General features: G+C 46.6%; 1 protein-coding gene across 2 annotated transcripts; it reads right to left on the bottom strand.

The window, feature by feature from the left end:
* Positions 1–26,214: 26,214 nt before the first annotated feature.
* Positions 26,215–54,293, bottom strand: brinp3a.2 (bone morphogenetic protein/retinoic acid inducible neural-specific 3a, tandem duplicate 2). Of its 2 annotated transcripts, none has more exons than XM_029147211.3 (9): positions 53,505–54,293; positions 45,051–45,437; positions 37,590–37,780; positions 35,747–35,937; positions 32,643–32,748; positions 32,274–32,510; positions 30,587–30,809; positions 27,834–28,176; positions 26,215–27,516 (listed from the first exon to the last, which is right to left on the bottom strand). In XM_029147211.3, the coding sequence occupies exons 2-9, from the start codon at positions 45,275–45,277 to the stop codon at positions 26,746–26,748; spliced, it is 2,289 nt and encodes a 762-aa protein (XP_029003044.1). In that variant the 5' UTR covers positions 45,278–45,437; positions 53,505–54,293; the 3' UTR covers positions 26,215–26,745. The 2 variants fall into 2 exon arrangements, with proteins under 2 accessions (XP_029003044.1, XP_055364204.1); XM_055508229.1 differs by lacking the exon at positions 53,505–54,293 and adding an exon at positions 52,144–53,463.
* Positions 54,294–72,089: the final 17,796 nt, after the last annotated feature.

Here is a 72,089-nt window from a genome sequence, read left to right as displayed (position 1 = left end):
ACCACCCCACCTTCACCGCCAGCGAGAGCTGCCACCCACTAATTCCATCCTGCTGGGATGCGACTTGGCTTCTATAAATTTCAATGACTAAAGATATATTATCACAACTAATGAAATAATGCTTAGCCCCCATTCAGAGCTCCCCTCTGGGCAAATTGTCCTTCTGAGAAGATGGTAATTAAAAAAGAAACTAAAGCTCCAGTCAAATGATCATTTGTAGATAAAAAAAGTCTTATGATGACAAAGTTTTTCATAAAGAGCTGATTTTTTTCTATGAAGAGTTTGAAATGATGTTCCAGTGTCAGAGTTAAAAACGGGGCCACTCATGCATTGGATTATTGGTTCTAAAGGCTCACTGCAGTGCTGAGAAACTCATTTATATTCAAAGGCTGAGGGATGTCAATGATGTTGACTTAATGAATTATCTCCGTGCGCTGCATCCCTATAACGATAAATTAACCCCTTTATTGTCTCCTCGTCTCAGGCTGTGATTTGTTTTCTTTGCTTTGCATCATTTAATCTCAGTCAGTCTCTGTTTGTGATCCCACCTGATCCGGCAGTCAGGTGACACTTAGCACAAATAACGAGAGGAGAATATTGTATGTCGCCCCTACTGAGAAGGTTGGGGTCATTCAGACTGCTGCTAGATAAAGCTCAGTGCGGGGCTGCTCGGAGGTTCCTTCAGGTGATTTATGAACCCAAAAGTGCCAATTAGCACAGAACAAACTAGCAACATTATAGACGACAGGATCAGAGGTTGCACCAATGAACTTGACCGCTGATGGCTCCATCGATCAAGGGAGGATTTGAGTCTCACAATGAATTATGTCGCCGCTGCGTTTGAGTGCAGAAGAACTGGGTCAACGGCATGGCTGAGTGCATGTGGCACTGGGCTCGTACAGAGATGCCTCTTTGCTAGGTCGCAGCAGATCGCTGTCATTTTATGTGTAGCATCTCAAGTTTGATCCGCGACATCAAAATGACGAGAATGTGAGAGAATCAAAGGTGACGCACTTTCCCCCTGTGACAGCTCGAAGAGCGCTGTAGTTGAGCTGAAACAAAGGCTCGCACGCAGGGTTTGTAGAGGCGGCTTCATCTGCCTGCTGTTGCCTGAGGAGGAGAACAAAGAGACGAAAGACCGTGGGTCCGCTGAAAAGCCGCGCAGGAGGACCTGACCCTGTCACGTTGAGCGGGAGCTAGCACGACTAGAGGTGCTGCCACCAGGAGCCTCTGCACAGACTCAGACCCGTTTCCCCTGACACCCTCTCCTCCTCCAGCCGCCGCCTGTTCCTTTGCATTTATCACATGGTTCCCTTTTTCCAGTGTTTTCTACTACTTTCACTGACACATAGAAATGATAATGTCGGCATTGGAGCAATTAATGCTGGCACGGCGTTCTTCTCCTTTGCTGTGCACGTTGTATATGAATACCTAAAGGTCAAAGGAAGCATTTACAGGCCTGGTCCTCCATTACTCATCCGTGGTCCGTTACCTGGCTCTCGTGTCCCTCACGGTTCCTCCTGGGACTCATTCCTCCTCCTCAAAGAGATGCAGGACGAAAACATGCAACAACGCTTTCAGCGCGGCCCAAGTGCTTCCATTAAAAGAAGTCAGCTGTGTTTGCCTGCGCGCGTATTGATGCAATTCGTCACGAAGTGTTGCTTCGCGGAAGCGTACGGCAGGTGGTGTTGATCACGCTGGCGTTGGGGTCTGGGCGTGTGCGTTTCTGTGGGTGGCCACTGAAATACACCACAGCTGCGAGAGCACAAACTGGAACAGAAAGAGCTGGATGAGGCAGTGAACTAAAGGACGAATTGGTTTTGGCCAAACAAAGGAAATGTGGTCAGGTTGTGTCTCCTTCCCTGATTAGTTGATCAGGGACTGAACCTGACCACAGAACTCAGTGGTGGACATTGAGGCATATCTAATATTGAAAGGCAAACACTACTGTCCACTTACATGCATTTTTCTGGTTGTTTTTGTTTTTGTCTGAACATATTTTACACTATATACAGTATGAATATATTTCTCTGTGCCTGTGGTTTCACATTAGAAGGTTTATTATGTGACAACAAATCCATTTTTCAAAATCATTTGTAACATTTTGGACATAAATAAATGATGCTTTCCTGTCGGGTGAGGAACCGTATCCTGCATCGCTTGCTTGTTCAGGAGGACAATGACAACAACGTGTTTGTCATTTCGTTTTACTGGTGTGGCTCATTGGTGTGTTAAGAATAATTTGGGCGGACAGTGACTGCATACAGTCACTTGATAACACATCTAGTACGCTCATTTTAATTGTGACATGCATCGTCATCATGGGGCATTTTTACTTTAGCAACTAACTAATTCACTTAATTCCGTCAAAAAGCACGCCCTGAGATGCAGAGGAAAACGTGCATCAATAATTAAACAAGGAGGTGCAGCAGCTCCCACACGGCAGGAAATGCTTCATGTTCCAATGAGCTGCTTGGCATTCCCAGAAAAGTGGGGTTGCTGTAAGCGCAACATGTTTTGAGTGCTGGGTGTTCGAGTCATGGCATGGTAATTCCTCTTCATTTGCGCTGCATAAATTACATTTTTAGTGTGACAGCAGAGCCCTGCACGGCAGCCCATAGCCAGTCGAACAATTAATTTAATATCTGACAAAGCAGTTCATTTGTTTGGCTCTGAGGGAATTGAAATCCTAATGAAATGGCGCCTCTTGAAAAGCAGCCTCTGAATTATAGCGTGGCATATTTTGGTTTCCATGCTGCGTTTTACAGGTGCAGTGGACTGAAGGGAAGAACCAGGTGATAATAATTTGGGCTCAAGATGAAGTACAGGTTCAACAACGCTGCCTCAAACATGTCTATTTATTATAATTAGGTGCAAATGATGATGAACAAGGAGACATTCATCTACGGAGCCGGTCGCCATAATTTATGCTGCCAGCTTGAACATCCGCTATGCAAATAAGCAATTGTACAGGGATTGCATAGATCCATCATTCCACATGGTAGAAAAGCTTCCACCAACAACACAACCAAGAGGGGCCAAAGGCCAAGAGGTGTCGATTGGCTTGTTTATGAAGCTGCTCGCGTGGGATCGTGGATGTCATCCACTCAGTAAAGATGCGGTAAACAGAGCCTGGATCAACAACCCAAAGGCAGGAAGTCAGAAGAACAGGTCTGCTGGTTTACCAAAACACTTTAAGCTGTTGTGTGCACCATTTGTGGTTTAAATATCGCCACATTAACCTTTTGATTAAGATAAGCAGTCAGACAAATGCTCATGGGCCGTTTGGGACGCTTGTTGTAAACAATCAACTACTGAGCAAGAGCTGCTGGAGCCATTAGCCTCTCGGCTGGATCCATCTTTGGCCATCAAGGGGCCGGGAGACGCTCGCTGTCAGAGGCCGCCGCTAAATTGATCCTTTGCAATCGCATCCTGTGTGAAGCTGGTGACATTTTAAGGCACACAGCCCATCTTTGTTTCAGATTCTGTCAGAGGTTTGTAGACGACCTTGACTCGCACATATGCTAATTGGCCGGTGAGGCAGCTGTCCTTATGGATGAGCTTGTCTTCCTCACTCAGATGTCTGTAAATGAGGACACAGACAGAGACTCTGGTCTGTTGCTACTATCATCGAGTCCATTACATATTGTTTGTTTTGGTTCAAGCTTTTCATGCATTTAACTCAACTAGTGCTTTTACGCTTCACGTTATTTGCTTTGTGCTCGTTGCCAGTGGTTCAGGCTACACACAGGTGGATATAGTGGATTGACAGGTCACAACTGAGTCACCACAGCTCTGAGTACAGCAGCAGAAAGCACGTCAGCCATTCATACCCATTATGTTACACACTTAAAATAACCTGTTATGTGGCAATGCGATCAGCGCTGGAACTGGAGGTTCATTAATTTCCTACAGAGTCAAACCACCAGGGAAACACAGCTGCTCCTCACTGTTAAGACCATCAGCAGCCACTGTTTTTGTGTTGTATGTTAATAGTTCTGTCATGAATCTGGCACTTATTTAAAACATAAAAAGATGAATACTCATGTTTTAAATATATCTGGAGGAATTTTGTCATCAAATAAATTTTTTCTAACACTTTAAATTCCCCTGTCCTTTGTCAGGTTATTTGGACACTGTTTACATAAGATCTGCATTATTTATGGCCACCTACTCCAATCTCTGAAGGTGAGATCTCCAAGTTCACCCCCACATACTTTGAATACTATCTAATGAATAATGGAAATTATCACATAGCAACTGTACCTTGAGTAGTGGAAACACAGGCAACATAGTGTAAGACAGTGTTTATCTATTTATGAACCGGAGTCGGAACCGGAATAAGAAGAGGAAGAACCTCGGGATGTGCGCAACTGAGACAGTTTCACAAAGATCAGATCATGTTTCAAATCATGTTGCTTTGTTGTCTGAGCTTTAATATTAATATTAAAGATTCAAAGAGGGAGAAGGAATTTGCTTTACCTTATCGTTACCAACACAACCTGCAACTGCAGAAATGTTTTGTTTTTACTTTACTGTCACCACTTCTAGTAAATTCTGTTAAAGCTTATTATTTTACTAAATCATCCACCTTCATTACTTTGAGTTATCTGCTCTTTAACATCCTGCTTTTTCTGACTTTCTATTTCAGTTTACTGACTTTAAAGTAAGGATTTCTGTAATCGTTGCAATGCACATGTTGTTGTTATAATATTAGTTCCTTACATGAAAAGTCATGATAAGAATATAAACGTGAGAGTCAACAGCAATGAAACTTTTTGTAACATGCAAACATGCTTCTGTTAAACATTTTTGAGTCAATGACTCTGTTCATGAGGCAGGATTTTAGCATTTAAGTTGCATTCCAGATCTGCTACAGGTCGACATTGGGGGTGTCTGAGAAAATGTCATCCATCATTAGGATACAGTCCATGAAACACAATGCTTCATTTCAGCTGGAGTGTTTCCTTCAGGGAATCACAAGGATCGTTCAAGCTGAATGGATCCAGCAGACAACAGTAAATTGTTTGCTCGGAGAAATGAATCAGCAGGGTTGGAAAGTTCTCCAGACAGGGAGAGAAATGTCACTGAAACTCTGTTCGGAAAGTGGAAGAGGTCAGTTTAAGACACAAGGCCGAGTTTCAGACGCACAGCTAGAAATCAGATTGGTGTTTATCGCCACGTGCAGCAAAATTTTACAGTTGCCTTGGTGTCTTGGAATATAAAGTTAGAAAATGTGTATACTATTAATCACGTTATAAAACGCTGAAAATAGAAAAGAAGGATAAAAACAAAATATATATATATATATATAGATAAAAATCTACAAACAGAAAGTGAGTGTGATCAGAAGTAGAAGGAGACCAAAGTTGTGCACAGGCTGCTAATAAAACATTGAAATTATGCAGCACATGTGCGTCAGGGTGTTTGCCTTGGAGACATTAACAAAGACAGATTGTCTGGAAAAAAATGTGCTCCTTAACTATTTTAAATAATCCCATTTTCATAGTCACCCTGGCCTCGACTCCCTGCTTAGCACAAACACATTTACTGAGGAGCCCTCTGGATACTGAAGAGTTGTTAAATCACATTTGTGAAGCTGTGCGAGAAGGACACAGCATCTTTGATTTTCAAAAGTTGAGACCTGTTCTGAACAGAAAAGCGTTCTAACATGAATTATGATCAAACTCAATTTAATTCTCCGGTTCTTCCGCTTTCCAACTCGAGATAAATACGCAGTGGTTAAGACGTTGGTGTCAACAAATGAGTCTTCTCACTAAAATTCAGCTGGTCTTCCTGCAGACTGCCTCTGCTGCTGGAACCTTTCTCCTGGTTAGAATGCAGACTGACTTTGCTGCTGGAACCTTTCTCCTGGTTAGAATGCAGACTGCTTCTGCTGCTGGAACCTCTCCTGGTTAGAATGCAGACTGCTTCTGCTGCTGCAACCTCTCCTGGTTAGAATGCAGACTGCCTTTGCTGCTGGAACCTCTCCTCTTGGTTAGAATGCAGACTGTTTCTGCTGCTGGAACCTCTCCTGGTTAGAATGCAGGCTGCCTCTGCTGCTGGAACCTCTCCTCTTGGTTAGAATGCAGACTGCTTCTGCTGCTGGAACCTCTCCTGGTTAGAATGCAGACTGCTTCTGCTGCTGCAACCTCTCCTGGTTAGAATGCAGACTGCCTTTGCTGCTGGAACCTCTCCTCTTGGTTAGAATGCAGACTGCTTCTGCTGCTGGAACCTCTCCTGGTTAGAATGCAGACTGCTTCTGCTGCTGGAACCTCTCCTCCTGGTTAGAATGCAGACTGCCTCTGCTGCTGGAACCTCCTCTCCTGGTTAGAATGCAGACTGCTTCTGCTGCTGCAACCTCTCCTGGTTAGAATGCAGACTGCCTTTGCTGCTGGAACCTCTCCTCTTGGTTAGAATGCAGACTGCTTCTGCTGCTGGAACCTCTCCTGGTTAGAATGCAGACTGCTTCTGCTGCTGGAACCTCTCCTCCTGGTTAGAATGCAGACTGCCTCTGCTGCTGGAACCTTTCTCCTGGTTAGAATGCAGACTGCCTCTGCTGCTGGAACGTCTCCTCCTGGTTAGAATGCAGACTTGCCCGTGTCGCCGGGCTGCGACTGTTATATTAGTGGCATCTCTGCTCCTCCAGGTCCAGACTCTGCCAAGGTCACTTGGCCTGAGCTGCAGTTGATGGCTCCCAGTCAGCCGGGCCAGATGGTCCCCTCTGCACACATTACCTTCTGCTGATACCACTCTGAAGGTGAGGACATCAAACGTGACATTCGGAGGCCTAGTTTAAGCTTCCAGTTATATGCTGGCTACGGTGAAACAACGGAGACCTTGGTACAATGACAATAAAGAGGTTGTCTTGTGTTTAGCTGCTCTGAGTTAATTGTGCCAGTGCGATCTGGAAGAGGCATCACAGCAGATCTCTCTGGGCTTTAATGTCTGCTGTCGTACTGTTTCACCAAGTGTAACTTCCAGCGCTGGGCATTAAATGCGCCCCACTGTAGATAGTGACATTTAGCTGAGTCACAAGCGCCGAACCGTGTGCTCCTCTAAGCTTTTGACAGAGACGCTCGCATCTCGGCGTCTGGGCTGCTGCTGCTGCCGCTGCTGCCGCTGCTTCAGCTCCAGATTTACATCAAGTGTAACTGTGCACACTGACAGGTGAAGACTGAAAGCTTTATTCAGTTGAAATGACTAAACAGGCCCATTTTTCACAGGATGTCGAGAACTGGTTTTACATCGTATTCATTCGTCAAGACCACGAACCTCAGTGAAGTACAGTAGAAATTCTTAAAAACCTCCAATCCTTCACCTCTTCAAAATGTTCAACAATATTTATTTGCCTGAAACAATTTATGTTAATACATGCATTAATATTAAAATCTGCCAGCTGCAACAACACAAGTCTCAGTTTTCTACCTACATTCAGTGACAAACAGAAAAGAAAAACATTATTAATTGAATGTTGCATAATTTTAAATGAGTTAAACCAAATTACCGCACAATAAACCTACAGCTATTTGTGGCCGTGCATGTTCAAGGTTAATGGGCTCCACTGACTTTCTGCTTGAGGGACATTCACAGAGCGACTGTAGTTACTGACAGTTGAAAGTATGTTCTTATTTTAATTAGATTTTGTGTTTTCCCTTAAAAAAAGCAGTTAATAAAGGGCCGGTCCCCCGTCCTGTTTACCACTCATCACTCCACCGTTTGTGACACCAAGTAGATGATACTAAACTCTACTGAGGCAGAATGTGTAGAGAATAGTGCAGCCTTAATTGAATCTGTGAAAAACAAGGACGCAGTAATGGGGTGTATGAAAGCAGTGCATCTGGAGGTGTCGTCTTCGGTCGCAGCTCATTATGTTGTGATCTGTGAAAGCTATATCTGTGGTCGTCAGAAGCCGTCGCCGCCGTGCACTCTGTTTAAATGACCATTTTCCGTCTGCTCTTCGTCTTTTTCCACCACTTTGGTCAAGAAAAAAGATGAGATGTGCTTTTGAGAGTCCCGTAATTACCACCGAGTAATCAGCCTATTAAACATTGGTCTTTCTCTTTGTCCGCCGTGTACAAAGGCTTAAGGACGGCTAATTTGGCACGAGGGCTTCCCAAACGCCGCAGACTTAGGAGGGAAAGTGGCTTTTAACACAGGGAGATACGACGGCTTACGTTGTGCTCTGAATAATTTTCTGATAACATTGAGACCACTCTTTTACTCTTTAGTGAAAGGCTCCAGAAAGGAAAACCTGGCTGAGCGCAGCGCGTGGTCACCGCGTGGCTTTGTGAGGAGAGGCTGCCTGCAGCCCAAGATAAAATGACGGGAGGTGACAAATTCATAGCAGCTTTGTGTTGCTACCATTCAGGGGGATTGCGGGTTGGCTGGGAATAAGATGACACGGCTGACAGGGATTTCATCGGGCTGAGGTTGCCACACAGCAGCGAGGAGACAGCCCTCGACAAGATGCGTCTGGGAGGCTCAAACCCACAGCGTTACCTCACTGTGAGAGGCGAGTCACACAAGACCTCAGCATTAAAAATAAACAGGAGCAGCACAAATACACAAAGAGCTCAAGATGTTACAGACGAGCACGCGTGGACCAGACCTGTCATTTGAATAACAGAGGACGGGGTCTCCCAGCATCGCACCTTTAATAAGAGCCTTACCCTTGTACGCATGTTCTGCGTGTGTAACCCTTTGAGGTTTCATCCTTAACCTCAGGAGGATCCTGGACTTTATAGAAAAAAGTGCCTGAACGCTGAACCTGCTGCATTCACGCTGCCGCTTCACAGACGCTCCAGCGTGCGTTCAGTCTGCGGTGGATGAATGTAAGCCTTATTAGCGTGTCCTCGGTTCCTTTAAAGCTCCTCCACCATCAGCCGTAGCTGCCAGCATCACTTTTGATGATACCAACAAAAAGGAACGTTTCCACCTCACAGCAATTGTGCAGCTTCGTGGATTATGTGCTTTGAAGACTTATGAAGGAATAAGAGGGAGATAGAGGCAGCGAGGAGAAAAACAAAAAAGCTTCACCTGACGTCCCCCCACCACCCCCCACCGTGCCACTATCATTCACCTTCCAGCAGCAGCCCCTAGCCCTGGCCCCTCCCACACACACACACACACACACACACACACACACACACACACACACACACACACACACACACACACACACACACACTTCATATCAGTATGTGCGTAAGCTCTGAATGATTCATCGCAGAGGGTATTTGAGGGGTAAGAGGTGTTCGTGGGGGAGCACTGAACATCCATCTTACAGCCCCAAACTGAGAATCACCTCGTTCTAAAGGCACCTCATCATCATTTTTCATGTATAAGTGGGAGTTGCTTTTAAACGCAGCTGTGAGTGAACCCATCCTGAGACAGAACCGCAGAAACTTTCCCTGCAGATCCTTCTGGGACTTGAGTGACAGCGCAGGGCAAACAAATGGATTTATACACACCTCTGTGTCTTCATCTGGTGCAATGTGTAGCTGTGGAAGGTTCATGCACCAGACAATTAAAGACAATCACGCATATTACTATAATTGTTAGATTTCCACGTTGTCTGCAGTGCCAGATAAATTGATGCTCCCATAATTAATAATTGCAGTGTTTAATGCATTAAAATCAGCTCATCTGTGCTTTTAATTGACTATTGTGTAGAAGTTCATGTGTGATTGCTAAACAATTCTTTAAAATTAGAACCAACTCCGTTTCCTGTCAAATCAGACGATTAAATAAAAGGCGTCAGACTCGTGTCCCCACGCTGCCAATTTAAGCTCCAAATTGAGGTTGATTCCATTATTTATAAATGACTCCAGACTAATGGCGTGTTGTTTTGTGTTGGGTGTCAGCTTGACGACTAATCAATGCCTCTGATTTCCTCCTTTCTTCATTTATTTAATACACATTCACTGCAGTGGAGTGACTGTGCGACTCCATTAGTTTGCTCTGCAGGCCCATCACTTACATCACTTAGGGATTTTCAGTGTTTGATCTGACACTGCTTCCTGTTCAGGAGCTTCTCCTTTTTTTATCCTCCTGTGACCATCATTACCGCACAAGGACAGGATTTTTTTCCTCATTGTCACTGCAAGGTGTCCTTATAAAATGCCGGGTCTGTGCAGGGGTTCACGCCAGACAGGCCCCCTCTCTCTCAGCCACCTGGAGGTGGGTGCGAGAACACAGCAGGCTGTCAATCAGGCTCCGGAGCAGCGCGGAGGAGGGACGGACTGGAGGAAAAGAAATGGCCACTAACATGGAGGAGTGCACCTTGACATTTACTGTAGGGAGGTGTTGATCAGAAAATTCTTCATCAGATTTTCATCATTCTTTATAAACCTTTAAATGGAGGTGGAAGCTTGAAGGTGCTGCTGTAGCTGAACAGTGACTCCCTGGTTGTCGTCCTGCTTCCGTCAGGATCGAGGCGCTTTCTTGCTCCTTCGCTGTTTCCTGCCGTTCACTACAGTGAGTCTGTGGTAGCTTTAAGTTGGAGAAGCTACACGAGCGTTTTATTACAGCCTCCATTTCATTTCATTTCATTCTTCCGTGCGTGACTTATCTCCTATCCGCTGCTGATTCCAATAAATACGAAGCTCATTTGCTGCTCACTACCTTTCCTTGCACTAAGGCATAAACAAAATGGAGCTTCATTAGAAGCCTGTGCGATAAGGGCTCGATATATATTGAGCAGACGCAGGTCTCCCAATAAATTCCTTGGTGTTCCAGGAGGGAAGGCAGAAAACAGACACGCATCTGATCTACTCAATCAAGTGCAATTAATCTCAGTTGTGGGTGTGGGTTTGGGTTGGTTGTAAAGTGCCTCACGCTCCTGGCATCATTACACACTCGGATGCCGCTGCCTTTTAGGAGCCGTGCTGCGGCGGCCTATTAGTGCAGTGGAGCGTGGTGTGTAAAGCAAGGCCGCGACGTCTCCTCCCGGGTGGCGCCGCCGCACCCTCGTCGACGGAACCTACGGGGAGTCCGAGTGCGAAGGCACAGGATCAGGGCTCCAATTTAAATGTCACCACCTGCACATTACGCTGATGTGGCAGCAGCTTGTGTCTATCTGCCACTTCCTGGACCACTCTTCTAGTTTAACCTGCTTTTTTTAAACCTTTTACATGCTCTGACTGGTCGCATATGAGTGAGGTTCTGGTGAATCTGCTTGAGTTTGTCTTCATTTGTTCCCACTTGAGGTGCAGAGTGTGATACAAACCAGCTTCTTTCAAAAATTACAATAATAAAATGTTTTATTGTTACTTGGCAACCAGGAAATCATTGTCCTTTGCTCTGGCACATTAATCTATAAATCATGTAACTGCTCAGTGTGATTCGTTGCCATTAGCAACCGGCACAGTTCCGATTGATGTCCAACACATATTGCCACCTATCACTAATTTTCTTGAAGCCCTTTTTAATTTCCTTGCCTTCTCGTCTAGTCGTCGCTCCACAGACCTTGAGTTCATGAGCTCCGTCTGGATCTCGGGGTAGTTTTCTCTCGATTAACGTTTTCATTTCACACAGTAATTCCCTACATTTACTTTTGCTGTAGTTGCATCCTAGCGACTGGAAATAATATTATACTCAAAAGTGTCACCCGCCAACGTGATGCCGCTGAACAATGTGTTGTTTTCCTCCTAATGACTTCCTCCATATGTCATTAGATCACCCAGTGGATTCAGCTTAACAAACATCCAGAAGTCACCATGGTACATTTATACTCATTAGATTCTTGCATGGGTGAAAGGAAAACCTTCATCTTGCTGGTAATGTAACGTATATTAATCTTTCCATCCATAAAATTGGATCAATGATTATGAGAAACGCTGAAACCAATGTTTTTCATGATACATTAACCTCATATTCACTTCTCACAAATGTTGGTATCATCCCAGTGATAACAAACAAACCACAGGGGAGCGAGGACGCCGATTAGACTTTAGCCTCATAATTCCAGGCCTCCATCTTCTCTTCGCTGTTTGAGACTTTATTCTGAAGTCATGCTGGTTACGGCACAACATAACAATAGCAGGAATAATAACGGGCTTCTGGCTCTGATGGAAAAAGCCACTTAAAGTTTCAACATTTCACAACTGTCACATCAGCGCTCGCCAATATTTTACTCCTCTTTGAGCATATGCAATTATTCTGAAGGACATCCGACTTGTCAAACGGGACGCCGCCGACCGTGCGACCCCGTCTGCAGCACCGGCGGATCGGTTCAGGCCTCACGTTAACTGGATGACACCTTTACAATACTCTCAGCGCTGTCATCAGGGACACTCCTGCTCTTTGACCGCTTCTTGAGGACACCGTGTCGCTGCCGCGCGGGTTCTATCACACACGACATGCTCCTCTTTTTTACGCCCGGACCCGTCGTCGCCTCAAGGCTATTGCAAAATTTAAAAGCCCCTCCTCTGTGGTCGGCTCCTGCGCGAGACCAGTTTGATCCATGACCAGGACAATTGAGCGCACCTGTACTGCTGTCGATGGGGAAGCGTTTAGGCCAGTGTGCTTTAAATGAGAGCGCGTCTCTGTAAACAAGGTTGTCCTCATAAAAGCAGAGCAAAGGTTTGGACGTTTTACAGTCTTGTTTGCTGTTTGTCTGACCTTCACTGGCACCAAAGTCCACTTTTTACCCCATTACACAGAAAAGGGCTGACATGTTTGCCTGAGGACCGCTCCATTTCAAAGGTGGATTTGGTATGTAGACAACAGCGAGGTAATTTCCCAGGGTGCAGCAGCTGAGCACACTCGTCTGTGCAATGACAAACGGAAAGGGTCGTCCTGTCCCCTCAGAGCGCCGCACAAACATCGCTCAGATAAACCTAATTTTGCCCAAGGCTCTCCTCACCTGCTTCAAAACTAGACCAATGCATTTGCAAATGTTTTCAAGAATTCCCACATCTCTGAACCTGCAGCATCTATACCTCCACAGGGACAAAACGCTTCCCCTGAGGACGCTGGGAAATATTGTGAAGACCCTTTTCATTTCTTTCCTTCTTTCCTGACTAACAATTACAAATGTCACCGTAGGAGAATCACACACTCCATCAGGGGCCCTGTAGCACTGTTCGGGGGTGACATTACAACATGTTTTCACTGCTTATTTAGAAATTTAAATTCTTCTTTGCATAACATGACTCATGAATATTAATGTTGCCTCATGGTGAGAACAGTTCGCAGCGCTCACTGTGCTGCAGGAGCTTCGGAAACAAAGATGGCAAAAGTCAAACTTGCTAATTTGCAGTGGGAGCTGTAGCTTTTTGCCACTGTGGGTGAGTCACTGAAAGCCTCAGTAGCAAATCAGAAATTTTAAGGTTAGAGAGAATTGAAAATCAAGGCAGTCAAAAAGTATTTATTCCCAAATATTTTCATCCCAGTTTGAGAACCATCCAAGAAAAGCATCACGCTATTTTTGAAGAATAAGTCATGTGGGAGCTGTGGGCTGACCTATAGTGGGTCTTTACCCTGAGAATAGAGCTGCTTTTAGAACAGACAGCCCAACTTTAGGTCAGCGGGGATTAATTAGCTTTCTGAAAGCCACCCAACAGATGTCAAGGTAATCTTGGGATGCGGCTGCAGAGGTCAATGCAATATCTCAGAGCAGAGGGAGGAAGCCTCTGCCTTTCCAGGCGCTGGTCCCAAACAGGCAGCAAGAGCCGGGTCCGGTCCGGACCCGGTAATGGCAGGGAATGTAATTGGGTCGCACTTCTCCGGCTCAGAGATCACACGACTTTTAACTGCTTCATTTCAAGCCACCCCTCAGCAACTGTACAACAGAGGCCCACTGTACGTGCCAATTGCTTTTCTTTGTCATGGAGCAAACCTAAAAGTCTTTCTGATTTCTTTACATAAACCAAGTGTTCACACTTCCGCTGAGGGAAGTGTCAATGTTCCCCTTGTCCCTGTTTGTCTGGCGGAACAGAGTCTCACGTCGCCCGTCCAACCTCAGCTATTGTGCAGCGCAGTGCCAGCGCGGGAGGAAGTTCTGGCCAAACTCATTAATATTCTGAAAGGTGAGAAAACACACAGGGTTGAGAGGCGTTGAGATCAGGATTGTCCAGGACTGGTGTAAACTCTGCTGATCTTCCTGATCTTGCAGAAATATGCTGGGGGCAGAATTTATAGTGGAGCATTTTGGGCAGAATACCAACTGTTTAGCATTTTCACACTGTGCATATGTGCTAAACCTGTTGCTGCAAAATATATCATAGTCTTATAGATTTTAGGGACATTGAGTATTTACAATACATAATAAAAGCAGAAGAAGATTCTTCATTTCATCCAAAATGTTTGGCAAGTGGGAGGATGTAAATCTCCTCCCATAGTTTTAGACGTGAGACTGCACTCGTACAATATGCAAATCTGAGTGCATCGCCGCAGCATTCCATATGTAATGATTCAGTAATAATATGGGAATCCATGCGTAGTGCATGAGAAGGAGATGATAGAGAGGAAACCAGGAAGCTTACACTGTTTTCCTACGAGCGGCTGAGATTAGCTGACTCGGCTTTGTTCCTGTTTGACCCCTCTGTGGAGAACTGGCGACCGGCTCCGCAGTGGCCCAGCGCTAATGAGAGGCCGGCAGGAAGGATGCACTATTTTAATAATAAGCAGGTGTAGCGCTTCAATGTGGCTCTCATCAAACTCCCCAATTAATATGTTTAGAGGCGCTTTGATGGCGAGCATTTATTCCCGTATAAAGCGCAGTTAAAAGTAGTGCATGCTCTCGCTGCCTCCCTTTGTATTTTTGCAGGTGTCCCTGGTTATGATTCATGCTCTATAATGGAATGCTGTTTTCAAGGTACCAGGGCATCTGAAAAATGCCACATATATTTCTGCACAGTTAGTGCTGAACGCAGCAAAGCTTTCTGGGAGGACGTGCAGCCCGAAGGCTTCTGTTCTCCCATAAGGAACAGCTGAACTTTTGTCTTGTACAATAATAACAGACTCTTACTCTGATCGACAGCTCTAACATTTTCTGTACGATTTCTGTAACGTGTTTCATGACTGGGTTTTTCATCAAATAGACTGAGCATTGGTGATGTGAACACACAGAAATGCTTCTCATCAGGTCGGGGACGTCGTCTAGTCATCGTTAAGGCTCCGTTTTCAAATAAAACCCAGCTCCGGCAAAATCAGCTGTTCTGTTGGGAACACGACATCCGATGGTTGTGGATGACAAATATAAAGATCATTTACATATAATTCATGCATTTCTGTTCGCTGTTCACCCTATTTTGGCGAAAAATAAGAGCCCATGATCAAAATAAGAATCCAGTTGTGCAATTTAATTATCGTTATATTTAATATATGGAGATTACCGCTCGTAAAATGTGGTTTATCTCCATTTTGCCTTCATTTGCAATATCTGGAGGTTTCAATTTGCTTTGAACTGCATCAGAGGTTTCTCATTAAATGGAGGTAACTATTAGAGATTCAGCACTAAGTGCTGTTTGTAAAACATTCTCAGCAGGTTGTTGATGATGTGCTGTACATATCAAGGTTATAAAAATAATTATTACTACCTCACAGATGCAAATTATGCAAAAATAGAAGGTCAGGGATTTCCTGGAAATCACAGTTTTGCTTTAAATAAGTTATGTTGCCGTAATTATTTATTTAGCTGTGTTTAATTTAGAAATTTGCAAAAGCCTAAAAACATTACACAATATATGAGACTCAGTTGAAGCGAAGCAACTAGTTCAGGCCAGTGTGAATAAATGAACGGAGAGGATGTGCGAGATGAAAAGGCATAAGGGCTCCTCACAGGGAAAGGCTCTTTCCTCGTTCGTGCCACATGACAGCCAGAGGACGAGGTCATCAGAAGAAAAGCACGGTGGAGAGATTCACTGTCTTGCTCGAGGACACTTCAAGGGCTTGTACAGTTGAAAGAGAGCTTTCCTTTTCCACCATGAGGCTGTGATACTGTACGAGTGTGAACAAAGACACCGCAAAGGTCAGACAGAGGAAAAGGAAATGACTTTGTGCTGTTGAGAGCCAGAACACAAAGCCATTGTTTCGTGAAACTATTTCGCTGAGGACTTTATTTAAAGACATGAATGAATGTAACATTTGTCCAACTGAGAGAGCGGAATCTGTCAAACTCGCCCTGATTACCAATCAGAGCACACTGATGCAATTTAGATTAGTCCGAGCCTTGAGTCTGCAGCACCTTAATCAGAACAGCAGATTGCCTCAAAGTATTAATTCTGCAAATGCAAAGTATGCAAAGAGTCTTTTACACCTGAAACTAGAACACACTGTGTAATGAGTGATACGTATCATCTCACCCGACTCTTCTTTGCTTAAAATCCACTTACAATCCTTGTTCTGTTTCCCGCGACGCCACCTCGTTACCTGTTCTCCAGCCCGGTCTGACATGGTCTCACTGTATAATCACTCTCACCAGCAGCGCCTTGGTTTCATCCTCATAATTGTGGACATCTCTGTGTCTGCTGTTGTACATGTACATGTTGCCAGCGCTGCCTGTGCAGGAATAGACCTGAGAGGCCTGTCGCTCGGTCCCACGTTCCACATCATGCGGTGTTAAGAATGCTCAGTTTTACGTGTGGAGCTGAGAATCTGTGGACGGAGCTTTGTGTCAGTCAGGCTGCAGGAAACAAGCGTTTTAGGAACTCAGAGCAATATTAGGAGGGATTTTTAAATAATAACGCTGCGTTTGTTGTTATTATCTTTGGACGCCAGCGAGCTCGTTCCTCTTGAACCGTCAGGCTCCCACTACATTTCTTTGATTTCAAACGTGTTTTCGCTCACGCTTACGACCGAAACATTAGCGACAAGTGGTTCGTGTACAAATTCATCCCCCGGTTTCAAAAAAAGAGTTTAAAATCTACCACGAGACCCCAATGAATTTATGAAATAAAGTAAATTAAAATGCTAATTCCGTGAACACAGTCGTATTTAATTTTCTCCCACTTCATCATCTTGTCTTCTCACGGCTTTGTGTGACTGTTTCAAATGCTTCTGATACTGGCCGCCGGCCTCGCTACCAACATATACTGATCTCAGCTTTGCTTCATGTTCCATCAGCCCTTTAGCTGTTATTATGAACTGTGCAGTTTATTCTCTACAGGAAAAAAAACATGAAAAACTGCATCAGCCGTCATGTTACTTCTTGGATTCAGTTGAGTGGTTATTAATATTACAGATACAACAGTGGGGTGAGAATGTTCACATGGATTCAGCGGTGGGAATAGAGGACATGGTCTCTGAATATTTAATGACCCTCACATTATTCCAGTAATCACATGTGCAGATTTGCACTTGTTTATGCATAATACACTTCTGTTATGCAAGTCGAGGGATCTACCGTATATTAGCATGAATCCTCCAAGCTGAGCTCAGAATGAAAGAAATAATTTGGGTTTTTGGGTTGAGGGAGGAGGGGGGCTCTTTCTTTGGTCATAATTTGAAAACATTAGATGATGTCTCTTCGATCAAGTAATACACTGTAATGCTTCCTGGCTCAAGGAGAGATTATGTGGGTTTCCAGCAGTTTATCATCAGTTCCCACTGAGTGGTTTCACAGAATACAGTGATAAAAATACGATGGATAGCGTTCACTTTAGCCCTGGTCTGCGGTCCCTCTCAGCAGCACCCACGGAGGCATTCAGCCGCACTCGGCCGCGTGGGCGTTAATGTGAATGTACGTAACCGTGCAATCTGTCATGCTCGGTCATAGCACGCTGGGGAGCAATTAGCCTTAATCAGGCTTCAAACGGGTCAGTCATTTCCAAAGCAATCACATTCTGCAGGCGTTCTGACTTTAAGTGTCGACTTTTTCTCTTACTTCGATAAATGACTCTGGTTTGTTTTTTAGCGACGTGAGCGTCCAGTCGCCGTCTTCTGTCAACGCTTGTTTCAGATCGTAGTTTATGGAGGAGAGGTTAACGGATGTTCTCCATCATCTGAGCAGAATGTGTTGAGGCCTCTTAGCTTCTCCGACAACTCTTGCTACGCTCCCAAAAATCAGGTCTTCCCATTTTCAATGGAGGCAGATGCATCAGCTTTACAAACGTTTCGAGCATCACGCGTGTCCTCTTGTTTTTCTGCAACTGTAACTCCACCTCTCCGTGTTTATTTAGCGCAGACTCAGTCAGGTTTCCATCATCGGTGGCTGTGTGTGTGTGCGTTTACTGGAAACGTGTGCGAAGCCCTTGTTTACATCTGTTCCAGGGTGCTGGGTTCATTGTGAGGGAGCATTTATTCGATAATGGCTTAAAGGGATTTCAGATGAATCTTGTTGCTGCTGTCGTTTTATGCTCTCGCTTTGATTTTGGCACGAATGCTGGAGATGAAGATTAGGACGAGAGTGAAACCTTCCACGGGGCCTTTCTCGGAGCCGCGTGACCTCCGTCCGACCTCGTCTCCGATGTATTTACGATTCCAGCTGACCCTGTAAATATTCACACTCGCATCCATAATCACTGTGTACTGACGTCTGCTACGGTGACAAAACCCACGACACCCTCTGACACGTGATGACATGCGATTCTTTATTCATTCTTGACCTGCGAGTCTCCTTCACGGTGATGTTACCTTGACATCAAAGCTTCCATTAGAAAACCCCATCACTTTTAAGATGTGCTGTTGGCTCTAATCTCACTCATTCAAAGTAGCCATTCTATTCAGAGATATCCACACTTCATTATAAGAGTCATTTTACTCAGTTAAAATAAAATAAAGGCCCGGATGGGTGTTTGCAGCTGCGGTTCTAATCTGGACCCGCGTCTCTACCTGAACCTCGGACGCCTCGTGTTTACGTTGCTTCATGACGGCGCCTCTTTAGGAATTACCTGGATTAGATTTCCCGCTTGGAAGACAGCCACTGTAGCTGCTTGTGTGAGATTGATAGTTAGAACCTGAGTTACATGAGATCCCGCCGCTCGGGCTTAATCTGATGGAGCCGCGCGCTGACACATTACCGAGCGCCGGCGCCTCATCAGGATTCAGCGCGCATCCAGAAACACTGCGAACAGATGGCGCCGCTGCTCTTTTTACATGAACCCACAAGAAATTGTTACAACTTTCGCATACAAAACACAATGTGGGCTCAAATAATGGTGTGTCACTCTGGATAATGTCCACATTTCTGATGGATTTGTGCTCATAATGGATTCTTAATTAATGCTTGTAAGTTCTGAAAGGCGGCCGCCCCACGCTCGCTTTTCGGAACCAGTGGACGTGAACGTGGCGATGATAATGTTGATGAGGATGATGATAACGGCTCTATTTGGATTTATGTGCGTCTGTGCAGGCACCGGTGGACCATAGGTCCATCTGCAGCGCTGTAATGCTCTCTAATCTGGGCTGAGAGCGTCATTTGTCTTAAGCGTCAAAGGCGCTTGACTTTACAGGCCCCTGGGCTCGCGTCGGAACCGGGCTGACAGGGATCTGCCAGGAGATTCGGAGCCATCGGAGACAGCGCTGCTCTGTCACAAGTCCCTTCGTTGTGCGCTTTTAAACAAAACGCTGCCACTAAAACCATTGGAAAACTGGACCCGAGGTCTGAGGCCAACTTTGACTGTGGACGCAGGAAGCCGGTCGCCAGGCGGCTGAGCTGCGATGAGAAGATGAGCAGATTATTCAGCGAGGGGCTGCAGCGTCATGGGCTTTGGCCCATTTAGCAATTCATCCAGAGCCATTTACGCGATCGGATCGAAGACTGAAGGAGGTAAAGAAGCATTTTAATTGATCCTGTGTCTTTAAGAGCCAAAATGATACAAGTCTCTGAACCTCTGGAGCCGCATAAATCGGGCGTAGTTTCTGCATCAAACCTGATTGAGAGAAAACAGTAATAGGTGGTGGTTCCAGTGAAGTAGCGGCTTCACCGCTCGGTCCTGCAGGTCCAACCAGGACGGGAGGAAGCGCTCTGCTGTTCTGTCTGATAAATGTCACAGCAGTGATTTATTTCCAGCCGTTACCCGTACCGTCACCGCTCTGTCAAATTCATTCACTCTGATCAAGGAGCAATTTTTGTAGATTCACGACCAGAGATTTTTTTCATTTAGTTTTTGACATTTTTGCCAATATGTCTGACATGCAATATATGCAAATTGAGCCTCTCTAATCAGCATCTTCTTTGGTTCAATTGGTTCAGAGCTTTTCCCCCCCCTCTCTCTTCTGACAGTCTGCACGTCTCATTTTGCTGGTGAAAATAGCGTTTTTATTTTTCTCATGAGGAGTCACTGTTCTGTTCACCTCATCCATTCAATTTGGATTCCAAATATCACTTTCAGTCCTCGGGGGAGTGTTTTACCTCTCAGACGCACACACACAAGCATGTCACGATTGTCATGTTAACGAAGGCACCATGGTTTTAACAAGAACACTGGCTTTCAGATTCTTTCTCTGACTCCTTTGGCTGCGAAGTGAAGACGGCGACCTTTGTGTGGTGTTGATTATATCTTCATCTGCACAGAGCGACTGAAGCAAGGTCACGCTCCTTCCATCGCACACCTCCTGCTCCTGGGTGGTCCTGGTTCGACCCGGCCTGGTCCCTGACTCCCTCCATGGGCAGGTTCCCCCTGAGAGCTTGAAAAATGAAAGGCAGCAAAGTCGATCTGAGGAACTGTTACCGAACAGCTGCACTGTGAAATTGATATTAATTGAAATTGATTATTCAATCTGGGACACATGGGTCATTAATTTCTAATCTCTCCCTTCAATCAATAATACATCCCTCTCTATGAAGAGAGTTTTTTTATGCAGCTTTTAACTCTTGTTTATGAATAAAATGATTACAGTGATTGCATTCCTTAATTAAAGCAAAGGCTTTCTTGCCTCATCATTATTTTACTGAATTTCATGCGACAAAAATCGTTGAACTGGAAGAAAAGGGAGATTAGGAGCAGGAGCAAACTGCTTGAACTCACTTCTTAGCATCAAACGTTTGTCCTTAAATTCTGCTGTAGCAGCTTGATCAATGTTGATGTCAGAGAGTAATGTGTGTCTAATCTATGCTCCTGCATTCTCCAGTCGCTTCGCTTGCTTTAATCAGCGTAAGGGAGATGATAAATACAAGGAGGTACTTTAAGACCTTGAAGCAGCCACTGAAACGAAGATTCAGCTTTGTCTTATTAGACCGGATGATGTTTCATATGTGCTTTTTGACTCTATTTTCTACACATAGTCAAATGTTAGATGACTCATGTATCAGTAGTGTTTTTGTTGATAACTAATTTTGTTCAATATTTGGAAACTGACTTATATAAACATGGACAAAGTCCAATTTTCTGACTAGTTTCATGTAGGACATTTAATTTATGAGGTTTTATTTGTACAAAAGTCTCATATGAAGGTGAGAAACAGTCCGTTCTAACCAGTCATATTATTTGGACCCGGAGGAGATGCACAAGCTGCTTCATGAAGAGAGGGTCTCCACAATGCAGCCTGATTGGACGTTGATTATGTTTGTTGGATCAACCTTAATTATGCCGGCTGTTTGGTCGCATCTTCTGCCTCTGATTGCTGGCGCGCATCACCATGATGTCAACAGCAGCATCTCAAGTGCCACTGAGGCTCCTAATGATCATTTCCCAACACTCCAGGCTGCTCGGGATTTGATTTGGAGTGTGTGTGTGTGTGTGTGTGTATGTGTGTGTGTGTGTGTGTGTGTGTGTGTGTGTGTGTGTGTGTGTGTGTGTGTGTGTGCGGGGGGGGTGTCACAAAAATTGTAGCTTCTTCAAAAAACATGTTGTTTTTTAGCCATGTCTAAATTTTTCTGCTATTGTTATAAAGGATAAGGAAGAAAATAATAACCACCCTTTCCTCAAACTGCTACTATGTGATATTGATTAATATATGACTAAAGAAAATAATAACGTAGATAATAAAATAACATTTAACAGCCTCCCACGTATGAGTTGTTCGTGGTTGTCTGGAGCTAGTATTTTAATATGAATACGCATTTATGTAGATGCAAACAAAACTAACCACAAACAGACAAACGACGCCATCTTGTCCTCAGTAGCATCATAACATAGGATCAACGTGTCCACAGTAAGTGATAATGAGACTGGCTACTATGATTTGTGTTTCAAGGAATCATCAAGAGCTCAGGAATCCATCACAAATAAAAGCCCTATGCTGTACCTGCACATCGCTTACAATTGAGCAGTTAAATTCTGCAGATTTTCCTGTATGATAATAGTTGTGTCGACTTCCAGCACATTACCTTGATGAAATGTTACATAAAGAGTCATATTTAAATGAGCCCCTTTGGACCAAATTACCATTATCTAAGAGCGGGTCCGATGATTTAAGCGGCCGTTGAAGCACCACAAGGCCACAGTCATCCAGAGGAGGAATAGCGCTGATTCCACCGCTCCCCTGGCACAAACACACACTCACACGTCCACGGTGGAGCCTTGTGTTTGTAAAAATGTGACACAAATCCTAATAATTTATAAATGACCTTGTGCAGCGCTGCGGCTTCAGTCCTCTGATGAGTACATGTCACAGCAAAGGATTGTCTAATAAGTGATGCATTGGAAAGTCTGGCCAGAGGTTCCCTAAAGCAATTCGCTTGTAATTGATGTTGCGGCATAAAATGGCTCTCCGTGGACCAGGTTGATTAGGTTGCTTTTTTGTTGCCGTCTCGCCGACCGCCTCTCGCAAACAGTCGCTCACCAGGTGGAATGACAGTTTCACATCCAATTATCCCATTAAACCCAATTCTTGTGTGTCACGTCGCCTCAGATGTGAACCCGCGCGCCAGAAGGCCCCGCGTATACGTAGCAACATCTGATTATCGACTCTCGGCTGATAGGCAGCGGTGGAGATAAACAAATACAAGCTGCTGGAGTTGATTCCAGACTGTTTAATACGATTCATAATTTATGGGGCTGTATGTGGTGCAAGAGATTCTGTGGTTTTCTGCTTCTCTCGCTCTCTCCCTTCTGTCTCATCCTGTATTCACTGCCATGTGGACTCCGGGGACTCAATGCAAATGTCCTGGTGTTCCACTTACTCTTCGATCTAACAGGGTTCATCACGTCTAATCAGATGTGTGCTCTGTTGATTCTCCTCCTCAACAGAGACGCAGAGAGTGGGACAGAAATATATCTCATTATCTGTGCGACCTTAGAATTTCTCAGCCCGTGGAGTGAGGTGACGCGTTGTTGTGGCTCAGTAGTAGAATCCTAGTTTACTGCAGTATTACACAACATCACAGAGCCTTTACGCCGCGTTATGAATGTACAGTATCCGTTGAATCGCTGTGCAGATGCTTAACAGTCCAACAACCACTTTGTGAACATATGCTGCACTTATGTGACGATTAGGAGAATTCTCTAAAACGAGCTCATGGCTGGTGGACGTGTCTGTGCTCCACCATGTTGCTACCACGGTGTCATATGTGACGTTTGAGAGGACATTTCCCTAATGAAAGCAGACCCAGTCAACACCCCTCCCTCTCTCTCTCTCTCTCTCTCTCTCTCTCTCTCTGATTTCACGCTGTTTCTTCCACGTTGTGTGGCTTGACTCACAAGGACACTTCATCATCGAGTGTTTGTGCATCGCATGTGAAGCTCTTAGCTGTCGCTTTGTCTCCCTTTGGTCAAATTCCTATTTTTGTGATCATTGTTTTTTCCATTGATGCCAAAAACAATAAACATTTACACAAAGGCTCATCGCAGAGACTGAAGCAAATTCTTCACTGCTCCTCTTCTCTGCACATCTGCAGTCAGTGCAGCCTCACTTCCTAATGAATGGCCTTTATCTGGCACCCTGACTAATGTAATTTTACAATGCATCATAGTGACTAATAAACTCAGAATTGATTTGTGCTTATACAAAAACACATCAGGCGGAAACCATCACATTGGTAATAAATTGATGCTGATCTGTACGTGGGGACAGAGCAGCCAAATGCCATCAGATTTTGTATTTATTTATATATTTCCTCCCTAACGGAGGCTCCTCCGCGGTGCAATTGATCGCGGTGCAGAGCCTTTTGTTCTCTGAAGTAATAAAGCAGCGTATTGATTTATTGACGGGCGACAGTTACCTTTCGCCTCCTCCTCCTGTTCTCTGTATCGTTTCACTGTCGAGTCCTCAGGGAGGAAAAGTTTGGTCTATATGCAGCCAAAAACCCAACCGACTACAGCGCGATGCACCCGGACTGACATTGAGATTTAACTTCCCCCGTGAGAAAAATGTGCGAATTATTGACATAGATAAATAACCATTAGCTGGATGACAGCGCATCTCCACAGTTGTGTAAAATGTTGTTTGAATGTGCTTTGAACGAAAACTGCTCATATTCAAGCCACCGCTAATGTAAATGTTCTGCCTTTCGCTGAGGCTTTCGTTCATTTGTGCTCGACTCCAGTAAATCACAGGGATTCTTTATGACACAGATTTACAGTGATTGGAACAGGCTTTTCCTGCCGCTGATACCTTTGATTGACAGATTGCGAAAGGTCAGGGCGTCTAATGAAAGCTCGCCTCCTGCCACCCACGCACTGTCTTAAAAGGGAAGAAGTCGCCCGTGGAATAAAAGTCCAAGCTCCTCACAGGCTCCTGCTAATGAATTATCAGCAGCTGCCTCTGCAGGACGGGCTGTAGGACTGCGTCTGGTAATTGCACAATGAGCGCAGTGCTGTTAAACATCATAATTACAGATATACTACCTTGGGATCTTTTTACTTTTTGCTGGAGGAGGAACTATGTACTGGAAGCCACTCTCTTCCTTCAGAGAACTGTGTCCCTCATTAGTCAGACTTAATTATTTTTTATGCTAGGCGATGAGTAAACTCCGTGTTTAGGAGATCTCTCTCTCTCTTTCCTCTGCTTCGTCATCAATCTCTCTCCTGCTCACTGGATTGGGGAGACAGAGTTGCACTGTTTAAGGGTTTTGCAGACAGCTGTGAGAAAACATTTGCAGGCATTTAGTGACCTCAAAGTAAAAACAAAGTCACAATAGAAACAAGTTGAATTAGTGTCGTGTCCTGCTTCGAAGCTGCTCCACTCATGCTGCAGTGAACTGCTCATTCCTTTCACAGTAATTGACACGGCTGCATCCAGGAAAAGACACGCTGACATTTGGTAGCGCGTTCCCCTGCTCACACATCTTATCAAACGCTGCTCAAGCCTGTACCCTCACCCGACGCAGCGTTTGACGTGAGTTGGACTTGATGGGACCGGCAGACAAATTGAGGTGACAGCTGTTAAACTTCACAGGTGCTTGACTTTCCTGTGGCCTTCAGTGTCACTGAGACGCCTGCATGACAATAGATCCATCATGTGATGCATAACATTAATAGCGGAGTCACGGTATGTGATTAGTGAATAACGTACTGCTTAAATTAATATCTCAGTAGTGATCTTAAAATATTTGGGAAAACAGGAAACACGAGGCTGACTTACACAACCAAACCTCCGTAGTTCAACAGAGGTTTCAACTACTCTACAGCTGAAGTAAGACTCGAGCAATGACTTCAGCGGGCTGAGCTGTTTACCTGCATCTACATCCATACATTCATTGCATTACAGCTAGTGCACGTAACATGTATCCATCAACACGGCCATTATCTACCATCGACTTTCCTTCCATGCATCTACACTATCTTTGCCCATTGTCCATTTTCAGCTGTCATTTGGTCGTACTGGGCAGATTTTCAATACAAAAAGACATAAATCAACATGCACTCACACCTATGGGCAATACACCGTATGTAGGTGCGCAACATGTTGGACCTGAGTGACTTCAAGAATTCAAGGCCAGGTCTTTATAGCCATCAGTGATAAACACAACACTACCCTGCCTTCCAGGACCACTGGACACGTCCTTTATATAACGCTACTCAAGGTTTACTTTCTTACCAAAACCCAACCACATGTTGATCTTGATTCAGGGTTGGTTCATTAACCCTGCTTTTACTTCAGTGATCCCCTCCCTTTGGAACTGTTTGCCCTGAGTGCCGTTGAGCATCTGGATTGTGTGTATGTTGATTAAAAGGCTGTTTCCTTTGTCTTCGCTCCACATACATCTGGGATCATATGTTCCAGCTTCTCAGTGAATGTGAACACCTAAACACCAATGTTGGATAGTTCAGGGATAGTTGGAAAAACAACCAGCGAAGAAGGTCTGAGCACTGGGTTTAGCACTTGTGCCATAATTCTTTGAAACATTTTGAGTGTATTCAGAAGCTGATGAAAATGTCTGGAAGCTCTTATATCATGATGTTTTTAATATCAATTTATCTACAAAATCTTAACTGACACCACTGTATTCTGGTCTTCATGGAAAGTGCACTGTCACTGAAGCAAAGGAACATATAAAAATTACAAACGAACAGATTGTACCAGTGTTACCTTAAAGTGTCCATCCTTTTGGTATCGGTACTTACAGTACAAACGAGCAGTCATATTGAAACAGAATGGTTCAAATTTACAGCGGCATTTACTTTCTACTGCAGATGTTCTTTTGTTCCAGTTCGTTGGTGAGAAACAGTTGTGCATTTTCCCCACTCAGCCACCTCAATTTTTTTATAATATAGCACTGAAGGTAGTCACCACGAAACAAAAACCAAAACAGTACAGTACATTCTTCAGTTATCCACAGCTGGTCCTCTCTTGAGTCACCTTAATAATCCATAGAGACAGAGCACAACTGTAAGGATCTGCATGAATGGCACAACGTTTATTTCTCTGAGGTCTCTCTGAGGCCATTTACAGTTCGGATCTCCCTTCAAGTAGCTGTTAACTGCACAGCTTGGTCGTCTCGTAATCCACAGAATTGGGCAGACGGGAGCTGAAGGCCTGTATGGAGGCGTGGATGCGAACCACTTCGCTGGCAGTCAGTTTGAGCCGGTGCCGGAGAAGACAAGCAAACAGGTCCAACCTCTGCTGACCCGGAGGGGACAGCCGGTTCACGCGGTCCCGTAACTCCAAGAGCTGAAGCATGGCTGTGTCTTGGGAACCTTGGGTGTATGGGTAGTCCAGCTGCAGAATTAAGTCACGGATCGCCTCCGGGTCAAAGTGCATGCTGTAGCCAAAGACCTGAATGCTGTTGATTTTCATGTAACCCAGGTTCCGAGCAGGATCGGTCATTTCTAGAGGCTCGTAATAAAGGCTGTCATTGACTCCATCTTGAGTCTTTATTCTGCTCCGAAGGTAGATATGAATGGTTTCAAAGAATGTCTTATACTTGTTGCCCAGTGTCAGGGTCCAGTTATAGCACTCAAAGGGCAGGTCCAACTTAGTGGCTTGCCAGTCTGGAAAGCTGTTCTCATTGACAGGGATGTACCAGCTCTCTGAATGGCTCCCCCCAAACGGGTTGATATAAAGAGTAAGGACGGGCTCCAGTGTGCTGTTCTTTGTAAGGCAGATCTGCAGGGATATACCCAGGAGCATGTGGACCATGTTGGATTTGTACTTGTTGCTCTTTAGTGTCAGCAACATCCTCTTTCTCCAAGATGGGTCAAACCAGCTGTTGAGTCTCATGTCATTGCTGATGAAAATCGCATGGACCTAAAAGAAAAGCAGAAAGAAAAACATGGACACTAATTTGGTAACTTAAAAATGTGAGCTTGTATTTGATGGCTCTAGATTTCTAGTTTTGGGCGATAGAATTATTCTTAGGACTGTATATTAATTAAATAAATGGCCTAATGAAACACAGCAAATAGGAAAAATGGGAAAACAAAACATCCTCAGTATCTGAGAGGACAAGCCTTTGTAATGCTGAGCGGCCCCTGGAGGAAGTCCTCTCTCAGCCTACCACTACAGAAGACAGCTGGGATCTCAGGTGACTTGACATGATTAAACGAAGGCTAAAAGAAGACTACCTCCAGCCTGCGGTCCGCTCTTTGCAGCAGGTAGCCCAGCTCCAAATCTTGGAGATCTGTCTCGAATCCTAGGTAGTTCTCAGTGGAGTCTGCCACCATGGGCCGGCAAACACCCTGAAGGAGGGCGAAGCCAGGGTTGCAACTCCCACAGCGGGTGTGGTTGTCTGGTGCACAAGCCACACAGGCCGAGCCCTCGCCAATGGTGCAGGGGGGAGGCAGCTGACAGGGGCTGTGCTCGTATCGACAGGTGCAGCTGTGAAGGTCCTCGGAGAATGCGCCGAGCTGGTTGTTCTCTGAGCAATACAGGAGAGACTGGAAATGTGTGAGCCAGTAGGACTGAGGCCTGTCGGGGTAAAAAGACAGGAAAGCAGAGAGGGACGTCAGTTCACAGGGCTCATAGACCGACTAATCTAACCTATCGATCTAATATGTAGCTGCTTCATTAGGGGGAAGAGGACTTTAACAAGTGTCACACTTAAGTATATACAATAAAATTTTTTATTTATTTGAAACAACTGAATACGCGTTGCACCTTTTCACTTAGATTATTTTTTGCAACAGGGGGCTCAAGCTTAGTTTGAAGTCATTGCAGGAATACGTGCTCGCTATTAAGTCAGCCTTGGGATTTTCGTGGTGTTGTTGTCCTAAAGTGCCCGATGAGGGAAGGTTACATATGCTAAAAACTGCTCACAAACATGGGTGTTTGAAAGGGAAGAGAAAGTGATAGACAGTAAAGAGGGAGACAGTTGTCTTTGATCAGTTTGTGACTTAAATATTCGAAGTGAGCCGCTGCCGTAGGGTAACCGTCAGATAATTCCCCCAAGTGGGCTAGAGTTTGATTCCCGTCTGTAGCACTTTCTCGACTGTGATCTCTTTTATGCCTCTCATCCTCTTTGCTCTCTGAATAGGGGGGGGGGGGGGGGGGGGGGGGCATGCTACATCCTGGTGGCTTTCATTTCAGAGAAAATAGTCTTTTCCTTGATGAGTGTGTGCTGTGGTAAACTTTATGCTAATCGCAGGAGGTTTGTTGAATTACATTTGGGCGTCCGTGCTCTGTGTTCCATTCTTATTGAGCGCTTGGCAGCAGGAGGCACGTTGGAGTTCAGAAAGTCTTCGATATTAATATCAAAACCCCCTAATGGAAAAGCCCGTCATGGTGAATCAACTCTTGGACCTCCTCCTTTTATCAACTGTGTGTGGGGCTGTTCACCAACGACAGCTTCAGCAGAGCAAAGCAGTTACCACAACAAAACTCTGGTTGTACCTCTGGTTCGCTGTTGTGATTTTGCAGCCTTCACGGTCTCTGTAGGTTTTACTCCAGCCCACCGCAGTAGCTCACAAACTCTTCAAAATTCAGTTTTTGGTTTTAAAGGAGCAGACTACTTTTTGATAATTATAAAGCTCTAATCACTAAAGTAATACGCAATTTGTGTGCACCCAGTTTTGAAGACGTATTCCTTCGGTGGAGGGCGTTAATCAGCTGCTCCAATTGTCTGTTCTCCACAAGATGTTAAAACCCTGACAGCAAAGAAATTATTTCATGCAGCCAAAGGGTGCTAATGGGTGTGAGACACGAATAGCTGATGAACCAAGGCTCACAATTAGACTTCCAATCTATCCAAGTGTTGGAAGATCTGTTCAGTTCAGTCAGTTTCTTCAACACTAGGAATCTGGTGTTGGGTAACACTGGGTAGAAGAAAAGCATTGCCTGGTTTGCATTAGCAAGGCAGATACACTAAAGGCTTTTAGCTTTGTGTGTGTCTGTCTGTGTAATAGGAATGGGGGATCTGGAATACTAGAGCACAGTGTAGGTGCCACAGGTTTAGCTCAACAAAACACCAATTATTGGAAGGTTTTGCGTCTGATGACCCTGGAGAGTCTGCCTCTCACCTCCTGTACAGTCCTATATGTAAGAAAGGCTTCGTCTAAGCTGATTAAAGCAAAACCCACAAAACCATCACTTGAATGAATAAGCGTAATTATGCCTAGGGGCTGAAGTTTGAGCATGAACTACTGTACTGTGCAGCCCTTTCCTTACTTGCCAATAAACAGACGAGCTGGCTGCTACTCTGACCGGTTTATTCGTTCATATTTATCAGCCTAAAGGAAAAGTTGCCCCCAGGAAGCAAAATCAATCACAAATCATCCGTCCAGCTCAGGCATTGTAGCATTTCTCAAAAGCTTCCACCTTCCTTCCATTCTCAGTCTAATTCGTCTGTGTAGAATGATTTCAATCAAGGAGGAGAATGAAAACGAAATCTTTACAGTAGTCGCCACAGTAATAACGTAGATAAACACTGTCTGGAAGGGGACAACCGTGCTCCTGTTCCATTTCCTGGTAAGTGTGGGGATATCACGACATAGTACAGCAGAGGCCCCCTATTACTTTTCCCAGGCACATTCAGGGCCGTATGTACCCCGAGGCTTGACTAAAGCACTTCTTATGCTGTAAGACACACTCTGATCGCCCTCTTGTGCTTCTTTGAACTTCGTTTCACTGCTAATGTTTGCCTTTCAGGTACAGTAGGTTTCTTAGCAATGACTGCATAAACAAGGTTAAGAAATGAAATCTTTTACACAAAGCATCTGGTAAAATGCCAGTGCAGCAATGACAGGTTGTTTCCTTCCACCTACTGTAAATATAGACTAACTCGAAATGCCTCCTACAGTGTCTGTACAATAACAAAAAGCATTTCTGGAGCGAGTGGCTGCAGACATTTCATTCAGATGGGCTTTCAGGGGGTTGCGCTTACCGCTCCCTTGGTAGTTGAACTTGGGGCTGTCTGTGGCATCTTTTACTGAGACTGAAGAGTTTGAAAATGACCCTTTGGGCTCGTCTGGAGAGCACCCGCATGCTGTTCTCCAGCTGCTCATATCGCCACTGGAACACGCTGTCCAGGGACCACAAGTGTTGGATGGCTGACACATTCAGGAAATAACTCTGCGGCAGCCTCGCATAGAATGTCTTGAACTCATCTGGAACATAAGAAAGGAAAGCATGTGATGCTGGTGGTGTTTCTGACTTGGTTGTTACCACGATAGGTGTAAATGGCAGCTTCCCACATTCCAATGGTGTGAATGGCTGATACTAAAAGTCCAGAATTTTTGAGATTTTGAAGACGTCAGATTGTGACACTGTGTGATCAGAGCATGACGACTGAACTGTTCATGTGAAAGAACCACTAACGGACATTTTGTCCATCAGTTCAATTATTTCTTTTATTACTTTTACCAGACAATCTGGTAATTAGCTAGCGGAAGTGTCCTGTGGCGCCAGACATCCATTAATTATATCTAGCAGTGGCTTTTGTTCAGTGCACATGTAATTACACATCAATGGAACCGCTTCCTTGTGAAATACAGTGTCATCGAACATTGAACAAAACACTGCTTAACTCCTGAGAGATGCACATTGTGATTGTGGGCTACAGGAGATGTATGAATCTACTCCATCACACAACTGGGCCCATGAGACACTTTCATGTTATTTAAACTGTGACATATAGAAAAAAGTGTTGTTTCAGACAAATTTGACAAATAATCTTCAAATACCCAGAATAATCCATCATACATGTCATTCTTCATATGAAGAGGTTACACCGAAGTATATTTTACCACAGCAAGCAAAGTCTTTTAGACCAACAGGAAAAAAAAATGTTATAAAAAAAGTGTGAATGAAGTTAACTGTTTGTAGACTGACAGAGGAGTTGGTGCTATTGCTCAGTATTATCATTGTGCCATCAGTCAAACTCATTTTTGGAATCATACTCTGTTACAAATATCTGGTAATTTTCACAGAAGGACACATTCATGTCATTTGTGGGACTCTGCATTCTGGGCACACTCCTGCCCTCACTTTAAACCCAGCTATTAAACTTTGGAAGTAATTGCACTTAGGGATATTTCAGGCAAATCTGAGCAGCGGAGCGAAAAAAAGACATCCATTTTGATTTCACCTAAGCAATAATCACTAAGGCAGGGTGACCAAGCACAGCAATAATAACCAAACATTATGCTAAAAGCCTCCATTCAAACTGTTTCCCTGGTGATATGAAAGAGTGGACTGGCAATAAATGGGCTTTACAGCTGATTAATCTGCTCCTGACATATTGTAAACTACCCAGGCCCAAAGCTGTTGATTTTTAATCCAGTTGTGTTCCATTATTACTTTACTATTTGCAGATATCATTGCAGCACCCGGAATTCACAACCTGCTATTATAGTTGGTCTATACTGTAAATCATAGAGCACGAAGGAAGATACATATAGGGCTCTCACAAAGACTTAACAGTGCAGATGAAACACTTGAATTCATCCTTGCTCCCTCTCATGTGAATGATTTATAGTCTCAAAGTCTCACTTTCCTGCATTTAGGATGAAGCGTGCAATGTGACAAGAAGGAAGCATCCGTCATCTTCAAGTAGACCTTTCCTACAGTACCTGACTCTTCAAATTCTTTATAGAGCAACCCCCATGTCTCCGTGATCCTCTCCAGGCTCTCCTCCATGGCCTGGATGTCCATGTAGGGGCAGTTGCACTCTGGGAACTTGGGATCACAGTTGCACCAGCAGTCATTGTCCTTGCAGACGAACTCCCCCTCTCCATTGCAGGCTATGTAGCTGAGAGCCGCCTGCACAAAGCCCTCCCTCAAGTAGTCAGGAAGGATCACTTGTAGGCCTGCAAAGACCAAACTGGTGAAGTTGCATAGCAATGGAATTCTGCAACAATCTGTAAATCTTTATTAATACAATTCCAATCAACATGCTGTATCACGGCGATGACAGTAAAAGTGACAGATATCAGACAGACCTTGCAGCTGGACTTTATTCTCAGGACTCTGAACCAGCACAGAGCTGACGGAATCAAGGTTGTCATAGTTACTGCATCCAAGAGGACCTGTGCGAGTCTCTGTCACCTGGGTAACAACAAATGGAAAAAGCTCATTTCTAATTTCTCCACAGCATCTTTTTCATGTAGTTACATCTTATTTCTTTAAACACAGATATTTTAAAATGGCCCTCAACAGAGTGGAGGCGAGGCGAGTGTTGCTCGTGTACCTCTGTTGTTTCTGTCCCGTTTAAATAAAGTAGTTCCTACATAATCAATTGTGCTTGTGGATGCAAAAGGACCGTAGAGTCTGGTAAGCTCATTTAGGCTCTTCTAAATTGCTTTAGGAGGACTTTGCTGCACTCATTTTTTTCCTGCAGGAGTGCTACACAGCATTTCCTTTTTCGTCCACTAACTGATTGAAGACGCTTCGATTGACCTTTGCCACAAAGAAGCTCCAGCAAAGCATCGTTTTTCACTTCATTTGCAAGGGGAGCTCTCCCTGGAGCGCTTTGCCTTTTTCTCACTGTGACATCGCCGGAAGCGCCTCACCCATTCTCATTGTTCTGCCTTTGTGGTCGCGGGACACCAGATTTTGTTCAGTGATTTGTCCTGGTCAGGCTTGTCAGGAGACAGTTGGTGCCGAGTGACAGATGGATGAGGAGAGACAATGAGGGTCAGTCGATCAGTAACACAATCACAGAGGACTGAGGGGCTTAGGAGCTCATATCATGCTGGTGCTGTAGTTTGAGGCTCTTTAATCAAAACCCTAATCCAGGAGAAAGTGGTTTGAGGAAGGATGAATAAATACCATTTGTGAATGAAAAAGGAAAATGATCATTATTCAGATGCATCTTTTCCGCTGTAATAGTTAGATCCCATTTTATCCTTTGTTTCCCTTATGGGGAATTTAAATGCTGATGTGAATCTGAGCTACACAATGATATATGATATCTACATGAATATGGATTCCGTAACAGGAAGCATTTGACGTGCTTTATGGCAAAACATTGACTGATGAACACAGCATTCAATTTCCGCTTTGCTTTGCAGCTGCTATTGCTCCTGTAGATATATTAAAAATACACAATGGGACATTATTTGCCACCTGTATCTTGGCACATCAGAGGCTGCATGGCTGCAAGTAGTTTATTTACTTGTTGGAGCTAATTGCAATTTTTAGTGGGCGACTAAACATATATAAGAACAACTGTTGCTGCTGCAAACACAAGCGCTTGCAGCTTCTCTGTGCGAAGGAGCGCTCCCAGTTTGTGTTAGCGTTGGCCTCCATCGGATGGATTTGATTTTAATATTCACGTGGCCTAATACAAAGAAGCAGGTTACAGTATCACACAAATCACAGCGACGGTCGGTGTCCGCGTGAAATGACTGGAGCCGCGTGTCATTGTCAGAACGAGTCGGTCCGATCACATCTCGTCTCTGCTCCGTGACTCCTTCAGGAGAGACCACATTTCCACAGTCAATCCGAAGCCCGGCACAACGGTCGCACGCCTTTCCACCGAAATGAGCTTCAATTTTCCATTTGCATGGAGACGGCAGGGGGGCATTTTCCTCACTAGCAGCCTCTCACTCATTCCCTAACTAGTTTGATTATAAAGCGGTGCAGAGGAGCGCTCGTGTGTGTCGGCTCCACCGCTGTCTGGAACAACATCCTCTGGAAACGGCGCCAAAGTGCACGGAATCTGTGGCTCCTCTAACTGTCCTCCTGCCGGTGATGGAGGTGAAGCTCCCCTTTCTCCACCTCCCACCTGCCAGTTACCACCAGATGACTGCCTTTGGAGCATGAAGGCACACTCTTTCTTCCCCCTTTCCTCTCAGTGGCTCCAGAAAAAAAAAACTAATTCCCAAGAAATGAAACAGACAAAAGCATCTGCCTCTGCAGCTGCACGCGAAATACCCTCCCTGGACACAATGTAGTTAGGAGACAGAACTTTGATATACGGACTCGGGGTCTGATTCATGTTCTGCTGCGGCGGAGAAAGCCACACTTCACAGGCCAAGAGCCCCGCGCTCCAAAGGCTGGAGAAGGCAGCTCGCGGGGTCATCGTCCCCTCCATCACCCTATTAACCCCTCGCTACCTGAGGGTGACAAGTGGAGGCAGAGACCTGTCATGGGCTGTGTTTCACTGGATTCATTTATCTTCCTCTCGCCATACGGGCTCATTGTGGAGCCTTCTCCAGTGTCTACAGCAGCGAAGATCACATCCCATCACATCCAGTGCTCTTACTGCAACAAGGAAATCAGTAGAGTGGAAAAGGCGAATTAAAAGACATTTTTACCGAAGCGGTTTTCAACAATGCAAATGGAGACGATCCCTTGAAGACGAGGGTGGACGGAAGCTTTGCAATTCTGATTCGAACTAGAGTCTGTGATTTCTAGTGATGTAATATACATAGAGGGCAAAGTTTGCACAATTTCACACTTGCATGTGTTTTTTTACATGCACCTTGTTATTCTTGTTCTTCACTAATGTTACGTAACTTTCTTTCATAGTCATTCCGCTATTATTTCTTCACAACTTTGCACTTGAAAGAAATTTTATCAAATATCAAACAACTAAACACCATCATCATGTGAACCTTTCCCATTAATAGGGACGATAAGAGGCCTCCTCCCCGTCCACTGGGCTCCGTTGAGTGGCAGCTTCCCGGCCCGGCTCCTGACCAGCTCTCACACTGGGTTCCACAGTTTTATTGTACAGATGCGTGGTGCTGCCCCTGGCAGCGTGCCAGCCTGGCGGCCCGCCCGCCCGCCCGCGTGGCGACACCCACCACTGTAAACCAACGCGTGCAACCATAAATGTGGTGCATTTATGGTAATCAAAGGTCTATTAAGTTTATCACTACTCCAACCTTTGTTGACAGTTGTAAATAGCGTCGAGGCTTTCGCTTCCAAGTGTGAGGTAAAATCCGCTGTAAGTCTTATAACTGACACGCGTTGATTTGTTTACAGCCAAAGCGAGTGGCGCTCGCTCTGATACAGGAGGCAGACCCTCTGATGTGAGGTTGGCTCATTTAAACCCCAACGAAGCCCCTCAGCGAGGGCTGCGCGCGCGGCCGCTCACCTTGATGGCGGTGGAGGCGATCTGGATGTGGTGCAGCTTGCGCAGCGTGCTCTCCCTGTCGATGAAGTAGGAGGCGGCCAGCTGGTGCAGCGCCTCCAGGGTCACGGCAGAGGAGTTGCCAGAGTAGTCGCTCACCTCCGCTTTCTTGCTTAGTTTCCTCTTGTCCACGAATATGGTTAAGGCCTCTTCCCCTGCACAGAGAGGCGCGTTAAGCGCTTTCCACTTTGCTGCCGTTAACGCGTAAAGGCCCGTGAATGTAAAGTGCTAACGTATTACAGTGTTAAAGTCTCTATCTTTGGCACCCGTCGCGGTGGTGTTTACACACTCTGCCTCCCATAAACCACTTGTCAGTCAAACAGCACGCCAACTATCGGAAAAACCTTTTCTCTTTGATTTTCTGTTAATGAAGTTGGAGCGTGAATAGGAGCGGCGCGCGTCTGCGTTTGGCACGTTGTTCACGGCGAAAGCCTTGTTTTGTTTTCTAATTAATCTGAAAGTGGGACGATTTAACGCGTTGCCATAAATTCCAAACCTGCCAAGTCTCCCGGAAAGAGGAAGGAGGGACGGCGACAGCCGCGGCGCTGAAGGACGCGGCAGAGACGTGTGGCGCGTGCGCCCGCGCGGCGATCGGAGCAATCAGCGCACGTCTGGGAGCTCCGCGCAGCAAACTCTTACCCTGAGAGGCCCCAAGACACCGGACATCATAATTCTCCTCATAATGCAGTGTTAATGCTTCAGGGCCGTCCTTCTACCCACCGCCGTTCCACCGCAGCTGCTGAAGGGCACCCTCTTAATATCACAATCTATTTATTAATTTCATTAAGTCCATATGTTTCCGAACACAGAGGTAATCCATCCGGAGCCGCAGAGGCAGATCTCTGGCAGCGCTCCAGAACCAACTCCTCATCCTCCTCTGCGCAGCGCAAACCGCTGGCGAGGAGCCAGGGCGCGAGGCGGCCGCGGCTGCAGCCGCACGCGGGGCCGCCTTTTATGAAGCCACTCGCGGTGACGACCTGTCCGGAGCCGGGACTCGGGTCGGACGTAATTGACAAGTGTTGCTCTGTAAAAGCAGATCTACTCTGCACGACTTGCCCGAGCCTTTCTGGCAATTTAAATTAGTTTTCGTTACGTCGCATCAAAGCACCGAATGTTTGTCCATTCATGGCGCCGCAGAGACACAGATGTGAGGGCGACTGCGCGCGCGGCCGCGGCAGAAGGGTTTCTGTGCGTATTCACGGGTCGCTGAGGGATTTCTGTTCTTCTCCAGCTTATTATTCTCCTGTCATGTCTTATTCTGTTGCTGTGAGTTATTGTGCGTGCTTCCACCGAAGGGCAAACTCTAAAAGCTGTGATCAACTAAATTTACAAAAACCTTTGTAATGTGAGGAAGACACGTTCGTAAAAGCACGCTTTCGTCCATAATTGTGTCCTAACGTGTCACAAAAGCTGCTGCGCGAGAACAACGCTGCTTCTCGCGTTCAGCACATGTCGCACGTCCTTTACCTCCTACAGTTTGTTTGTTTGTGTCAAACGTGCTCAGCATGATTCATCATCCACAACTTTTTCTGTTTCTTTTCTCTTTTATTCAAGTCGGGAGAAGAATTGATCCTAACTGACACAATACAACAAATAAATAACACAATAAGTAAATATTAGGGCAGAAATCAGAAGACATTGTTCCAAAATTATTAAACTTTCAATCTCTTTCTGTTGTTACTGTGACTCTCATGCTGAGCTCCACTGCAGAGCATGAAATAAAAGCACAAGGTTTATTTGTACCCGGGTAAAAATAACAAAAGGTAGTAAACCAGTAACCAACCAGTATTTGCCGTCCTTTACCCACCTCCCAGCGTGGCTGACAACAGGAAGTGGGTTCCATACTTCCTGATCAGGTTGTCAGTGATCATCTGTGTGGTGGGTCTGCGGCCCAGGAGACGGATGTTCCTGATGAACTCAGGTGTCAGAGGTAAAGGAGACTGCAGGAAGTCCTTTCTCTCCACAGCCAGGTTGTTCACCTTCCATCTCCCAAACTCCCTAAGAAAAAGCAAGAAGAAGAGACGAGAGCTTAGACCAGTGCAATTATTAAGGGTCTCTGGTCTCGAATGCAGTCAAAGGCAAAGCAAACTCCAAAGACACACCTTGAAGCCATTTAAGCGTGTTGAAACAACAGCCTGGACTCTAGAAGCTTTCCTCATTCTGATAATTTGATGATTTCTCAAGAAAATGTCAGTCATGAGGTGGAAGAGTTGAGTCTGAAGGGGCAAAACCTTGTGTGGTAACAATGTGCAGGGAGTCATTTGCCTAAAGCACAGTAAGTGGAGAGAATGGGCAGAGGAGACAGAGCAGAATGACTTTCTATCATTATGTCACTCCCTCAACCATGCAGACAAGAGAAGAGAGAGTGAAAGACAGAACGGGGGGAGAAGCAGAAAACATCAGGCCACAACGAGGCTGATGTGAACCGGTGGCTGTCGCGGGGGACGTGTGGGCTCTAACTACCAGCTGACAGATGTTTTCCTTAATAGCAGCATCATGACGGGCGTACAGTACACATCAGAATGAATAAAACACAAGGTGCTACGACAAATAGCCCCGCAGCTCCAATAGACAGCGTCTGCAGTAATGAGAGCGCCAACAAAGTGGGGCCAAACAGATAAAGGAGTGAAACGCAGAGTAAACAAATGCCTTTGGTGCCTTTTCAATTCCTCCTGCTTCCAGCTGATGGGAAATACTGACCTCAGCTCACGCTTCATTTCTATCAGTCTGCGTGTTTGAGTGGTTACACAACGTCTGGTCATATTCACGATGGCATCTGACAGCTTTTAAAATGATAATACAACGGGCTGCGGGACGACAGCAGGAGTAGGACTTTTTTACATAATGTGCAGCCAAAGCCTTTCTATCGCACGCTCACAGCTTTCGAGCTGCTGCGACTTCCAGGTTTCATGCAAACGTGTGACACACGCGGATTAGAAAGGGAACAAATAGATATGTCAGAGGCGACATGGCGACGGAGCCAAAGCTGGAATCTGGGCGTCATGTTGAGCGAGTGGAGAGCAGCGCATTCTGCCCGTGTTCTGGAGCGTTCGCCCAAAGCGCCGCTCTCTGGCAGCGCTTTGACTCGTGCATCAAGTCATTCTGCCCGCGGAACATTCAAGGTGGGAGATTTACATGTGAAGTGTCCTCCACAGATGCATTCATGACTGTGCAGTTCCACGCGTTTTGGAATGTGCTTCTCACGTGTTGTTTGCAAGCGTTCGCCTTCTCTGAGTAACTAAGCAAAGACATCAGAGGGAGAGAGAGAGAGAGAGAGATCAAACCATAACCTAATGCTGCTTTTAATGTTGCTGAAGGTTGAACAGAACTTTCTTGTTTGTTGGTTTGAGACACAACTGCCTGACTGACAGCTCCGTGACCCTTATGAGGATGAAAGCGATTCAGAAGATGAGCGAGAAGCTGAGACTGAACTGTGCTGTGAGATATTAACTGCCAACAAACTGTCTGTATTGTATCAATTGTATCTGGAGGAAGTATTGAGCAGTCAGAGCATGTGCTGCAGCACGTACTCCACACACTCACACATTTGTGGCCACGCTGGGAAGCGCTGCCACTCCAAGCAGGTCGGGCCGGACCCGTCGTACCGCGTCGCTGCTAACCTGGTGTCAAATAAATGAAAGAACCAGCGGCCGAACTCCACGGGGCCGCGTCCAAGCAGCTGGTCTCAGGAAATGAACGGGACGCGAGGCTCATCCTTTGACGTCGTGGCCCCGAAAACTGAAAGCGATTTACTCAACCTTTAACGAAGGTGCTGGAGCTAAAACAGACAACCTGACAAACAGCACACAACAGACCACGTCTAGAAAAAAGCCTCACACAGATGAGAGGCAGGTGATGCTGTGGAGCTGACATTGACTTGTCAGTCTCTTACACGGATTAGTCTGACAGCTGAGCAAACTGCAGCTACTGACGGCTGTTACGCAATCTGAATCACCACAACAAATGGAGACGCTGAAGACTGTTTGTTCAGGCTTCGTTAGACTCAATCTCCTTTGTTGATTATTTTCAGAAAAAGCTAATTTTCCAAAATTAACAATTATTCAATACACAAGTTCTAAAAAGTTCTCAAAGCAACATATTTAAATTCTAATCAAATATAAAAACCCTAGACACAGTTTTAAGACAGAGGAAAAAAACAAACTCAGCTCAGGTGTTTGCTTTAATTGGCACTTTCCCATTATTTCAAATCCACGAATTCATAGAGACACAGTCATGGAGTCACAGACTGATCTCGCGGCTGTAATTATAAGTGATCAGCTGTGATTACTCGGGGAGCTGCAGCAGCGTGAGGCCCATTCTTGCTATTTGTCTGGCACTGCCCCCAATTTGCTGGCGTAATAGCACCTATACGAGCTGAAAGGACTGGAAAACGATTCCTCCCAGGCCTCTCTGGGTGTTTAGAGAGCACTCAGCTACATCCTGACGCTTTTCTGGACTCCAATAACAGTAAAATCCAAAAATAAATATTTCCTTGACTCAGTCATTTCTTCTACCACATTTTATTGAGTAATATTTAATGAATCCATAGAAGCAGTCAGATGCCGCGCGGTTCTGCCTCTGGACTCCTGAGTGCTGGAGTCAGAACAGGTTGAACAACCTTGGCTGCTGATGATGGATGGGGGGGGCGAGGCCTCCTGAAAGGGTATACATCACATTAAACCAGGAGTAATGAGGAAACCTGCGGAACCCAGATGTTTGAATGATACAACGTGTAAATGGGCTCAAGCCGAAGCTGTGAGCACAACAATTCAGACCAGACAGAACGTGTTCATTTCATTTTTTCAAATGTGCGACCGAGCGAGTGGGCGTGTGTCCGGCAAACGTGGCTGCGCTAAATGGTAGCACGGTGTCCGCTGACCTTTTTTGCTGATGCTGTAGTATTTAGACAAAGCCTTTGACTAATCTCTCGCTCAGATACATGTAGTGCAGCTATTAATCTTCACCTCATTTCATGCCATACAAATAAATGACCTCTTCAACTGGGACACTGTGAGGAGTTCCACTTTGCAGCGTGAAGGCGCTGGTTCAAAGCCACGGCGTGTTGTGTGCAGTGGGAGAAGCACACAGCGAGGGGAGCGAGGAGCGTGCGGGGAACAGGTATTCACAAATCCCCGCTGTCGTTGGTTCCTTCAGTTATCGCTGGCGGTGATAAGCTAGCCCCGTCTTATCTTAAACCCTCCACGGGCCAAACGCTCCGTCCTGCCGGCAGAGGAAGGAAATGAAATGGGTTTCACCACAGAGTTGATTTTGGGGCCTGCAATCCTCACTACAAACCCTCTAAGTCATTATTATTATCAATTTCATTACTCCCTTTCACACAGATACATCGGTTTAACTCCTTGGACTCCGCCGTGGCCGCGCTTCTAGTTGCTGGATGTTCTGCAAAATCAAAGAAAAGCGTTTTTCCTCCGGCTCTTTCACTGCAGCTTCTCAGGTTCGTGCACCTTAAGCCGGCGCCCAGTGTGAGATTCCTCACAACAATCAGGGTGCATTTGATTTGTGGGTATTTATTATTATGTGAGCACGGCGTCTTCGGAACGTGGGCGAATCCAGCGCCGCTGCCTCCTCTCTGCTGAACATGGCAGCTCGCCCTTGGCAGAATGTGCTGCGGACAGGTGGCTGAGGCGGAAGAAGCACATTGTGTTTGTATTGGAGGCGATGGGAGCGATCTCTCCACACTCGCTCACCTTACTCACACACACCAAGCGCAAACACGCTTCCATTTCCCTTAAATGACTCCTTGAAATTCAGTCAGTGAGGACGGTAGGAAACGACATGGACTGAATCCATCGGAGCTCCGTTGCTAAGGTGCAGTAAATTCATTGATTTATATCCTGAGAGACCAGACCAGAAGACAAAATGTGACCTCCAATCACAAAAGTGTTGTGTTAACTAAAACATGGTAATAAGATCATTTCCACACGCAAGCTATCTGTCAATGCTGGTATTGTTGGATGTATCTCTTTCCAACAGTGAGACTGAGACGGGTTTAGTGCAGGAAACATCTGCAAAATGTTAAGATAATCCATCCATACACATCACATCATTTCAGATGTCAGTCGGGGCCAACGCATCAGCCTGTTGCTTTCATCCATTTACAGCGGAATCTCCACCCCTACAGTTTCATGAACTGTATTGAATCCAACTTTATTGAGTCAGCTGAACTGGAGCTGCCTGCAGCTCTAACAAACCGAATAGCAGCAGGAACTTTAAAAAAAATCTCAGCCATTGATGGGGCTGGTTTAGGGCAGATAGACCCGTTTAGCCCCCTCCATGCTTTAAATAATAGCTGAGGAAAAGATCTTAAAAGACTGGGAAAAGCAAAATTTATTGAGTCTTTCTGCAGCCATTTACCACCGAGATGAAGCCCAAGTTGTGACTCCTCTGAGGAAACTTTATTAGAGGAGACAAGACAGAGAACATCAGTGAGAATGTAGCTGTGGGATGTTGAGGAGCGCCGCTGAGGGAGTCTGCTCTAAAACACTCACCTCAGCCCTTCAGAGCACCTGCTGACTCCCCGAGGGCAGCGAGTCAGCAGGTGCTTGGAGCGGTTCTTCCATCAAAAAGACTTCTGTTGCCCGAGTAAAGCTGGATGCGTGGGCATTCACGCGCCGTTTACAGAGTCGACTAATTGCAGAAGCCATTTCGCTTCCAACGTACACATTTACATGTGCACCCTGACGCCCTCCCTCCCACCGTGAAGCCCTCCATCATCTAAGATGCGCTGGAGCTTTAATTAGGCTTCCATAACTCCTGGAATAAAGCAATTGGAGCCTAATGATTTTAACATATCTGTTGACAGCAGCTCCAGCAACTTGCTGTGAACAGGGATTGTTTCTGACCTCAAAGTGGAGCAGCACTTAAAATGCTTTAATATCCAATAGCACAGATTTGATGTGCGGCCGTTAAACTTAGAAACGCTGAGCGTGCGGCTGCTGCTCCTGGACCTGTGACGCGTAACGTCTCGTTACTGCGCAGGTTTTACCTGTTTTGTCTCCCGCCTGTTCGACTGTGCGCACGCTGCAGGACCGCGTGTGCAAACAGCAAATGCGTCCTTTATTTAAGCAGCCGATTTAGGTTTAGTTGAACAGCTGTGTTATTAGGATTTTTTAGCTTCAGGTTTTCGAGGCAATTTAAATTTTCCACAATCCTCTTTATATGCAAATTAGCTTAAAGAACAACACCTGCAAAATAATCTGTGTTTATTAGCGTGTTCCAGCGCAGTGACGGAGCACCGGCCGGTGTTTGGATGTTTATATGCGTATAATTCAGTCTTTTATCGCATTAAAGTCATTGTTTTACCATTAGGCAGCTAATGCAGAAGCACAATCGTACTGGACGCGATGAGACCTTCGCTCACATTCACCCATCGCACGCACGTGTTTGTTGTATCACACGTCTAAACTGTCCGCGGCGTCGTCCTCTCCAGCATTTTCTCCAGCCTGATTTATAGATTTATAGACTCACTCCAGGTCAGATTCATGAAAGCTTTGTGTTCAGAGATGTGCCCAAACCACACGAAAAGCAGAGGCCACTGTTCTTCACAAAGAGTCACAGGAGAAATGACAGAATCCCTTGGCACCATGATGATGATGAAATATTAGCCAACGCGTCATCTGTCCAGTGGGATGAACTGTGGACTGGGAGACGCGTCGAACCAGAACCTGCATTTCCCTTTCCTGTGTTTTCTAATTCTCCCAACTCACTACCAAAACCTCACTACTACTCATCACAAAGCTCAAATCCAGTGCTGCTGCCTCTCTGGTCACCAGCAAACTGTCCAACTGAGCCGTCTCCAGGTGTGAGCTCCAAGGACGAACGCCACAGTTCTGGTCTGAATGAGAGCTGTCCTTTGACAAACAGGACCGACACGACCCACAGCTGCTTCCCTTCCGCCATCGGCAGCTCCTCCTCTCTAAAATTGAGTGGGACTGAATCCAACTGAATTCAATTTAGAAAGATTTACAAGCTATTTTCTTTTTTGGTTAGTTTTTCCTTTTAATATCATTACAATTAATCAATGCCACATTGTGGTAATCTAGAGGGCCTCAAACACAACCTTGCAGCTGACAGAAGCCTCTCGGGGGATTCTGTGATAATGCAGAGTAATAAGTACTAAGAGCTCACTAATCACTTGGCCACATGATAAGACTATTAATCTTGCTGCCCGTGCAGCTCGGCTCCAACAGACCACTGACTTTTGCCAGAGAAGGAAATATTAAAAAGCTCTAATGTGGAAACCGATCGCTAAAGCCATAAAGCATCCGCGCACCGATCCATAGACGTCAAGAACCCTGTCTGTCTGTTTCCGGACGCCCGGACAGCATCCTCCCAAATGACGATGGATATGATTCATGACATGATCTCCACTAATTCCGCGGCATGCCGATACCTCAGACTGTGTTGCTGTCATGACAGATGATCGTTTTCCTCCCCGGTGCTAATCAACATATTTCAGTTGACCGCCTGATGGACTCCCCGCGGGCTGGGAAGGCACAGCCGGGTTCCAGCAGCACCGCATGCACCGGAGCGTGCTTTTGTTTATGCATGTGTCAGATGTGGTGTGAATAATGACCCTGTTGGAGGAGGGCGACAACGACGCTAGACGCCGTCTGCCACTGCACACCGTCACCAGCTACAGCAGCTAGCTGCACTTTCTTACTGTACATCACTTTGATGCTACAATAAAAGATCCTCAGCAGGGACAAACAAATGCATCGCTAATAAAACTCCTCAGCAGCCGCAGCCTGAACACTTCTCATCCAGGTTGTTTCCAACGATCTTGTTAATCACAGCAGATGAGCGTTTGATAGTTAAATCAGTCAGAGCAGACGCCTCCTATTAAGGTCAGCTTGAAGAACAGTGTTGCACAAGCATTGAAACACCCAAACCAACACAACGATTACAATAACTGTCCACCAAGGACGCGGCCTTTACTTTGCTGAAGCTCATTGATCACATGAATTATGAAAAGCACATTTCTGCAGCGGCTTCTGTTCCTGCTTTGTTTTCTCCCCCCACGTTCCAATACGACTATGGATCTGACAAGTCATCATCTCTATATCGATTATTTCTGCCGAATGGGAATGAATATGTAATCGCACAAAACACACACGGCTGAACTTTGAAGAAGCGCCGCGGGGACTGCTTCATGTTGCTGCGGGGAGTTAATAACGCAGCGAGGCAGCAGCAGTAAACACGCTGTTTGTGTGTGTGAGTGCCTCCTCTTCCTGCTGTCATCACTCACCTGTAGATTTTGTATCTGGTGGAGAAGCCTTGCCGATTCTTCTCCACGAAGTCGATGTACTCTGGGGAGTGATGGAAGGGCCCCTTGTCGGACAGCAGCCAGTCCAGGGGGCCCCCGGGCTTGTCGTTGGGGACGCTGACTGTGGCTGCGGCTGCTGCTGCTGTGACGCCACACCGTAAACACACCCAGCAGTGGAGGCTGAGGCTGACGACGCCCCATAGAGCCATCAGAGATGGAGGCGGCGAGGGGGGCTGGGGCGGTGGCGGTGGCGACGGCGGCGGCGGCGGTGATGTGACCGGGGTTCAGCAGACGAAGCCGCTCATCACGTGCGAGATCCTCCACTGGTTTGACCGAGGGACCTGCATCACCTCAACGTCCCCCAGACCCCTAAAGGCAAGGAAACGTGTGGCCGTGAGTACCAGGAAGTGCACAGACGAGGACGCGAGGGTCTGAAAGGCACATTTCTGTGGTACATAAGCAAAACATTAAAGGTTCGGTGAATCTAAAGGTTTGATTGAAGGAGACAAAGGAAAAAAAACTGATGACAAAGCTGTAAAGTAAACATCCTGTGACTCATAATGACGGCACAGCGTGTACTTTACATCTTCATCTCAACAAAATAAGACATCAGTTCAAAGTTTTTCAGTATCATCACTTTGTGTGACATTTGAGAAAACTTAATTTCAATAGAAAGAGAAAAGTTTGGTTTTGGTGCCTCCTCACTTATAGTTTGACACACAACTCCTTGTGCTGGAACAAACCAGAAGAACATGTTCTAATTGTGAATGCTTCGCTTTAAGGAACTGCTGTTTTTCAGAAGCAGATTCATGTCACTTTACTGTAACCACAGCAGATCTATTAGCAGTTAAACTCACACGCACGCACGCACGCACACACGCACGCACGCACACACACACACACACACACACACACACACACATTTGTTGGTAATATAAGGTGTTACTTGATGTGTTTTATCAGACCACCTGCTGTGCAGAGTGCTGTCCAACGCTCACATTAGTCTCCATCACCATCTCCAGCTCTGTCAATCATCTCCTGTGCTGTGAGTGCATGCGTTGGGGGGCGCTGAGTCCCATTACAGTATTCTGACGACAATCTGTCAAGTTAACTCAGCCATACGACGGTGTGTGTGCATGGGTGGGGGTGGGTGCGGTGGGGGGGTGCACGAGTGTGGGTTTCAAAAATCATTACTTTCGGACGACTCGGGCGACGGGACGGGAGAACACAGCTGGAGGTGGATAGAGATTTAAGGCCAGCTGCAATTATCTGCTCGTTCGCTGGGAGACAAAGACGTAAGGGTTAATTAATGAAAGCCAAGCGTGCAGGAGAACTTTAATTTAGTGGTGTTAATAAGACAGGCAGAGCTGGCAATTTGGAAATTGATTTTAGCCTGACACCCTGCTGCTGTTCGCAGCCCGGGCCCGTCTGACCCACTGAGTAATAGCACCGTGTGTCCACTTTTTGATGGGTGGGATTTACCGCCAGTGTGCTGTTAATTAAACGCTGACAAATGCTAATATTCACAATTTGTGTGTTGTGCGTGAGTCTGTAAGATATGACACCAGCAATGAAATCTCCTTCTGCTTTCGAGTCCTTGAGAAACTCTCAAACTCTAAAGGGCACGATGAAGTCGAGTTCTCCATTCTCTACTTTTTCTGCTCTCCTGGTTTTAGGCCTAATGGGCAGAAGGAGACGCCCTGAACCAGTCTGGTCCCAGCAGCCATGCATCAACAGGTTTGTGTGTTTGTCTTGCAGATGAATAAAGAGCTGGCGGTGAATAGGTAGCTGTGGTAAACAAGGACGTCCCAGAGACAGCTGGAGCTTTACAGCAGTGGCTTTAGTGGGAGCTGCAATCAAACCTGATCAAGTGCGTTAAAGAGCAACTTCACTGCTTCACATTTTACATTTTTTCTGGTTCCAGTTATAAAATCAATCGTGCTTATAGTAATCTAACTGGGAACAACAGGCAGAGATTTGTAATCATAAAACCGGTGATTAAAATCCTTAAAATTACACACTGTGTCATTTTACATCCCAGCCGTCAGCACCAACTGGGAACCACTGATGGGCCAATTAGTCGTGATGCAACGCGTGTCCTGCCACTGAGTCTGAGCCGTTTATAGAGTCGGGCCGAGGCGTGAATCTGGTACCGACTTCCGCTCCCCTTGAACTCCAGACCCAGATGCTTCCAGCGGCGTTGAACGGTCGACGGGCGCTGCGTCTTCCCTTTGCTGTTACCTCCAGCTCCGCTCTCGCTGCAGACGTGTGGAGCAGCATCCGCCCAGCGAGCGCTGTCACTCCAGCGACGACTCACTGTCGTCGAACGGCGCGTTTGAACGAGAAGAAACCTCCCGCGTGCGTCACGCTTCACGCGGGGAGCGTGGATGCGGAGGAAACTGGCCCCAGAACAGCCACAAGTGCACATTTCCTCGTTGCCTCCGCAGACGACCCTGAAGCTGCGCTGTGAATGAGCCCCTGCTCTGCATGGCGAGCGTTGTGTGCCGTGACCTTGCTCTGAGGGCGCGTGTGTTGTGTTAATATCAGAGCGCAGCACAAAGGTCACATTAAAAGGCGCTTTAATCGGATCATCCGACAGGCAGCCGTCCAAAACGCTGATGCGGGAGAACGCGGCCGTTCTCCGACTCCCTCGCTCGCTCGCCCGCTCACTCACTCGCTGTCTCTTCCACCCTCTCGCACTCCTTTGTCAATTCTCTTTCATGTCTTCTTTCTCATACATCCGACTCTCCATCGTCAGTATGCTAAAAACACAGCGTCCTCTGTGTTTTTTCACACGCCGGCCGTGACAGCCCTGTCTGTAAACATTCATTGTTTTCCGACAGGTTTGCAAAAGCCTCATAATCACATTATCGCCCAAACAAAGCCGTCCACTAAGCCGCGGTTATCAGCTGCCGGGATGATATCAGATACTTGCTATTTTCATTTTACAAGGGCATTATGTCACACTTCCAAGCTCATGCAAACAGCGCTTTTCACGAAACAATGTGTAAAACGCTCCTCCTCCAGGCAGGAGAGCCTCGCATAATCTAGAAACAACAAATCAAATGTCGAGCGATGCATGAGGAAGGAATTTCCAGTCGAGGCGGTGAGCGAGCGCCGGGGCTCCAGTGGATCCACTCAAATATGATTTTGCGCAACGTGGGCCAGCAATAACCTGGGGCTGTTTGGAACCTGTGCATAAAATGAAAGCTGTGTTTGTGTCTGTGAGGTCCTCTCAAAGGATTTGTGAAGGGAGTGCAAATGATGAGGGAACACATTTGCCCACACTAAAATAAAATGTGGACTACGTGCAAACATGGGTGCGACGACGGGAAGCAGGGAAAACGCAGCCTTCACCAGTTATTCACTGACGCCACGCTTTTGTTTTGCTAATGTTTTCATAACCTCCTTTCAGATTATGAGAACGCTGCCAAACATATTCTCAGAGCACCAAGGTAATAACATCATTTTAAGTGAAATTAGGAAACGTTATGAGCTTCTGCAGGCGTTTTCCTTCTGCAAACATCTGTTTCGGGCCCTCAAACTGTACGGCCTTGAGTTGACGCCGCCTCCTCAGTCTTGTGAGGAAACAAATCTCCAGGAGTCGCGCGGGAGAAACATGCAGCGGCCGCAGTTTATCGTTCCAGCGACACGCGCGACAAGGTCCCGGCAGGAAACATCCGTCCGGAGCCGTTTTCATTCTGCCGCTGTGGGAAATGGCAGGAAACGCAGGCGGCAGTGGATCAAAGCTGCTCCACGTGATGACGGAACGTCGGCGTGCGGCCGCTAGCGGCGTGCGGCCTCGAGGCCTGAGCAGATGAATGTATAGTCAGATTCAAGCAAACAGGAGTTATGAGTCCTGTCAAGCTGAAGCTGATGTTGTGTTTGGGGCCGTTCAGCATCATTTCACTCAGGAACAGAGCGAGTTCTTCACAATGCACTCGTCAGCCATCATTTCTATTATAGACAATGAGAAAATCAGGCCTTTTTCCTCAGATGTTCCTCAAAATGTAAGAAGACACAAGCTATGAAGTGACCACTCCCTCTCTCTCTCTCTCGCTCGCTCTCTCCTTTACAACCTTTACATTTGAATCAACAGCAGCCGAGGACTCAGAAAACGCCAACCTCTCATGATGCCTTCAGGAGCAGCAGACTCACTGACTTGAGCTAAATGAACTAAATGAGTGGTGTTGCCACACTGAGATAATATCTGATTCGATTTTGCTAAAGAGAACACCCGAAACAAGCTCATTCACTGGACCCGGCCTGCGATGCATGGGTTCATCCGCCTCTGTGTCTGTGCCTCTGCACCTCCTGTAGCTCCGTCGCGTGTTTCCCCAGAGACGCCGCCGGCCGCCGTGTTGGAACCCGACTCCCGCGCCGCCTTTTGGGGGACACAGCGCTCTTGATGAGGTGTGGGAACTCCCAGGCCTAATCTGTGCTGAGAATTTGAGCAGCCGTTCTCACTGGAGACGGGGACAAAGCGGCGCATTCAGCCCCGAAACATCTGCTCGCTTGTCGCGGGACGCCGGCGCTGCAGCGGTCAGCCACCTGAGCGTGCACGTGCTCGTGCACGTGCACAGTGGCGCCGCCACAGCAGATCCTCTGCGTTGTGCCCATTGAAACCACTCTCTTTTTTTGTGGTATCTAGCGCTTTGAACACATTTGAAGGCAAACGATGGTGGAGAAACGGAGGGGAGGCAGGCGCTTCGCGGGGGCAGGGGGGGGTGGGGGGTTGGATTTGATTAAAACATTTCGGGAGACACTTTGCAACTTGTCTGCGAGCCAAGCCTACAACCATCCTCAAAGTAGGAAAACAGGAACGGATAAACTTTACATCTTCCCCTCCGTGCTGACTAATGAGGTTTTTGGCCCTAATTAACCCAGTTATCTTCCCTTCTACAACTGTCAACAATACCTCTCATACCAGCGCCAGGGGTAAAACACAGCCTTTGTGAAATTATAATACGACTGCCAGTTGCACTCATCCGGCTGTCGCACAAACAGATACAAAGCGTGAGCTGCCGCGGTTCCCGGGGTGGGAGACATCAAAGACGCAGACGTGTCGGTGCACACACACGCGTGTCTACAACATGCTGGACGCGGCACTAAACGCTGCTACAGAGGAGCAGCGGGGGGCGTGGCCAAGGTCGCGCCGCCGCGTGGGCGCCGTGGGCGTGAGGCGCGTCCACGTTTTACTGCTGGACCTCCTGGAATGAGGATGGAACTCAGTCACGGAAAAAGGGGAAGAGATGGAGGAGGGTTCTGCAGCCCGGACTTCATGGGCTCCGACTGCGGGTTAATACAGTAAAATAGAAAGTAAAGGCTCGTTCTTCGTGTGCTGCACAGTGACATTTATGTTTTAGCTCAGTTGAACCTCAGTGGAATCCAATGGTGTTTGAACTCATGCTGTTAGAATCATAACACGGCCGACGTAACTGTGACCTTTTGGGCTCTAAAAGTCGCTGCGTGGACTTGGAGCCGGCGTCGCACGTGACCGGGTCATGAGTGATGAGCATTGGGCCGTTCTGCGTCTGCAGCACGTGCTCAGACCTGGCGTTGAGGCTGTAGGTGACGTCACGGCGTTCAGCAGGAGGCCTCAGCTCCACGTCCATAGAGGCATCGGATCGGCAGCGGGTCCAGACGGCGCATGAGCAGTTCTGCGGCCCAAACGCACCGCGGGTCCGCGCCGCGTCACCACCTTCTTCTGTTGGAATCTGTGTCTTTGTGAAATCCAATTTAATCCTTCTAGCGCTACTACAAAGGACAGCGGCTTATTGCGGCGCAGGAGCAGACGCGGTGGAGGACAACACAGAACGACGCGCCAATAAATCTGCGCTCGCGTAAAAGCAAGATTGAAATTTGGCTGAAAGAAGCAATAAACTGATAAGAAACACAGCAAAGCCTCTATTTTAATACAGTGACAATTCATTATGAAAGATGGATCGCAGCGGCCGCACACGGCGCCGCACGCGGACATCAGACGCCGCCTGATCGCGTGGAGATGAAAAACACCAGAATCACCAAAGGAGCGGTGACGCGTGGGCGCGGCCCATCGATCCGCCGGAACCGCGGGTCCAAACGGAGTGGGAGCGCGTGCTCCTCCTCAGCGGCTCAATCCGCTCCCTCCACGCAGGCGCCGCCCTCGCACGGGCGCCGCGCGGCCCAGAGCCCCGAGAGCGCGGCGTCTATAAATCACAGCAAACACAAATAGAGCTCGGCTCCCGGCGGCCTCGGACGGAGGCTCCTAAATGAAAAGTCTCCTTCTTCGCTGCTGCACGTTCTTCTCCGAGCAGATGGAGCTGGAGAGAGTCCAGCCTCGGTCCACGGTGGTTTTCAGCAGCTTCAGGTGAGGGGGTTTGTGTGCGTTTTTAGCCCCACGTTTCGCGGTCGGGCCGTGATGACCGCGGCGCTGCCGGTGTCTGGTTCTGGCTCTGAGCTCCTCATCGGGAGCCTGTTCTTCTTCCCGGTGACTCGCAGCGTACGAGCAGCCTCGCTCCTGTCGGTCGAAGCGTGTTCCTTCGCAGAACACGCTTCGACTCAACATTCAATTACCAGAGTTTAATGCCTCAGTCGGTCTTAATGTGAGAGATGGTGTTTTAACGTCTCGCCAGTCTCAAATCCCCCAATAAGACGCTCCTTCCTTCCTTTTCTCGTAATTTTATTCATCTCTGATTTTATTCCCGTCTCTCTCTCTTCCCATCTCCCTCCGGCTGCTCTTCACCATCGTTTTAAACTAAAGTCAAACTAGTTTGCTCATTATCATAAAATAATAGGCTGTGGATATCGAGCAGATCCTGGCACAACTTGACCCCCAAAACAGCACCAAAACCTGCACAGTCAATCATTTTTCGTCTTTTGATCCTCTCACTTTCCCTTATCTCCCTATTTCAGACTTCATTTTAACTCCCTCCTCCAACTTCCACTTCCCAGCAAATGGATGTTATGATCAAATGCATTGCGGTGGTGAAAGGTCGTTGTTCATTAGGTCGAACACTTGTTAGCGTTTCCCCCCCGTTTAACCCGCCTGCCGACCCAAAAGCGAAGGGGCCGGGAGCCGTTTTACATACTGTACCACTGAAACTGTAGCTCGGGTCCCTCGTGGTGTGTTCACTGCGGCTGTGGAAGGAAGGACGGCAGGGGGCCTCGCCTCCTCCCCCCTTTGGCTTCCTCTCCTTAGACGCGACGCCTCATGTGGCGCCGTCAGCCACCAAACAGCAAACAGCGAGCGCACGCAGCCTGTCGTGGGCCGTTCCTCCTGTTGGCACGGGTCCGGGTGCCTATAGATGACGAGGCGTGTCAGACCCCCCCCCCCAGTCTGCTGCTGAACACACCAGGCCTCGCCGGCGACACCCTGATGAACAGCTCACACAGGAAGTGAGACAGATTCACCGTTCACCAAGAAGCTGCAGACGTGTAAAGACGTTAGCTTCCTGTTGGGCGGGTGAGTAACGCAGGGAGAGGAATGCCTCCCCTCATGGGGGGAGACAGGGTGCCTTTCAGCCCAGACACGCTCGGGTTCACCGCGCTCCCAGGATGGATGAGCGCTGCGGAACAGTGGCCCTGTTGTGGCCCAATAAACACTCGCAGGCTTCAGCACCGCCGCCTGACGCTGGCGACTGCCACTGAGAATTACAGCAGCGGTTCGCTGCGAAACCGCAACCGCGGGAGTGCGTTTTTGCTCTAAGACACTAGTTTAATATGAAGTGAAATCTGAAACAGTACAAATAACACCTACTGTATGTGAGCCTGCCCCCGGGCCAGCGTGATTGCCTCTAAAGCGCTATTTGTTTTCTTGGAGGGCATTTGGCTCATTATCAGAGCCTCCACTCGTGATCCCATAAGGCTGCCCTGCCTCATGTGCCGTCTTTGAAGGTGATGCTTAAGGGTGAAATGTATAATTATGAAATCAGTGGGACTTTTCTCCCCCCCTCCCCCTCTCTCGCGCTCTCTCTTCCAGGCGGAGAGTGAGATGGGCTTTCTGCTTGGTTGGTGCTTGGCAAAGCGTGTACCGTGCACACATCAGTGTTAGAGATCTGGTCCTCTACAGGCGAGAATGCCAATACACCCTAAGGATATAGATTAGAGATGCTGTTGAGAGGGAGCGGGGAGGTGGGATGGGGTGGGGGGGGGGGCGTGAGTCGTATTGTGTTCATGTAAATACCGACGAACGTGAAAGGCAGCGGCAGCGCGTGGGTTTACAAATGCAGGTCTATTGATTTGTGCGCGTGCGTGCGTATCTGTTAGAGTTCATGTTTGCATTGTAGCAAAAAAAAACAAAACAACAGTCATGTACGCTGTTATGTCGTGTGTTTTCCAGACATGATAAACGAAGCGTCCACGCGCACATTTCTTTTTTTCTACATGCGTAGAGAATGTATACGTCATATTCAAACAGTCAAATTAGACAAAAGATGCAGAATTACAAGAACTCACCGCGGCTTGGAACGGCAGACAAAGTTTAAATCACTATTTCCCATGCTCTCGTCGAATCCCGGTGCCTCTCAACTGTCGAAATGGAAGAAAAACTCATGTCACACTTTGTCGGGGTTTGATAGCAACTCCGCCGAGGAAACAGCAGCACTCCCCAAAACACAGTGGCAGACGGCGAGGAATCCGAGCAAAAGGTAAAAGTGATGGGCGAAGTCTGCTTCGGACAAATCCGTCACGCGGTTCTACACCAGTGGGAAACTTTGAGCGAGCCGACGGGGCGCGCTGGGGGTGAACGTCGGCTTATCCCGCTGCAATTTAACGTCCCTGCGAGCAGAGGCTCTGACCTTTCTGGGGATGATGACTTTACAGAATGAAATCATCCAGCGAGAGATGCGGTCGTGAGCGGAGACGAGCGCAGAGAGACTCGAGGAGCGCAAAGGGGCGGCCGATTATTGGATTCGAGCGGACGCGTTTGCGCATTTGCTTCACCGAGAAGCCCACGGGGTCCGGCGTCGGACACATGCGACTGAGTGCGGGTACCGGGACGCGGGCAGCCGCCCCACGAACGCTCAGATGTCCGCTTCCGAATTCCAGCCCGGCGCCGTTTCCCCGGACTCGACCCGCCCACTCTGCATCGGAGCAGCGGAGGAGCCAGACCTGGAGTAACTGTACTGTAGGTGGGCGCCCAGCAGCAGTTAACAGGCACGGGCGCCTCAGCTCTCCCGTGCGCCCCCTCTCTCACTTAGTCACATGTTTAAGACACAAGTAGCCCTGTGTAATAGCTGCCAACGCCGGCAGACCGAGGTAGACGACGTGGCGAGAATCATAACAGGCATTTCGTGTCAAATCCCCCCATCTCCTTTTCACTTTAAATGAAAAGCGCCCGTGTGCACTATAACGAAATGGCGCTCCCGTCATTAACTTTATGCCCCAATATAGTCCTTTTAATGCCGCAGTTATTTATAAGGACATGAGCAATGGAAGCAATTGAATATCCCCATAACTGCTTAGCTGGTCTGCTCCAAATAAACGCCTCCGGAGAGGACGTCAACATTTAAGTCCTTATCTGTCTGAGCTGTCACGTTAGTTCGAGGAGAGCGAAGGTGTTCAGCATAATGTCTAATCCTCTTTGGTTTTGTCTCGTGGAGCATGCCTATGCATGAACCGTGACTCATTAAGTGGCACTGCAAACGCAGCTCAGCCAAAAAAAGGAAGCGCCATGCAGCAAAAGGCTAGAGCCGCTGAGTGAATGAATGGATGCTGGCATTCTCATAATGACTATGACAGCGCGCATTACAGCAGCGGGGATCAGCGCCGTTAAACTGTACGTCCACGCACCTGATTTCATTTCAGATTGCATTGATCAAAACTAGCGCCGGCGCGTGCAGGGTTCGAATTGGTCGGGAAGGCTGCGCCTGTTGCCTTTCATTGGCCCCCGCTGCTTTGCAGAAGTATTTAATATGCACAAAAGTATTTTGTCTCAATGACATGAAATTCAAAGAGCTTCGTGTCCGGGTGAATGGCTCGAAATATGAACAAAACCGGCAGAAATGTTTAAGACAGTAATTAAAGTTGTGGGGGCAGATTCATGATACTAAGGGAGACTATGCCTGGCGCAGGCTGCTGTATTGTATCCAACCTCATTCGTTACCTCTCACTTCAAGAGAGAAACACAATCTACCCAGAAATGGCAAAAAAAAAAAAAAATCACGAGTGAGAGCAATCAGGTCTCGAAAATCCTCCAGCCACATCAGCCTCAGCGTGGTGCTAATTAGCCAATTCCCCGTGAAGTCCAGTGACCGTTTAACGTTGTGCAGCGCGCCGGAGCTGTCCGTGGTGCTGAAATTGATTTATGTCGCGTCCCAGCAGAGATTTGTTGCCAGATTCGGCGTGACACAGGCTTCGTTTTATATTCCTAACTGTCAGCTGCACTTAGGATGCTGCCACAGAAAGTGACAACTTGTTAGAAAAATAGCATTAATTTAACAATTTCCTTAAGTGTGTTCATCCATCTGTAGCCTGCATTAGCAAAACGACAGTGTTGTTCCCATTTAACTCTATCCATCATTTGTGTAATGCTCCTGTCTCTGCGGCTGAGAGGTCTGGCGCTGTCCGTGGTGCTGAACACACCGTCACCAAGGTAAGTTTTGGGTAAAAACTGGTTAAATGATTAAGTGTTTAGCTAATTAAGTCTATTTTAATCATTTTCTGGTGAGAATCACTAAGCACTCATACTTCATGTACTGGGTAAGTGATTTTGTTTCCCCTCTCTTTGTCAGAAACACTGTCCCTTTCTTCTTGTTCATGACCCACTAAGTAGCATAATTCCATTAATTTTGCTATCAACCATTAATGACTTCCATTAGCATATTAATGAGTGATGTTCATGAAATGGATCTCCATCACGTCTGCTGGAACCGGAGCGACCCAGCAAATGTGCTGCCCCAGTGTCTGTGTTAAATAAGGCTGTGTAACTAATTTACACCTTAAGCACAATCTCATTAGAGCACTTGGGAGTGTCTGGAGAGCATCACATTCATTTTAGCTCTGCGACTGTCTGGACGGGAGCAGGAAATGTCCCTCCAATTTGAAGCGGGGTGTCTCGTGTAGCGTTTGGCCTTTCTCACTGTCATTCCTCATTTTCTAATGCCAGCATTCTGCTCAAAACGGAGATCACGTCCACATCAGTCGTGACTCCATCCTCAATCGAGGATATAACCTTTTTGGAGGGCTGCTTGTTTCCACTTGCTCGTTTGATGTTCAAACTTCTTACAATATGAGCTTTAATATACAACAGGACAAAATTCCCCTCTGTGCTGTGCTTTATCTTAGGCCAAGCTACTGTACCGGGCTCTTACGCCAATTCCTCCACAGCCACATACAACCTGACCCCCCCTCCTGTAATTTGACCTTAGCCGTCTCCAATATCCCTCAGGCAGTCATGGAGGACAGTTCATTCAGATAACTCCTTTCCATCAGGCTTGTGAAATAAATTTAGTTCAACTAAGGGCACATTCATTTTGGCTCCATTTCACTGTCTATCATTTCCTACAAAATACAATCAGACCAGCAGTCACCCAGCCTATATTTTTAAACATCTCGGATTATTTGGTGCAGGGGCTGAATATGCCTCCTGCTTCATGCAGATTACCTCAAGCTATCTTGTGCTACCTTTTATCTGTTGCTGCACTACACATTTGGCATTGGAATATAAGCCACTGGCAACAGTATCATACCCTGTTTATTATGGTATATGCTTATCGCTCCAAACCCAGGACAAAAGGCTCATGCAGAGAAGGAACTTTAAAACTGCTGAGTGAATATTCATTACAAGGCAAATGCTGCTGTGCTCTGCTCACTCTTCACTTTTAAAGGGCGTCTTGGGTTCGGTATTGAGTAGCATTTATTACTTACTCTCAGCTTTACAAAACAAAATCTCAGGAACAACTAAAATGACACAAATGGCAAAACAAATGGTTGAGTTTTGCATCAACCCAAACCTCTCTTCCTCTTAAAGCTATTATGCTGTTAACAGCAGTTTGCGATGGCTGGACCCAGGTCTACTCTGACCTGGATGAGTGGAGACATTAGACTGATATTGGAGGCAGAGTTCTAAAGGTGAAACAACCTTGTTTTCAGGAATAATACGATCATAATCTGCTTTCATTCCAGATATTTATCACGGTATCGCAGCTTCAGTGCTTAACAATGCAGCTGCTGATTCATTTGGATTGTGGGATTGATAAAACAGCTCTGGGAGGGTTGATGAAGGTAAGCTGCGTTATCTGCTCCTCAATAATCACAGATCACATTTGCAATCTCATACAGATAATGTGCTATTCTGGTTTGTAGAAAGCCATAAACACTGCAGGAGGAGGGTGTCTTAGCAGAGACCTAGCTTATTATTGCATATTGTGTTTGCTGTCTCTGAATGGAGGCATCAACCACATCATAACCACAAATAAGATAATTTACCAGCAGAAATACCACAGAGTGGAGCCGCTCTCAGGTTAAAGCCAAGCAGGCACTGGCCATCGACACGGAGCTGTGATAAACCACGTCCTGGTTGTGTTTATAGTTACTAAGAAAAAAATCTAAAAAAGAACTAAGAAAACGACTCTGATCCGCAGCACAGCTGGACTCCAGACAGCAGTGGAGGCACTATCAGCGGCTCCTTTTCAGAGGAAAAAAATATATAGACTCTATATTGGACAATTGAGAGGGTAGATATGGATATAGCAGTGTGCCTCTGCACATAGAGAGGCGGCCTATCATTGAAACCCAATAAACAGATAGTGTGGAGATTTATCCCAAATGATATAGTGCTGTGAATGAGAAGGCTACGGCTTCTCCATTACCCATCCATCACCAATGATGTATTGCAGATAAACTACTAGGCAGCAACAAGCTCTGGCTGAGAGGCTGACCCCGTTGATGAAAGAGACCCCCCCCCCCCCCCCTTCCCCCATGGCCATCCCCACGCTCACATCCTCCCCTTCCTAATACAACAGTCAGAGCTTCTCTGTCTGTGAGGGAACCCGTATCGGCACCATTACTTGTTGGGGGTTGTGTGTGTGTGTGTGTGTGTGTGTGTGTGCTGACAAAAACAGAGCAAACACACAATCTGTCTCCAGACACGGGACGGTGATCCACGGCGCCTGCGGGGAAGTCAGGAAGCTGGAATCACATGAGGAGCCTCCACCCACCTTCCAACGCGGCACCTGCTTTTCTACTGACAGAGTGACACATCCCCACTGCTCCTCCTGCTCCGTGAGTCCGATTTAAGCCTCAACCGGGGTTCCACGTGTGTTTACTCTAACAGCGAGCATTTGCACCTCGCTGCTCAGGGGTCAGCGCTGTCAGCAAACACGCATTAGCAACGTGAGAAGGAGATGACTCATGTTTTAAAGGAGAAGCCGTTGACAACTTGACCCTCGAGTTTGCATAATAGCGTCTTAGCAATAAGAGTTAAGGTTTCAGCCCACAGTCATGATTCCAGTCCTTTCATACTGAGCTTCTATTCACAGAGGTCGCCTCAACATTTACTCTTTGCAAAGCAGCGAGGCATCAGAGAGGATTGACCGTTGCACACGTCCTTTGTGTTCAGTCCTTCAACCCGTTTTACATTTGGTGATATGTCTTCACAAACATAAGTTATTTTTTAGGTGTTTGGAGTTCTGTCATTTGAATTACCAAGTAAATGAAAGGTATTTGCACCTTAGCCTGGGTCTGCCACCTCCAAATACGTCCATAATAAATGGATCTCAGTGGCTTTCTACGCCCTAAACGACCAAACTCAACGTAGCAGTGACTGTAGCTGTGGTCGCCATTAGCTGCGTTGCAATCAATACAGCCCCACTTGTAAGGTTTTCACTTTTGTTCGGGAGCGCCGTCGGATTAAATGAGACTCAGCTCTCTAATGAGCTGACTGACAATGAGGCCTTGGCATCTACAGAAGCCTCGAAATGAGAGGGGAGGAAAACATGCATTTGGATTTCGAGGTTTCAGGGCAGAGAGTGTGCGACGCGTGGTCGCATCCGGCGCCAGGCTTCCGTTTGTGCGGATAGAATCCATCATCAACACGGAAAGCCTCACGACGCGGAGCAGGATGAGGGTTCTTCAACAAGCTTTCATTGTGCAGTAGAGGCGTGTCGGGAAATTGAGTGCTTCTCTTGTCTTCCTCCCCGTGTACTCGTCTTATCCAATCTTTGGCTGGAGCTCGAGAGAGTAAACAAATGACACAAAGCGGAGTGGAAGTCCTGGAGATAAATTCTCAACCTGTGGTTTGCGAAGGATTGAGTGTGAGACGAAGGGACAAGTTAAGGCATGTGAAGTGACCCGGTCCACATTACCCTTGTCACTATCTGTATTTCCCAGCTTGGCCTGATAGATCCACGGGCCCGCTGCTGACACAGATAATACAGAGCATACAGAAAAGACGCTTTTGTGACAGTGCTGGGAAAAGCGGGAGCGGAGCGAGGAAAGCAAAGAAACGGGGGAAGTGCATGAGTCAGCGGAAGGTGTCGCACCATTAAAATTAAATTTACAGCTGGTTTCAGACGGATCCGCGAGCCCGGAGCTGTGGAGGCAGAGATGCCTGGGCGTTTGGAGGACGTTACAAATTGACACTGGGTTCTCAGGACCACTGAGTCATTCATCACGTCCACCGCTACTTAAGCTGTCCGCGCGGCGATGGCTTCGGCTCACTGTTGACCACCCTTCATTTATCAGAGGGGAAGCGGCGGCGCACCGTCCGCCCAGTCGCTCCGTGTCAAAGGCCCCGTGAAGTCTGGAGCGAGGTACAGTACACAAGGTGTTTTATGCCTGCTTTTGCATAATCGATAGCGCGTCCCAGCGCTGCTGTTGTTTCTGCGCGATAACAGCAGCGCCAATTACCGCGCGGCGACGGCGGGGCTGGAGTCTGTCAAGCAGCGTGGCAGCGCGTGCAGCAGATGTGTTTCCTGCTCAGCGGTGAGCGATGGCACCTCGCGAGGAGGCCCGTTCATTACTTCATGTTCTGAACCAGCAGAACAAACAGGGTGTGAGCAGTCCAACCAGCCCTGGACACTGAGGAGGAGCCTTTAAAGGCCGGAGAGGTCCCACCCTGAAGCCGGAGACTCACGCTGCATCAGGAGGCTTGTTTTCACATATGAGCTTTACATTCATTGCTTCAGTCCGTCCACGAACGCGTTGCATGGGGAGTCCCTTCACTTCCTCTTTGCCTCTTACACTTGGTGGATGCAGAGCTGGTGTGAAGCTCTGGAGGGAGTTGCTAAAATATCAAACTACTCCTTGGGCTCTTGTTGTTACAGTGCAGAAAAAAAAATTGACAAATTGATTTATTCTCAGAACTAATGTCACTGAAGTTTGTAAAGTAGTTTTTGTGTCAATAACAATTATCCGTTGCCTCTCAGGCAGTCTTATCGTCGCGTTTTCTGCAAATTGAGATGAGGATTGATGGAATTTCTATTTGCAGTCAGTGACAACGATGTGAAGCAAAGTGGAAGGTGGTTAAATGGAGGGCGGAGGTCAAAGGTCGCTCAGGGTCAGTTGTGGAGCGTTATGCTAATGGTGCCAGTCACACTGTCATTTCATGGTCACTGTGTTGTTCCTGATTTGCACATTGAGTTTATTCATATTCAGTAACAGTGTCCTTCGCTTTGAGGCAGGAAGTTTGGCATTTTGAAGAGTTGCTGAAAGCTCCTCTATGCTGCTGCACAGGACTCGGTTTCTAGCTGTGTCTGCTACATCTGTATGAGCGTGACAATCCCTGGTGTTTCTGGTTTATTCCCATTACTGACAAGGGACTTGGGGGCCCTTTAGACGCCATGATTGACAGTCATGTTAAATTACAGAGAGCTTCCAGGAGAGGCTTCCTCCCTGGTGGTTTGACTGGCTGTAATTTTCCCAGAACCTGGTGAAGGCGCCGACATCGACCCCCCCCCCCGTGTCTGAGCCCTTATTTAACAGTCCTCAAACTCCACCACCCGATGCCGAACAAAAACCAAATGCAGCTAATGCCAAGTTAATTAATAGAACCCCAGCTGTCTGGGCCAAGGAGGAAACATTGGCTGTGTGTGTATTGTGATCGTCAATGGAATGAGCCCTTATTGGTCCTCACATCTGCTTTGTTCATTTTGTTTACAGAGCTTTTGCTTTCTTAAAGATGCCGTTATTAATTCCAGTATCGCAGCTCGTGAGATATGACGAAATGAACTGAATAGCTTCCACTCAACTCCCAGATCTCTCGCTAACCTTATCAGAAGAAATGCAATTAGTTTTCTATTGACAGAATAAATAATGATTTTTGTCACGCAACGTGATGTTTCATCAAGTTATATTGTTTGTTCACAGTTGCTTTTAACATCATGCAAACAACTTGCTATCGTTCTCGGTTCTCTGGTTTATAAAGTCTGGACTGAATCATGTCCTGAAGTCTCTTTTGAGGCTTTAATTGCAGTGTAACTTTGTTATGAATAAAACCTTCATCAGTGTTTGGTTAAAGTTGTCACACATCACATCTCATGGCTCAATTAGAAGAGATGTCTGATGCTGAGGTTTCAACCGGCCCGGTTCTGCCTTCGCTGGCCTGTTCTGTGGTCTTCATTGTCCAAAGTCCAATGACCTCACTCCATCCCATAGAAAGGATGCAGCAGCACAGTAGCTACGGACGTGATGATGTTTTGTCCCAATTTTAAGATTAAAATGATTTGAATGTGAATCACGTTTTCGTCAAGCTCAGCCAAATGTTATAGTCACATTATTAAAAGCACCAATTTGACTGCAAGTACAATGACGGACAGCAGCTGACGGAGCTGGAGAGTCTCACTGAATCTCTGCAATCAGCAGATAAATAGCCACAGTTACACCAATAAAAGAACGGATTAAATGGAGACTGATTTACATTAATATGAACACTGTGACAGATCATGATACTGTAAATGACAAAAGTGAAAAAGTTTTGAGTTCTACTTGAATTGAGGCACTTCATCCTCCAATTACAAGCTTTTCACTTCTTTGCAGTGTAATCCCTGCGCCCCATCGATGGACTGGACTAATTGAAAGACAGATAACAGCGTGTTTCCATTGGGTGTGAAGCTTTATCTAATCCAGTTTTAAGGGAAGATAATTAAAGGTCAAATCACTGAGCAAAGGTGTGGTTTCCATTAGAAACGCCCCCCTCTGATAAAACGCCGTGTCATCCGATCGTTTAATTGACTTTGCTTTAGAGGCGGCGTCTCAGAAATGGAGAGCGATATACAACGGTGCGAAGCAAGGTCATAAATCATCCAGCTGCCTGTAAACACTATCACTTAAGCGATGCTCGTGATCTAGCAGGCGCTGTTAACAAACCTCCTTTGACCTGAACGCGAGCTCCTCTTCAGCCCCGGTCCTCACACGCGTGGCGTCCGGCGCTTGAATTTTTCATATCTCGCCTGGCATCTGATATGAAGGCAGGTCAAATTGAGAAGCATTGCCCTGAGTGTGGTGACTGTGGTCAGTTAATGCCTCTGAAATATGTAACCACTTTCCCCCCTCCCAGCCGTGCATGCTATTGATTCCTCTGGGGCTCCATCAATCACGGCGATAACGTCACTGTCACACGCGTTCGCGCCAGTCATCACTCAGGCTGGAGGCTCCAGGAGGACACGACAGCGAGGGACAGGCTTCTATGGGCTCTTTAGGTTCCACTTGCTTTTATTCGTCCATGAGTCGCACATTTCCAGCTGTTCATCACACTCGCTCATGTTCTTTCTACAGTCACTTTGGTTTCTCAGCCTCTTTTGGGCTGTTGACGTGTTGAACAAGCGCTAATGATTCGTCCATTTAGACACAGGAAGCAACAAGTCATAAACTTTCTATATTGCTGATATTCACACGCATCAGCACAAAATCCTGGCAACTGCACAGGTTCACACAATGTTGACTGTATCAGTCACCCGCACGTCAGACGCGCTGTTTGTTTTTAAGTGCCATGATGTTTGAGTTTGCTGTGGATCACCGCAATTAGTTTTCTGACAGCAACAGGGAAGTATTTGAAAGTCAATTAAATATATTTCTGTTTGATTGACAACCTGTCGACTTTGCTGACACTGTCTTAATTGCGCTGGTGCAGTAAATCCCTGCAATCACGTACTGCACACAGATGAAAACACAGGGATTGATTAGCAAGTCTTTGACCCAGGCCTGACTCACACGCCTGTACAAATGTCACTCACACATGTTTGAACAAAGATAAACCCAAAGGCAGCGGAGATTAATATTAAAAATGACTGCTGGTTCAGCGCTCTGTTCTTTCTCTGCTTTGGGAGAGCGCTGGGTTAACAAGTGGACGCTGTCTGATGCTCGGCTGGTGTCAAAGTTTCCTTGTGATACCACCATAAAATATTCATCAGCCATGTTTTCAAATAATGTGACGGCATGCGTTTGCATTGTCTCCCTGCTTTTACAAGGCACTTAAATGTGGAGACTTCTGTGTCCAGACTGGATGAAAACGGGCTGTGGTTGGAGGTGGGTTAATCATCATCAGATGCATCCTGTACATAATGCAAGAATGAGCATCACATGTGTGTCTACTTAAATAAAGGTCCCAAATTCATCCACTGTAGTACGTTTCCAAGCACTTTAATTCCAGTCCACATAACCTGAAAAATGCAGGTCAGGTGTTTATGCAAAATCAAATTCTTGTAGGCAAGAATAAAACGTAGCAAATTAATCACGGGAAACATTTTACTAGAATTGAGGTTTAGCAATCCCTTCAGACCAAATAATTATTTGAACTTGAAAGGAATATTACATAGTGCATCAAAATAGCAGAGAGCGATATTTGGACACATTCTTATTGAAGTGTCAGGTTTGATGAGGAGGGTGTCAGTCAAGAACCGTATCAATAAATAACCCTGAGCTCTAATAAGTAGCATTACAGACATCTCTGTGTGTGTGTGTGTGTGTGTGTGTGTGTGTGTGTGTGTGTGTGTGTGTGTGTGTGTGTGAGTGTGTAGCTTTGACCAGGTCATGTTCAACTCGCAGATTTTTGTACAACTCAAATAAACTTGATACTGAACAAATCTCAGCTTCACCTGTGCTGCGGACGGGAACATTCAGAATCACATTAGGTTCCTGGACGCGATTCACGACGGCTGCTCCTGCCTTTGATTTGGCTCTGGAAAACAAACAGCGGGGAGGCGGAGAGGGAGCAACGGCGTCTTTTCAAAAGGAATCAGCAGGGTTCATGGGAAGGAGCACAGGTGTTAGTGAATTATCAACTCGATACAACAACAGCTGTCAGCCTTATGATTGATGTCTTCCACTGTTGCTCGCTATAAATAATCCTGGAAACAAATTGGCTTGAGAGCAATGGTATGAAAAAAAGTGGTTGGCATTTAATAAGACTGCAGCAAAACAAACCCTGTAGTAAGATTTATTTCTGACATAGCAAACAAAACAGTGATTATGTTTGGACCTAGTCATATTTGTGTGAAGAATTATTATTTTGACCTAAACAATATCAATGCACACAGACAAGCATCACTGTAAACGTGAAGAGAAGAAACTCTTTCCAATTTTACCACCAGGCTTTTTAAATGAATTAAGATTCTTATCAGTTGTATATTTCCTCCGTACGATGCAGATTAAATTATTACATTTCTTACTAAAAGTCAACAAGATAAATTTCTTTGCTTCACCCTCATTAACAGGACGGATTTGCTGCACCTGAGAAGACAACAATTAAGATAACGCCGCCGACTATAACAAATGGAGGCTAGTTAGCCCGAATGCGTTGGTGGAAAATAAGCACATAATGGTGAACAAGAGGGAAGTGGTCCCTTTGCAGCGGCGCTGCTGGAACAGACCTGTGGGTCTGTGTCATTTCCAACAAAATGCACTCGCTCGGTTTCACTCAATGGAACCACGGGTCCATGATTATTGAGAGCGAGCAAAGATGAACTTTTCCAAGAAGGACTTTGTCCCAGCGGGGACGGTCATTAAGATGGAGCCGCAGCCTCCAGCCTTTAACTGCCTTCAAACTGCCCATGCAAAAGTGGGGAATTAGCAAATGTCAATCACTGACTGGCGCTGCTATCTGCAGGAGTCACGCTGGAGTCTGAGGGGCCTCGGGGGCTGGAGGTGGGTCGGAGTCTCCTTTACGTCGCCACAGCTCCAGCTCGAGTCAAGTCATCGCCTCGTGTTCCTTCTCCTTCTGCCTGAGGTTCCCCTCAGTAAATAGTGTAGCTCGTCGTCTGTCAGCTTGTTTGCAGGAAGACAGTGGAAACTGAGCAGGTGCATCAGTTGAACATCAGTGTGAAGCAACGAGGAACCGAGCATGAGCTTCAGCTGTGGATCAAATCAGGATCTGAGGGGTTTATTTTCGTTTTTTACATAGTAGCATGAAGTTTATGTTTGCGACCGCGTTCCATGACGATGACTCTGAAACACGCTTTGAAAGTGTGGGCCGGTGTCTTATTCATTTATTCTGAGGTTGTACTTGTTATTCATTCTCAGTTTTTTATTCTGGCTCAGTTTGAGACTTTGCACAAAGGACCGGATCAGAAGTCGACCGTACGTGAATGTTAATATTTGGTTCCATGTGTTCAGAGAGTGGAGCTTCATGAGATAAAACACATCCAGGACACAAATAATGCCCTTTTGAAAGAAGTTTCAACTGTTATTTTTAATTGTTCCAACAGCAAGAACAAGACATTCATGGCAGCATTCATTTCACATTTACCTGAATTATTAATCACACCTCAGTATAAACATTCAGGCGAGAATAGAGAGCTGAGTGTGTTCGGCTGCTCCGTTTCTAGTGCATGTGGTGACACTGTGACGCTATTTTCTGACAAGGACCTTCAGAACGCACCATTAAACATTGTACGTTGAGCTGTAAAGAGCAGCGGCGGCGCGTGTCCTTCAGACAGCTCTGTTCAACAGGTTGGATTTGCAGCCTCAGAACTGAGACGAAATACAACGAGGAATTCACGCACTTAACAGTTAACTAAATAAACGTTTTATAACTGGTAGCTTGAAAATCCACCCCTCAAACATGAAGCACATTGACAGCGAGGACTTTAGTGTTCCAATTTGAATTTGGTCAGATTACAAGTGTGCCAATGTGGCCTCTTAAGTGTGAGCCCACATGGCAGAGCCCAGAGACAGCTGATCGGTGGGCAGCGCTAATCTGCATGTCAACAAACGCTGGAGAGTGTTGGCGAGAGCCACAGATGCCATCACTGAGCGACACCATCCAAAGTGACAGCTCCGATCCCCCCGACTGGCAGCTTTCCTCAGAGAGGACGCATGGACAGTAGCTCAGCGCTTGTATCATAAGCACACTCAACCTACTCCTGGTTGTTTCAGTGCAGAAGGTCCAGCGTGTCTCCCTCAGTTCATCAAATGCCGACGGCAGTGAAATAGAGCATGTAAAACGACTACTGAGGCGCCTGCCAGCTGTGAGGTCACGCGTCCAGCGGCTCCAAACAAGGGCACTTCTTAGAAAGGAAATCATTTCATGGCCTGTTCATCTTAACAGGTAACTGTAACTACTGTAGTAAAGCTGTCATTTATTTAATGTCATTGAGAGAAATATTAAAGCAACAGGAACAGAGCAGACGTCTGATCACAGTCTTTCAACCAAGAGCCAGATCGTTGACGTGATTCATTCAGTGCTTCCTGCTTTTCCTGTGACTGTAGCAGGATTCACAGTTACTGAAAACCCCACTGTGAAAGCGTCATGTCCCCGTTACACCAGAGACTAAGTGACAGAGCTGCTGCTGCAGGTGTTGGTACTGACGCGAGCAGCTCTTGTCTTTTACTTAATTTTATTAAAAACCCACGGGTTGGAGTCACATCAGTTGTTTTATCAAATCTATTGAAGATGAAATCTTGGAATCTTGGAACGATGGAATGTTAGTTCAAATTTAATTATTGCCATTAAAAAAGGAGGACATTTTTATCATCGGCCATTTTGTGTATTCACAGTTTACAGCTAAAAGACTGATTCATGTTATTAATGAGCTCATATCAGCAGTCGTCCAAATAAATAAAAATCTTGGCCCAGGCAGTTAAACTAAAGAATAATTAGACACAACAACTGCACTGTAAGCAGTGCAAACTGTAGATAATGAAGGAGTTGATTAGTTTTACTGTTAAAGGCAGAAGTCATCAGCAACAAGCGCAGACATGACGTCGTCATGCGTGAGCAGCAGCTCCTGGAGCCTTGAAGCAGAAAAGCCTGGACGTCACGCCGGCGTCAGTGAATCCCACACTTCCTGCTGGAAACAACCGGGTCAGAACGGGTCAGAACGGGTCCTGCGGGTCGTCAGGGTGGGGCCTTCGCAGTGACACCGCATCTGCGCTGCCCGTCTTAAATAATGACAGCGAGCCCTTGATTAAGCTGCTGAGGAGCAGGGAGTGATGGCAGCCGAGTGTGGGATCATTTGCATTGATTATGTCACACTCTTGTTACGCGGTGCCAATCCCTGAAAATGAACTTAAGTTGTGGAACTCTAATCATTTTTAAACATGCTGCTGCAGCGAAGGCGAGGGCGATCGATGCGGCTTCGTCCGCTTCCACGTGGGGGTCGCTCCACTCCGTATCTCCCCCTCTAACGGCATTGACAGATGAATTGAACAGGAGGGGCGCTATCTGACCTGCCCAAAATAGAACAGGCCAACTGTCTGCGGCCGCGCTCGCATGCTTTCAGCTCTATTGATGAATATATCACTGAATGTTCAGCCAGAGGGAACCGATCCTTCTTTTTTAATCACAGATTCGGTTAAATCTCCACCGGCGTCGCCCAGTGTGACGGACCGAGGTTCCGAGGAACCGCACCATGTTCAGTGGGAATGCTTCACGAGCGCCGAACCTGCCAATGCCTTATTCAGAAAACTCAATACGTCCACCGGCCTTTCATGCAACATGGGCCGAGGAGCAGGGAGCGCGCGTGAGAGCGCCGCGTCAGCATAAAGAACCGCGCGGCCCGAATTAAAGCTGCTCGTTATACAGTCTGGCATCAACGGCTCAATCGCTCCTCTCTTTGAAATGGATGCGGCAGCAACTGACCCATCGCTGATGCTGTGTTAACCTCCAGCAGGAAATGTTCAAAGGGAGAAATTCTCAGTGGCTCAGGGCGACGTTTGATGGTTGTGGTATAGCTGGAGGTTTACAAGTCTTACATCCAGAGAGTCTGGATTCTTAAAGGGAATGAAGGAGAACATCTGGCTCTTGGCCACAGTAAACAAAAAGTACGTATAATAGAACACATTCTCTTCTCTACTGTATATGGTTCCGTCTTCTTCTCGTCCTCGACGCTGACGCAGCATTTCCTCCTGCGGTCCCTGCTCCTCGTCTCCAGTCTGATACCGACTTCGTGCATTTATTTGCTACCCTCGGTCTCATCTGCTAAGTAAAAGTGTGGCGCGCAGGTTAACAAGCTCCCACCGGGGAGCGATGAGAGACATTTATTAATATCACAGCGTTCGCAGGCCTGGGGAAAAGGTGCTCTTTGTTTTTCAAAGCCGCGTGTCATCTCGCTGAGAGTGTGGGGAAGCAGGAAGCCTTTTTTTAAAGGTGTCCCTGAGGTTCTGTGACATTTTCACGTGGACCTGCCGAGGACGGCGCACTGCGCATTTAGCCTGCTGAACATGCAGCAGGAGCTCTGCTCTGAGGCCCCGCTGCTGCGCTTTCGCCCCCATCGGCTCCGGACCCTCGGTTCCATGTCCGTCCATCAGCCTGAGTGATTGTAGTGGCTGCTATTTAATTTAACATAAATGTTGTAAACAAACAAGCAGGTGTTGATTTCCAGTATTAGAAATAATTCCCAGTGCAGGGTCGACGTAATCACATGCACATTAAGCGCATTTACTGGACCAGGTGTGACCTGTAATCAATTCCCTGAATTGATCAGCCATAATCTCCCTCCGTCACCTTTTCCGGCCTTCGCTCAGCGCTGTTCAGTAATTGCGTCTCGTTACTGTAGCTCAGCTGATTGGGTCTTTTCCTGCACACGACTGAGATGTTGACGGTTTAATGAAAAGCCCTCGGCCTCCTGCGGTACGGATAAACTTTTCGTTTTGTTAATTGGCCTCCTGGAAGACTTTTTTTCTCCCCTGTTTCATTTTCCTGCTGAGGTAATTAGTGTAGTGATGGACATCGCTGTTTAACCGCTACCCTGTTTCACCGAAATATGGCGGAGGCTGAATCACAAGAGCTGGACTGGAAAGCAAGCGGAGGAATTCTGAGAGGAGCGAAAAACAGAATGGAACGGAAGGGGGGGGGATCATTGTTGGAGGAATGTGCTATCCACAGGGGCTCCTGTTAATTGCCTCGCTCATGGTTTGGTGGGACGTGTTAGTCGGCTACTGGATCTGGATCGAGCTCCGCCGCCTCAGGGGTGTTGGCGTCTTGGCTCAGCAGACGACAGCTCAGTTTGACATGAACTTTTATTTTTTTTATTCCTCCTTCCTTCCTCGCAGCCATTGCAGCTTGCTTCCCCCAGAGGTTTCCCCCCATCAGAAGTAGGCTAGCTGTGATGGATTGGCATCCTGTGAGTGTCAAACTGCTTTATGGCTCTTTAATGAGGCGATCAGGCAGAGGGAGAATCCAGTGCCACTGCCACTGCTTGTGCCTAAATGGGAAATCAAAACAGGTGAAGTTTCATTATATATATATATATAAAAACTCCTTGACATACATTCAAATGGCCTCAAGCCATAGGTTCATATTAGTTCAAATGGACAATGAGTTCAGCAGGTGTGGATTGTTTTCACCGGGTTCCTGCTTCACCTTCACAGTCCACACCACTTTGTTGTCTCTGAGGTCAGTATGTGCTGCATGAGCTGAGGACACAGTGACGGCGTGTCCATGAGCCAGGCAGCTGTCTTCTTCACATCGTTTCCCAAACACCACGAGAGCCGACGGAGACGGAGGCGTCATGAAATCATGATGTTACTGCTCATGACAACCTGTGGGTGTGATGGCTTCTGATCCGCTCACACACACACACACACACACACACACACACACACACGGACGGATACCTGCGTCCTGGAAAACACACACAGCCGCAAACACAAGCGGAAGCCAAGTGAACCCTGTTGACAAAGAAATACTCCAATTATGCATAAAAGAAGATACATAAACAAGCAATTACTCAAGCTGTGCCAGCTGTCACAACAGTAATGTGGCTATGCAAATGCTGTGCTCAATCAATCACGAAGGGTGCAACGCTGACAAAAATAATCCACCCTGACAAAATTAGTCAAAAGCAAAAATAGCTTTGTTTATTGCAGTGGAGAAATTCAGCGGGAATGTTGATTCAGTAGCGTTGGAGGTAAAGCAACACATGAGAACGGCCTCCCGATCACCAGGACGTGGAGTTTGCTCTTTGAATCACGACGTGCTCCACCGGCTCTGAAGCCCGGCCTCCGACTCCACAGCTGAGCTACGAGCCGGTTCTGCAGGAGGGGAGGCTGGACCAGCACAGAGTGAGGCGCTCCAATGGCATAATATCATCATGTCTGCACATGGAGAGGGATGATTTTAAATTCAGTTTTAAATATTAAACGGAGCCGATGAAGAGGCGTTAATGTGGGAGGTGCAGCTCCTCTCAGTCGGTCACAACTCTGGCTGCAGCGTTTTTGAACGGGAGGCATTCGTGAGCTAGTGCAGCTTCCTACAGACGTCTTCCTACGAAGACTAGACTTCACAAAGGCATGGACGCGTGTTCCAGCAGCACTTTGAGGAGAAACCTGGAGGTGTTCTCATTTCCTCTCACAGAATGTGCTTCCAGCGTTACGCAGCATTAACACGTGTCATCTGCATTCGGCTGCTGCAGCCTGATGCTTTCATTACAGCGGTGCGCGGCTGTGACAATTAAATAAGCCTCATTACAAATATTACGATTACGGTTATCAGTCGAGGAGGCAGAGGAGAAGCTGAGCATCAGACGCGCCGAGCGAGAAGCAGTGTCTGTGTAATTACAAGACACGCCGCCGTTAATGTCAGGACGCCGCTGTCACAGCGTCACGTGTCAGCGATTCGTTTCCCTCCAACGCCTTTATTTATTTAGATGTCCGTCAGTCGATGTGACAGTAATTTAATGCTGGATGCGATGGGAAACGGACGATTGCCTCCATGTGATTTAGTTAAACTGCACCAATTTTAAAATGGCAACATGTGGTAAAGGCTTCAATACAGTATGAATCACTGAGGGTGAACAAGCTTTGAAAAGAAGAAGAGCAGGACAGTAATAAATAAAAAATGAGCCGTGTGTGTGAGCACAGCGTCCGAAGTGAAGCCTTTCCATCCTGTTTTAGATGATGTAAATGCTTCTCAAAAAAATGAGTGTTTTAACGTTTTAATCGTTTGTGTTTTTTTTTTTTTCCTTCTTCGTCTTGTTTCGTCACTGGACACACCCATTTCTTTCAGAAACATTCCATGCTCCTCTTCTGAAGCAAAGGTGTCCCAGGAATTGCTCGCAAACAGAACCAATTTCATGCTGCTTTAACACTCATGAAGTCATTTTAATTCAGAAGCACAAAGCCGCTCCCGAGCTGCTTCAGCGCCATGAAGGCCGATATGAGCCCAGGACTGAATCAACAAGACAAGGAACTCTCCTTAAGCACAAACAGATAACCACGGATTCAGCGTTTCCCGCTGAGGCCCGGCGCTTTTGTCGTGTTATTTTATGTTTGTACTGTATAATTGAACCCCTGAGAATTACCTTCTCTTATAGCGTGTTTAAATAAAGCCAGCGTATGTCCGCCTTCAGTATAAACAGTAGAAGATGAACTCAAAACACACTCCAGTATGCGCCTCCATTTACATTCATATTACATCCTGCGGTGCCTGATCTACTGCTCCTCTAAGGTTCAGTGACAGAGCAGGAAATAAATGGCCCATTTTAGCATGGAGCAGAGGACGGGGGTGCAGGTACCGTCAGTGGGGCGGCGCAACGCGTGAAATGAAGGTCGCGCTACAGTTTAGGCCGGCAATTAATACACAGACCTGACAGTCCTGTTTTAAAATGATTCGCCTCCACTCAAAGAATTCTGTTTGGTTAAACAGGTCTAAGGTTGTGTTTGTAG

Source organism: Betta splendens, chromosome 4 (genome assembly GCF_900634795.4).
Source record: "Betta splendens chromosome 4, fBetSpl5.4, whole genome shotgun sequence".
NCBI classification, from domain to species: domain Eukaryota; kingdom Metazoa; phylum Chordata; class Actinopteri; order Anabantiformes; family Osphronemidae; genus Betta; species Betta splendens.
Note: the sequence above shows the minus strand (reverse complement) of the source record. Positions and strands in the feature narration are given on the sequence as shown.

Coding starts and splice junctions, on each gene's coding strand:
- brinp3a.2 (XM_029147211.3), bottom strand. CDS start 45,277: ATGGCTCTATGGGGCGTCGTCAGCCTCAGCCTCCACTGCTGGGTGTGT. Junction 35,938..37,589: donor GTTGTCAGCCACGCTGGGAG/GTGGGTAAAGGA, acceptor CTCTCTGTGCAG/GGGAAGAGGCCTTAACCATA. Junction 27,517..27,833: donor GAGCGGACCGCAGGCTGGAG/GTAGTCTTCTTT, acceptor CTTTTCTTTTAG/GTCCATGCGATTTTCATCAG.